The sequence below is a fragment of the Pistacia vera genome, unplaced genomic scaffold (assembly GCF_008641045.1).
Source record: "Pistacia vera cultivar Batoury unplaced genomic scaffold, PisVer_v2 Contig223, whole genome shotgun sequence".
NCBI classification, from domain to species: Eukaryota; Viridiplantae; Streptophyta; class Magnoliopsida; order Sapindales; family Anacardiaceae; genus Pistacia; species Pistacia vera.
The window spans coordinates 2,502,084-2,574,172 of NW_022196028.1; the positions used below are offsets into that span (position 1 = coordinate 2,502,084).

Here is a 72,089-nt window from a genome sequence, read left to right on the forward strand (position 1 = left end):
GTTATAGCTCACTTCTAGGTACCTGAAACAGAAGCGAACATGTGTCAGAGCTCGAAAAACTCGGCAATCATTTCACACTTGCTTTCACTTCAGGCACCTAGGATAGCTTACGCCACATGATGAACGCAGGCGACCTACCCGAGGTTCTGACGACCATTGCATTAAGCCCTCCTTAAACCCAAGACTGCTGGAGATGCATTCAAAACGAAAGTTGGAAAAATGGATAAAGAAAGGGAAAAAAAACCTTACCGAAATAAAAGAAGTATAGAAACTCTCCAGCAAGAGCACCGTGACGACGACAAAGCAATAGCGAAGTGAACAAAGGCGTTAGAAAACTTTTGTGGACTGAATGAGCATTCTGACAACTTTGCCACCTTTTATAGTGGTTTGCATGGAAAACGAAAGGGCGGGGTTTACTCGCAGCCGTCGATCTATAGTGAATCTCGACCCTTCATTCTTCAAGCAATCTCGACCCTTAGACATGGCCACGTGTCATCCATCTGCAAGGGGTGATGAACCGTCAGACTATTGCACTGATAACCGTCGCCTCGACTTTGCACGTTGACAACTATAGACGCCCATGCGCGACGAAGCGTGACTAACAAAGGCTATCAAATTTAATGCGACATGACCGTATGGAAATTACATATTTGTCCTAGCTTTTCATATTCTAAGTTCGATAGGTATCGCAGGAAGTAAACAAGTATGAAGCACGTCAACCGGACATGATGTCGACCCTAAGAGCTCGGTCGAACTTGCATCTAGAGACCTGTTGTTAATGGCGAGCTTGGTATCAAATCGAGCAATAGTCTTCGAAGCTTGAAACAAACATTGAACACTAAGGGCAGATGTTGTGTGTGATTTTTCCACCAAGCTCGGGCTACTGCGAGGATGTAGCCCGACCCAGGATCAGTCCAACTCCACCAGTTGTTCGAGCATAAGCTCATCGACCTGTAGCTCGACCCAACACAAGCCAGTCACGAACAACTTGAATGATCATTCAATTAATTCCCAGATAACTTCAGATCCCAGATATCACGAGAATGACTAGATCAACAGCAATCTCTACGCAATCACAGCACCCAATCGTAAGAATATCGGAATTATAGTTTAGATCAATTGTAATCCCTTTATTTTTGCTCTTTTATTTGTACAAACCTTGTAAATAAACCCCCTCAAATTATGGAAAAGGGATTACAAAATTTTCACATAATTCTCATTGTAAGCTCTTATAGCAAATACAAAAAGCAGTGGACGTAGGCTTAAGAGTTTACCTCGCTGAACCACTTTAAAAACTCTCATTGCCTTTTACTTTATTGCATTCAATACTTGTCAATCGCTAATTATCCGTAATCACGCGCACATCCATTCCGATCCCGCCAAGGTCAATCGAAATTCTCTGGTTGATGTAAATTTTTGTTTCAACACAAACTTCATTGCAGGACACTTACTCAACCACAAAATTACTCCGTTTTTTTTTTATATTTATGTTTTTATTCATCATATTGCTATCACCGGAAGCAACTTGAATAAGAAGCAATTCTTGTTATTTATTTGTATTTTGCCAATGTTCATTGCTTGTTCAATTAAAAATTTATTCATTAATAGTAATTTAACTAAGTCATGGGGTACAATCATCATGACTACCACTTAACATTAAAATAGAAATAAAATAAAAAATTATTTTTCTTTAAAGTGTTTATACTTTATACTGTACGTATATAATATCGAGTTAACTTCATCATTCCCGAAAGAATTAACAAATCTTAAACGCTTTAATAATTTTGAAAACTATTAAAATCAACCTTAAAATTATCATAAACTCTCCTAAAATAAGAAAAAATAAAAACCTAAAAATATCTATTTTAATGTTAAGTGGTAGTCATGATGATTGTACCCCATGACTTAGTTAAATTACTATTAATGAATAAATTTTTAATTGAACAAGCAATGAACATTAACAAAATACAAATAAATAACAAGAATTGCTTCTTATTCAAGTTGCTTCCGGTGATAGCAATATGATGAATAAAAAAATAAAAAAATAAAAAAAATGGAGTAATTTTGTGGTTGAGTAAGTGTCCTGTAATGAAGTTTGTGTTGATACAAAAATATGCATCAATCAGAGAATTTCAATCAATCTTGATGGGATCGGAATAGATGTGCATGATATAAGTAAACTAGCATAAGAATTACTGAAATTAATAAGATATAGTTGATTTACCTGTAATTTTGAATTAAATGCCAACTTAATTTTAAATCTTCAGATTAAGTAAAATCATAGAATAATGTTGCAAGAAAACTAAATAAGTAACACTCATATATAGAAACTCTGATTTCCCCCAAATGTGACAAAATTTCCAAATTTAGTAAAAATTGTTAGAGAATTAATAAAATTATTTGTCCACTGCCCAATACGTATAGACCATTGACACGTTAAAATATTAAATCACCTGATAAAGACAAATATGACGAAATTTCCACTTAATAATTTAATTCAAGTAACCACCATTGCGACGAACATTTCCCAAGACCATTTATTTATGTTAATTTTAGGTCCAAAATTCAAAAATATCTTGACCTAATTTTCTGTAAAGAGTAACATATAATAAATAAAGGAATAAATAACAAATAACATCATTTTGGAACATTTCATCTACCACCTTAACTGACATTTATTTTTTTAATTAACTTTCAATCAACGGTTTATATTGACTTGTTAATTGCACAAAGATTCCCCTCCAACGTAAAGAAATATAACAATTAACATATAATAAAGAGTAAACGAATTTTCCCACCCAAATAATGACTTAATGATATTTTTATACTTACAGATTTTTAAAATACCATTTCATTATCCAAATTTATATTCCGTTTTCGATTCTAGCATCGTTGCGACCCCACACCAGACAATTATCTTCTTTAATCATCACTCACCAAAAGTCATCTTAAACCCTACTCCTATCAACGCCTCCAATTGCTCGCAATTGAACAATTAGGGTTTGCACAGCCGTCCCTCCTAAGTCAAATTCTGATCAATCTTAAACACCAAAATCCAACCTTACACCACCAAAAGACTCATCGACCTCCCTTCTTCAAAAACCTCAACATCTGAACCGAGTTTGCTCTCTGTTTGTTGTCGGAATATAAATTTTGGTAGTAAAATGATATTTTAAAAGTTTACGAGTGAAAAAGTGTCATTAAACTATTATTTAGGTGGGAAAAAGTCGTTAACTCTATAATAAATGTCTTATATTTAAAAGAATGAAATTTTTTGGGTTGAAACATCCTCGTATTATTTTTTTTAAAGATCATGCTGAAATATTATTGGATTTACTTATTGGATTAAAATGATAGTTTATAGATAAGAATCTAAGGGTGATTAACATAGTCATTATATAATTAATATCATTTTGACTAGAGAATTATTCTTTATTAAAAATACTATGATACTAATTTTATAACCATTGATTACTTAAATTCTAATGGAAAGTTTAATATTAATTCAATAGAGTAAACAACTTTTTCCCACCCAAGGTTTGCTTGAATGACACTTTCCCACGCAAAAAGTTTCAAAATATCACTTTCCCGCCCAAAGATAATATTTCGTAACTACTCAAAACCGATTCTGATGATGAAAATTCTATTTGTCACCACCATTTGAACCTCTTGTCTCCTCTCTGCAAAAATTGTCTCACTCCGACACCTAATTTCTCGTCGATTGCCGATTACCGCAAAGCGATGGTTTTTTGTTTTTAGTTGATTTCTGACTGATTCCAATGACGAATATTCAATTAGTCACCATTATTAGATCCATCGGTCTCTACTCTATAAAACCTCTCTTACCCTAACTCCTGGTAACTTGCCGATGAGAAAGTGAAGTATATTTTGGGTATTAACGAAATATAAACTATAGGTGAGAAAGTGGTATTTTGAAACTTTTTTATTGGAAAAGCGTTATTAAGACAAACCTTGGGTGGGAAGTTGTTTACTCTAATACAATAACATGAGTAATTTTTCAAAAAGTATTAAAAACTGAAGGTTTTTGATATTTTAAAAAGGTTCATGATACTTTTAGAGGATTTTATTATTTTTTAAAAGATTTTCAATAATCTCTGAGAGAAATTTAATACCCGAAAATAACTCTCAATAATATTATCAAACTCTTAAAAATAACAAATTAATAACAGATATAACCGTTTCTGTTGTTGGCCCATTATTCTACAATATATTGCCAGTATCACAAAAAATAATTTTAATATAAAGTTTTAAAATAAAATAAAATAACCATGCAGTGCAGAGTCACAACTGACTACGTACTTCAGGACGAGTCAATTTTCTAATTTTGGCTTCATTATGTCACGGGTAACGTAAAAAGCTACTGTTAACTTTAAAGTCTGTTTTTGTTGCATTTCCCATAAATAAATATATAAAAAGTATCTCTTGTTACACTGAATCTTGAATTAATCCGTGACCCTTTAACATGCAATTATAAATTTAAGTTTTTACAGATAGAGTATTTAACCCCAAAAAATAAATCTTTTTATTTGAAAAAAAAAATGCAGTTATAATAACAGAAAAAATGCTATAATTATATTTAAAATTATAATAAAATAATTAGAAACAATTTAAATTGTAAAAAAAATATATATATATTTATCATTATACTACACCACCTATTTTAATTGTTAGTTATACATATAATAATAAATTATACCTGATAAATTTGTGATTAAGAATCATTTTCAAAATTTGAAGTACGATTCAAAAATAGTTTAAATCTATTCAATATAATATTTTAAAATTTTTTGTTTTCTAACTTCATACTAGTTTTTAGGATTAAAATTGAAACAAGTATTTTAAGTATTTGATCAAATTTATCATATAAAATATTTTAAAACGACAATTGATTTAATTGTATTCAACACATTGTCTAATAGACGATAATGAAAAAGTGTTTTATACCTTATAAAAGTTATAAAATAACATATTATGTCTAAATTATTGTTACAACTTTTCTTTTTTAAAAAAATTTAAAAAAAAAAGAAAAAAAAAAAAAAAAAAAAAAAAAAATTAAAAAAAGGGAAGAATGAATATACTGTGCAGAGAAACAAAGACAAGTGGTGGGATTCCCGCGTACGAACGTCTTCCCATATGAGCGGTGATCCGATAGCGTCGCGTTTCTCTTTTCGCTCTCTCTCTCTCTCTCACGAGAAAGCGGAGACAACAAACCTCCTCTCCTCTCCTCTCCTCTCCTCATCATCATTCATATTCATTCATTTTTCCTTTTCACATTTCCTTTATCATTAGTTCTTCCTCTTTTACCTTCTCTTTCTCTCGCATTCATTTTCGTTCTCTCTTCTTCGCCAATACAAATCCTCACATTTTGAGCTACAAAATTTTCAAGTCATGATGGAGCGGAAGAAGTATCCGATTGGAGCGGAGCATTACACGCTCTATGAAGAGGTCGGTTGTGGCGTCAGCGCCTCGGTTCATCGTGCTCTGTGTATTCCTTTCAGTGAGGTTGTTGCTATCAAGATTCTTGATTTCGAACGTAACAATAGTGATCTGGTAATATCTATTTCCGTCTTCTCATCAGTTTTTTTGAATTTTTAGTTTTGTTCAATTGATTTTTTCTCTTTGATTATTCAATTGCGTTGCGTTGTTTTACGCTAGATGAATGTAATTTCAGAAATAAACGGAGTTATGTATTTTCTTCTGTATGTAGACGTGTAATTTTTCGTGTAAAATTAAGAGTTTATATTTACTTGAAGACGAAATTTTGGCGCAAGAAGTTTACAGAATTCTGCATTTTAGCAAATTTCTTGTTTGAGAGTTTAATATGGATTTGAAACGTAAAGAGGAGAGAAGAACACTTTAGAGTTATTCAACTGACTTTTTAATTAATTTATTTAACCTCGGTGCTTGAAGTTTATGTTAATTAAGTATCTAGATTGCCTATATTTTTACCTGGATTGCGCTGTGAAGATTTGTTTTCACAATTTTGGGAAATAGGTGGATGTGTTTTTAAGTAATTATTAAAAAGGAACTGATATTTTGAGCTAAATTTGTCCCAAGAGAGGTGTTTGTCATTGGCTTTCTCATTGACAATGATTGGATGTATTGAAATTTAAATTGGGTAGAAGAATATGAATCTATCATGTTGAATGAGAAGAAAATTGAATCCTTGAACGAAATTAATGATATGTTAAACTCTTTTTATGATTTCTTGAAATCTACTATTTCATGTTTTCACTTGGCAGCAGCTTTGTCATGCCTGTCATTTATAACTATGCGATTTTAGGTGATAAATTTACATTTGAAATGCCTATTTGATGAATAGGAGTTTCATTTTCCAGGAGAGTTTTAAATTGCTTAGGGAAAAACTTATTTACTGAACTTTGTTGTATTTGGTGTATTGTTCATTTCTGGAGTATGTGGATGTAATTTAGTGTCTGGGACTGCTATCAAATAACTTTTAATGTAATTATACATAATTCATCTCACTCTCTCTCTGAAATTTTAAAAATTTTGTTCATGCTCTGTTTATGCATGGTGTGATTAATATTTTTGAAGCTTTCATTTGTGATTTTTTCAATTATTATATCCACAGAGTAATATTTCTCGTGAAGCACAGACAATGGTCTTGGTTGACCATCCTAATGTGCTTAAATCACACTGCTCCTTTGTTAGTGACCATAATCTGTGGGTTGTTATGCCGTTTATGGCGGGGGGATCTTGTCTTCACATGCTGAAGGCTGCATATCCTGATGGATTTGAGGAAGTGGCTATAGCAACCATACTCCGTGAGGTATTGAAGGGTTTAGAATATCTCCATCATCATGGACACATACACCGAGATGTCAAAGTGAGTACTTGTTTATTATAACTTGATGATTTTTATATGAGCTGCATGCTATCTTTATATTTAACTTTACTTGCTATATGAGGCAGCTCAAGGTATGCTGCAGTTAAGGAGCTGTGCAGATGCATTTTAAAAAACATTTTTTCACTTTCATTTTCAAAATGGAGAAAATGTGTTTAGTTGGTAATTTTTGGAAAACATTTTGAAAAATTGGAGAATTTCATTTTCTCTTTCTAAAAAAAGAAGGGTAAAAAGGGAAAAATAATTTACTTTTGAGTTGCTTGATATATTATAATATTTAAGAAGTAATTCAATATTATGTTTTTTTTTTTTTTAATCAATAAGAACATTAACAAGGTATTTTTTAAATATTTATAGACACTGTTTTTAATTATTAAAATGCTCTACCAAACACGTTCTCATTTTCATTTCAGGATTTTTTTTTTTTTTTTTTTTTTTTTTTTTTCTTTGAAAATGAGGCTGACATATTCTCAAATTATGAAAATAGAAAATACATATTTTTTTTTTTATTTTGAGTTATTTTTCCACAACAACTTTGCAAAACAAAACCGAAAGGCCATTAATTTTCATAATCTTATATTAGTTTCTTTATCTCAGTGACTTTGTGTTATTTATTACTTGTCAAAAACATAATTATATTTATGATAAGTCTTGTGTGTATGTGTGTATGTGTGTATGCACACTCTACAGCAAAAGAATATTCTACATCTGCAATACATAAGAAAAATGCAATTCATTCTCATATTTTCCTCTGATTTATACAGATATGGTGGAAATTTAAAAACTGATTCATTATTTTGAGAAGCTGAGTGTAATATTACATTGCACAGGGTATGAATGGATTCTCAAATTATTATGACCGTCCTATATTTTCATAAAATACGGAACTTTAGGAGAGTGCATGAGAATCAATAAGATTATGGAATTATGTTTGTTGGTTAAGTGAAGGCCCCAGTCAAACTCCATACCTGTAGGAAACAATTATATGCGAAGACAGAGGAAATGATTTCTAATAAATTGCTGTACTGCTGACAGCATTTGTTTACATAAAAGCTTGAGTCATCATTATGCTGTAAACTCGCTTTACTTGGATTAGATAAAAATAATTCTTGTATTCAATATGCATGTAAGTAATGTCTTTTTCCTTTCTGTTCATTTATTTCTTATTTTATATTTGATAAGAAGTTATTTATATTTATTGATTGATCATTGTTATCTTATTTTATGTTTCCAATAGGCTGGGAATATTCTCATGGATGCACGTGGTGGAGTGAAGCTTGGCGATTTCGGTGTTTCTGCTTGCCTTTTTGAGTCTGGTGATAGACAACGCATGAGGAATACTATTGTTGGAACACCTTGCTGGTAAGCTTTTACTGTTAAATACTCAAACACATCATCAAGTTCTAGTTCTTAAAGTTTTCATTGCAACTATTTTGTACCTCACTGAAATAGAAATTGCTTTAACTAATACATATACATCTTGAATGGTGGTATAGATTGTATATTAAAATCTGAACTTTCTTATCAGAGACTTGGACACTCAAAGCTTTTATTGTTTGTTATTATTATGTGTTTAATGGTTCTTCACTGTTTTGCAGGATGGCACCTGAGGTTATGGAGCAGTTACACGGTTATGACTTTAAGTCAGTCTATTGTTTTCTCAAAAGATTGACTCCACTTCATACTGAGTAGATGGAATAATGCTGATGTATGTCTGACACTTCCCTGCAGGGCTGATATCTGGTCATTTGGTATAACTGCATTAGAGCTTGCCCATGGCCATGCTCCTTTCTCAAAATATTCTCCAATAAAGGTGATACATTATAAATAAATGAATGTTGTTAGAATTTCTTTTGTGGAACACCAAGACTATAATAACCTCAAGCACATCTAATGTTGCTAGGTACTGCTTATGACCTTGCAAAACGCACCTCCTGGCCTTGATTATGAAAGAGATAGGAAGTTCTCTAAGGTATGCTCTCAGAAATCTTATATGATTAGCTCTTCGGTTATAATAATGTTGCATGATTTTTTTAATATATTTTTCTTGTCTCTTTAGTCTTTTAAGCAGATGATTGCTAGTTGCTTGGTGAAAGATCCTTCAAAAAGGCCTTCTGCAAAGAAGTTATTAAAGCATTCCTTTTTCAAACAAGCGAGGTCAAATGATTATATAGCACGAACGCTTTTGGAGGGGCTGCCTGCTCTTGGTGATCGTATTAAGGCATTGAAGGTTAGCATGTTAACTTTTGAGGGTTCAATCTTTGTACCACAAGTTGTTTCTTTTATAATGTTCTAATAGAAAGATTGATTTTGAGCCACAGAGAAAGGAAGAAGATATGCTTGCACAGAAGAAAATGCCAGATGGGCAAAAGGAGGAAATATCACAGGTTAGAATTTCGGTGAACAGTAAACTTGACAAGTTCAATGAAGAACATATTTACTACATCATGATCATTTTTAGTTTGCCTGTAGAACTGGGGAAAGTTAAATAATTATCTAGCTTGCAAATATGTGAAAATTCTATTAAACCAATTTTGCATAGCCCTCACAAACATTTTAGGCACCTGTTTATGCTCTATCTTATAATTGATGAGCTAAACCTTTATCATTTTTCCGTTTGCAATTGGTCATAATTTAGATCTCTTTTTACCTTTTTTGAGTGAAACACGTTGTAGGTGCTTTCACTTTATTTTGATGTTAGAACATCCATTTGTAAGATAAATAATATTTTGTCCTTTTTAGCTCTGACATTTGATAAAGAATAGAGACTTCTTTTTCGGGCCTTTCCTTGTTGTTTTATACATCTCATGAGGTGAGTGATGACTAGATTGTACTTAAAACAACTCAGCTTGAATTCATGCCTAAATCTAATTGCGAAGATGGCCTCCATAACCAATTGGACTTGGTCCTGTTTTATAAATAAATCATCCTTGAATGAAATAAAAACATGTCGGCTATATCCAGTTTGTCTCTGTGCCCTAGCACAAAAAAGGAATTTTTTTTTCTTTTTCCATGGATTCACAAGACTGAAATATTTCAGCTAAAATTAGTACCAAAGTTGCTTTGAATTTTCTTATGTAATGATAAAAAATGATGTGTGTATACCTAACAAAATTCAGGCGTGAGGTTATTTTGGATAATAAGAGTGTTTTTGGATGTTTGAATGCTATGTTATTTGGCCTTGAAATGTTAGGATGATTGAGGATGTGGTGCTTTGGTTCTTTGATCGATATAAGTGCACCTATCATATGTGATATTACCCACTATAGAAACATTAGGATGGCTAAGGAGAAGTAGATGATGATTTAACCATAGAGATGGTCTGATGGAGTGGCTATGAATCAGTCTTTGGTAAAAAGAGTTTTTCAAGTAGTTATTAAGGGGAAATGATCATAATCTTTTTCACTCTTTCCTGTTCTTCAGCAATTAAGCATTGCTTGGGTTGTTCTTGATAAAGGAAGAAACTAAATAATTTGGAATTGTTTGTTTTGTTTTAATTTTTAATTCTTTTTTGGTAATCTTAGGGTATATTATATAAGCTTTTGTGACCGGCTAGGAGCTCAATTTTGCTTGATTTGCTCTTCCTCTTTTTCTAGAATTTTCAAGTCCTTAGTTATCAGACTGATTGCCTTTGATCGGTGTTTTAATAACTGAACATATTTTCCTCTCTTATTTACTTGTTGGCCAATGTATGTTATTCTCTTTGAAGTTTCACTTTTTCTTAATTGGCTATGGATGACCATCTCACTTCATATTTTGACTGAATTTTATCCTAGTTAGACTGTTTCTTCAATGTAACTCATTACTTGCAAGTAGGATCCTCTCTCTTCACTTGTTTGCTCTTTTCATGTCATAACTAGCTATTTTTGTCATCTTTTATTTATATATAGAATGAATATAAACGAGGGATTAGTGGTTGGAACTTCAACCTTGAAGATATGAAGGCTCAAGCTTCCCTGGTACATAACAGTGTTCCATTTCATTATTTAATGAAAATGTTTTGGGCTGTGTGGTTATCCTTTTGGAATTCTGTTGATAATGCTTCTTTCTATTAGATCCAAGATGAGGACATGGTATCTGATAACAGTCAAGCAGGGAGCTCGAGTTTTTTGTCTAGCCTTGACACCACGCAAGAGAAACAATTAGAGAGCCAAGTTGCAGATTTGGTATATCAATACTCTGGTTTTAGTGCTTTGTAGTGGGAGATAGGTCTCTACTATTTTTTTTTCATAATATTGTTAACTTTTCTCTTTATGGTCTTTAATGGTTATGAATGATCTGGAATTTCACAGGCTGACAATGATCTGGTGCAGAATCCTCATCAGTCAGGTGACTCAACAATTGTCATTACCAAGTACGTCTTTTAACTTAGAAACTTGCCAGTTGTACTGATAATAAATTAACAATCCACATTTATGTCTCTACTTAATTGTTGATTCATCTACAGTCAATTAGCTGCAAAGATAAGAGCAAACTTGTGCCAGATCAAACTTAAATGCTGAAGTTTTTCAATTGTTATTTGAAGTCCATTACTAAGGCTAAGGCTTTTTAAAGTTAATTGATCAAACTAATGTTTCATTTTTCAGAGTTAGATATGATAAATCCGATGATGACTCCAGCATAGCGAGTCCATGTTTTGAACAATATGCTATGCCAAATACCTCACCCCATCTTGATGATTGCAATCAAAAAAGTTTGCGTGAAATGCCTTCTTTAGAGATCAGTGTAAAGAATCTGGAGAGTACTGCTGTTCCTGCTCTCCAAATAAATGGGAGTTCATCATTCAACATCACAGAAAGTATTGTTTCTCCGGTTAGCAAAGAGAGGTTTGCCACTTCATTTACATATTTATTAAAAGTTTTCTAGGTCAAAATGTTCTTTTTTGAGAGGTTAGTGATGGTCATGCCATACTATATTGGTTGGGAGCATGCCAGATTTCTAATTGCTAATATAACTGACTAAGCTATTGGTTTTCTATGGACCCAAATAATTGCCAATTTCCTTGCTGTTTTTCCTTCTTTCATTTTTGTGATTTAACTAGAGATCTTAAACTGACCAAATGACAATCATGCTTGTTTTCTATGCTAAACATACCAGTTTTGAAATCATAACATATATTCTGTGAAATAGAGTTAGATAAGTTCATGTTTTTGTTAAAACTCAAACAGATCCCTGATCCAACCTCTGAAAAGAAATGTGGACTTTAAAATATTCTTTAAGGCCAAGAATACAAAACTTAGTATCTAATACTTCGTATATTGTTGAGTAGGATTACAAAACTGTAATGTTAAGTTAATATGGTTAATAAAAGGTAAACAAAAGGGTAAAAGTTCAATAAGGCAGTTTTAAATTGCAAGTCGTATATCTTTTGAATAGCTTGTCATACGTTTATGTTTTATCATTCAGGAGGAGATGTCTAAACCAATTCAGGTAATTGATAAATAAATTGTCGGACATATCATTATAGGAGTAAAGTTGTTTACATGAATGGTAAAGTTGCACTAGATATTTCCTAGAATATATATCCTAATCTTGTTTAGGGACAAAATAAATTGGAAACATCTAATAGATGGAGCAACAAATAACTTTAAATTCCTTTAAACCTGACGATAGTTGGTAAAAAAAATCCAGATTAATTGATTAAATTATGTGCGTTGTTCTGAATAAATGTATTGGTATCTTCCACGTTAAAGTAGTGGAAAATGACCATCATCTTTTCTTTCCCCTTTCTATTATTATTATTATTATTATTATTTTTTTTTTTTTTGGTGAAAAAAGGGGCCTAAGCCCAGTTTCCCCTTTCTATTTCTATTCAACTAAAGAATGAGGCGAGTTGTCTTCCCTTCCTTTGTTTTTCCTTCCCATGTGACATTTCCTTCTTCCTTTTTAACTTTTCCTCTCCTCTTATCAAACATAGTAGTAGTTCCTCAATACATTTGTAACATATATATTCATTCATTCATTTAATATTGTTATTACTGTAACTTATGAAGTTTTTCTTATAGGCATATCTTTGGGATTTGGTTTCTAATACTTAGATTTTTCTTCTCTTTATTTATGAAAATCGAGAGTACGTTCTTTTTGTTGTAATTTTTCATAATTTTGATCATGCGAGAGAGTTTATCTTGTACTTTATGCTGTAATCAGAGGACTGCTGAGTCACCTCTTTTTGTCTCTCTTTTATCTCTCCCAGTGTATGCTTATACAAGTGAGAACTAATGTTCATGGAATTTTCAGTGATAAGTTACAAAATCAGCTTCAAAACAGTTCATACTGCAACGGAACAGCAACATCTCCAGCAGCAGAGGGTTTACATAATGAAATTCCTTCAAAAGGGTCTAAATCATCAGGCAAGTGCTTGTTTCTTCATTCAATTTAACTTTCTCTCATTCCATACGAATTTATAAGATTTTTTTTTTTTTTTGCTCAATTGATTTTATGATTAATATGGTCTCAATATTTGAATCCAAAGTCTGCTTTCCTATTCATTTTAATTATCACTATGGCAGCAAACAATGATGAACTTGATGAGAAAGCAAAACCACCAGTTATTCAGCAAAAGGGACGCTTTAAGGTTACATCTGAGAATGTGTACTTGGAAAAGGTACTTAAGATTTTGATCCTGATGTNAGCTTCAAAACAGTTCATACTGCAACGGAACAGCAACATCTCCAGCAGCAGAGGGTTTACATAATGAAATTCCTTCAAAAGGGTCTAAATCATCAGGCAAGTGCTTGTTTCTTCATTCAATTTAACTTTCTCTCATTCCATACGAATTTATAAGATTTTTTTTTTTTTTTTTTCTCAATTGATTTGATGATTAATATGGTCTCAATATTTGAATCCAAAGTCTGCTTTCCTATTCATTTTAATTATCACTATGGCAGCAAACAATGATGAACTTGATGAGAAAGCAAAACCACCAGTTATTCAGCAAAAGGGACGCTTTAAGGTTACATCTGAGAATGTGTACTTGGAAAAGGTACTTAAGATTTTGATCCTGATGTTCCTTCTCTTGTTTAGTTTGGACATGAATTCATCTTCTCTTTTCAGGTGGCACCATCTCCTACATTGCAAAAGAGTCACAGTTTGCAGGTAGGTACTGAGGTCTGCACATTTGTGCCGAAGAACTTATAGCTTGTCCACTTAATGGATTTTTAAAAGACTCTTCAATAGATTGTAGACTTTAGTTTTTAGCTAAATCTTTTTGACAAGGAAAGAGAAAAAAAAAAAGAAAAACAAACCATATTTATAAAATAAGAGAACTACAAAAGTGGATCGGATATCCTCTAAGGTGTTGAATCACCCCATAAGGAGGAGGTGAAGTATATACAAAAAAGAGGTCCAAAAACTTTGTATAGGTTGTGTGAAAAGACAAATAAAATATAGCATTTGTATAGGCAAAGTAATGTCCGTGTTCCGATTAAAGTTAGTAGAGAAGAAACAAGAGTCTTGAAACTCCTAAAATTGAAGCCCATTAGAGTGCGAAATAAGGCACTGTGACCTATAATACACATTGGTATCTTCAAACTTTTAACATATTCAAACATCTCATTATTTCTTTCATGCTAAATCATCTAAGTTAGCATCAGCACCACACACTTCTATAAGGTCTTGACTCTCTTCTCTTTATCAAAAGCACAATACCTTTTGCTAAAAGGGGAGAGCAAAATCTTGGTATGGCCCTTTGGAAGTTATCTTCTCTGTAAGCCTTAGCCCAAAGCAGTTGATAACCACATTTGTGCAAGAAAACTTCTTCTCTATCAAAGCTATTATTTTGTTTTCCTTTTTAATTTGGTTAAGTTTAGGTAATTAATAACTCTATAACGTCTCATAACAATTAATTTATTATTTGATATAGTGAAATATTAAATAAAATAAAGAGGAAAAACAACGGATGAAGAGAAGAAATTAAAAGAAAATGGAGAAGTTGGCTTGTTCTTGACTGATTCTCTTTACTATATATATATATATATATATATATATATTAGAAACTGTTAGGATTTCACATTGAGAGTGAAAATGGGTGGGCATGTGGTTTATAAGGAGTTTGGCAAGCTGGTTTTCCAAGGAGAGTTATACCTAAGACCACAAAAGGCCCATTGTCCTACCCAATTCTTATCAAAGGCCCACTGTCTAGCCCAATCCTTATAAATTTGGGAGTGGGTTCCTACCAAATGGTATCAGAGTAAGCCCCACCTTTCTAACCCACGCAGTAGGGCCCAATAGGCCTCCCGAGAGGTCGAGAAGGAGAGTTGCTGACAGGCTTCTAAGGATTGTAAGCGAAGTAAGACCAAAAGGAAGGGAAGTAAGGCCGACGAGGGTGGGGTAGCCGGTGAGGGCGTTCGGTCTCTAGAAAGAAGACCAACGAGGGCGTTGGGTCTCGAAGCGTGGGGAATGTTAGGATCCCACTAGCGTGGTGGAATGTTAGGATTCCACTAGCATGTTAAAATGTTAGGATCTCACATTGAGAGAGAAAAAGGGTGGGCATTTGGTTTATAAGGAGTTGGATACCCTCCTTGGCAAGTCGGTTTTCCAATGAAAGTTCTATCCAAGCCCACAAAATGACCACTTTCTAGCCCAATTCCTATCAAAGGTCCACTGTCCAGCCCAATCTCTATCATTTTGGGAATGGGTTCCTACTAGAAACCCTATCAAATACAAAAATAGTTCTGATAATAAAATATAACAGGTCCATTGAGCTCAATAATATAGTAAAAGAAGTACAAGCTAGATGTTTGGTGAAAATATCTATCAGTTGATCTTTAGTCTTCCAATAAGGTGTGGCAATTTGCTTCCTCGTCAATTAATTCACCAATAGAGTGGCAATCAACCTATATATGTGTGGTAATATATTATTATCTAGGGAATATTTTGCTATTTTAGAATTTATATTCAATTTGAGACTAGCTTTACGTGCAAGAAGCAAACTAAGTATAGGTTATTTACTGCTAAATAATATTCAGTGTTATAGAGGTAATGCTACACTTCTCACCTTATTGTCTCAAGTCTAATATCCAATGGAGTGTGGTTGTTTAATTATAATAGCATGTGAATATATGTTGATTGTTGGATTATCTCATAACCACATGCCATTGAATGTGTAGTATTCCTTTCATGATATGCCTCAAATATAATGTATCTATACCTTTATTATATTGAGTGTCTTATAGAATTTTACTGCTTATGTAGGTGCTTACTCAACATCCTGCTTTAACTACTTTATCTACACCATCAGATGTTATGCAACCAAGTCTTTCTGGCAATTCTCTTTTCCCGCTGTTGAATTCTGTACTGCAGACAAATCTTCTTCAAAGGGTATGGGTTAGCCATATATGTTTCATCTTTTTGTGCATTCTTATTGTTACTGATGTTTCTTTTATTTCCTTTTTTTGTGTCATTCTCAACAGGAGAGTATTCTTGGTCTAATGAAGCAAATCTCAGTTGGAGACTCAACAGGTACAAAAAATTCATGTAAATTAGATCTGCTCATTTTGTTCAAGTGAGGTGATATCATCTTGTTTTCTGTTACCCAGCTAATCGTGCAGTTGATGGAAGCGGAACATCAACAAATATGGCTTCAGGAGAAAGATCTTTGGTATGTAATTATACTTCTTTAGGTTTTGTTGACTCACTTCTCTTCCTTCTTGCTTGGTATATATACTTTTAGGTTTTGTTGACTCTTTTTTTTTTTATTCTTCCATCTTGTGTGGTGTATAAACTGTTATTATTGTGAGCCCTAGAAAAAGAACGGTAATTCTAGAACCGAGATTTCATATTTACAAGGAGATAGATATGGGTTTTAAGTACACATGTATGAAATAAAAAATCAAATACAGTGAAGTACTAATTGATTACAAATTTTATAGTATAGATTTTACTAAATAGTTGTGCTAATGAGTATCATGCTTAAGCATATGAAATTTGAACATGAGTAAGACATAACATGAGAAATGTGTTGTATCCCGAGTGTAACTATAGTGTTTGTATCGTGCTATACTCGTGTCACCTTGACATAATCTCTAGATCTCTAAATTAATGATAGAGTTGGAAAATCTAAGCTAGTCAAAACCTGTTGGTTATCTTGATGCTTGTTTAGTTTGCAATGAGATGAGTGCTGCTAGATAAACTAATTCCATTTTTAACATAGGAGTACGTTTAAGTTATAAGTTTATGGCGATGATTATGAGATTCTTTGGCTTAAAAATCCTCATCTTCTTGGATTTCTATCTATCCTTATCATTGATGTATATTCAATTTTTTCAAATTGAGATTTGGTGTCAATATTCTCAATGAGTTTTTATTGATCTTGAATGTGAGTAAAGATTGATTTTGTTATATTGCAGCTGGAAGCATCTCATGAGAGGGAGAAGGAGTTGCTTCATGAAATAACCGAGTTGCAATGGAGGTAAAATTTTGTTTCACCTACGTGTACGAACATACGTACACGCAAACGATTGACGGTTTCAAATGCTAACATTTACGATATTGGTTTTGGTTGTTATATTTAGGCTCATATGTGCCCAAGATGAACTTCAAAAATATAAAACAGAAAACGCTCAGGTTAATCTTTAACGAACTTTGCGTCTCCTACCTTTGGGTTATGAATTATAGATTCTAACCTATCGTTTTCAGGTATAATACCATTTCCAACCGGTGCTCAAATGGACCTAGATCAAACAATTAAACATTAAACAAAACTAAAAAGGAAAGAAAAAGGAACAGTATACGAAGATGCATTAGTAGCACAGTGTTATTTCTTTGTGTTATAGGTTTGTATGAAGTTGTAGGTTTGGTTTAAATAGAAATTTCCAACTGGATGCCGAATCACCAAATGACATCTAATATTTGTACATGATTTTTATATTTGTGTAGTTCAGCATGTAAGTTTATAAATGTAACAACCAAACGTTAAAAAGGCTTATTTTTTGCTTGCCTATGAAACAAAGTAGTGTTCTTTTCTCTCATTTATTTAAATTCTTGTAGTTTCTTTTCTTTTTTCTTTATTTTGTTGGTTACTTTTTACCTTTTGTTTTCCATGGAACTTTAAGTAATGTTAGCTAATCAGAAAGGTTAACACTAATATCTATACTGCTTTCTAATTTTTTTATTTTTCTCTTCATAAACTGTTATTTCAGAAGATATGATTGGTATATTCAATCATTTAGTCAATTTTATCTTATTTTATAAATTAATTGCAATTAAATTCTTTTTTAGTTTTTACTATTTTACTAAAAAAAATAATACTATATATTCTCAAAGGAGGCCGAGGTGGTTTGTCAATTTACCTAAAAGATTGGAAAAGAATAATATATTAGGTGATAACCCTAAGGGGTTGGCCTACAAGTCTCTGTTTTAAAACCCAAACCGGATCAGACGGTCCGACTGGGACTCGGGCTCCACTCCGATCCGGATTATTATCAAACCTATTAATATTAAAAGAGCCGCTTTGGACCGATGTTACACTACAAACCGTCCGATCTGACCGGTCCAAAACTTATTCTGGTCCATTAATTGAGCCCTAAAAAAAACCTAATCTTAATTCCCCTGCATTAGTTTCATTCGCCATAGGCCATTTCAGTCGTCGCAACCTCCATTTTCATCTTCTCTAAAGTGTAAAGTTTACACTTACTTCCTTATCTTCTTCATCTTCTTCAACTTACTTCCTCCATCGAAATCCAATCTTCTTCATCGAAATTGAAGACCTGGAATTCGTTAATGAAATCGTGACTACGGCACAACGTCGGCTTCGTTTCGCTCTTAGACAGTAGAGTAGACACTTAATCCATCATCAGGATGTTGAGCTTGCTCATCTCGGTCATCATCATGTTTAGTAATTATGGATTCACGAATCAGCTCCTTTACCATTGCTCCAACACCCATTGTTTTTGTATCAAAATCGTTCTTCTTCTACGCATCTCTTTCAACTTCCTCAACCTTCTGCTTCTGCACTTGCTCTCTTCTCTCTTTGTTCGTCTCCATCACAATCACAAATCTTTTGAGTTGTGTCGGAGATTTTCTAGAGTATTCATAGATGCCCTCACCCACACGTGGCTGGAGTTAAGCAGTGTCTGTCCTACCTCTCACATGCCAACAATTATGAGCATACATGTATCATCTAATAATTTAAAATGATAGAAAGTGTACGTATAATTGGGATTGGGCCTTCATTTTCCAACAAAACATAAAGGCTCCATGAGTTGTAATAAAAACCCATTTTGCTATACGTCCATTACTCCATTTGCATTTTTAAATTCTAGAAAACACAATTAAATAGACTCAAAAAATTCTTTCAATCTCATCTGACCCGCAACCCGGTTATCTTGCCGGGCCTTATAACAGGTCGGTTTTTAAAACAGTGCTACCGGTCAAGGAGGTTTGCTATTTTTCTTAAGTTTTTTCGTTCAAACCTTAGGGTTACCTATCATAATAATATTGTTGTTTACTTGGTTTCTTGGGCTTGTAATGCATTCAATGGACCTTGGGAATTAGTTCAGATGCACACAAACTGGCTCCGACACCCCGATTACCCCCGCCGCGCCCCCCCACCAAAAAAAATATATATATATATGTATATATATATATAAGGTGATGCTATTTTATCTAATATAAAATCTATTTCTACTTGATTGCATTGATGCTGTTTGTTATTAGATTAGGCATCTGTTAACATTATATACTACTATAAGACTAACCTATTAGATGGCTTTGCTTAACCGACTTTATAAACTTAAAATCCAACCATTTTTATTTGATGTTAAATCACACCGATATTCCAAGTTTTACATTCCGAATTATATCATTATTTTGAAGATATATGTGCAATACTAAAGAATAATGTTATACAAGCTTGGGGTATAGCATAATTGTGATTTGTCAAAAAGTTTTTCTATTATTGAAGATGCTTAAAAGGTTTGAAATTTTTTGATGCAAGGAGCCCCTTATAGTAGGGGTGCAAACAAATTAAGCCGAGTCAAATGTTGTCAGGCTAGTAAGGGTGCAAACAAATTGAGTCGAGCCGAACACTGTCGGGCTTGAGCTCGATTCGTTATAAAAATACGAGCTCGACCCTCGACTTGTTTACCAGTCTAGCCTTATTCAAGTTCGAGCTCTAGTACTAATTCTACACATTCACAAATCACAAAACTCCAACCATTTAACCTGAGTTGTTCACAACTTCAATATAATGAAAAACAAATCAAGATAAAACAATCAACATTCATATAATCAAAAATAAAGTCGGCTTGAAGGGAGAGACTAGAGAGAAAGAGAAGGAGAAGAAAGAAGAAGGAAAAAGAAGAAGAAAAGAGAAGGAGTTTGTAAGCCGGCTCGAAGAGGAGAGATAGAGAAAAAGGAGAAAAAGAGAGAAGCAGAAGAAAAAAGAAAGGGAAGAAGAATAGAGAAGGAGAAGTGGCAGGCAGATAAAGAATAAGAAGTTAAGGTTTCTTGAATTGAAATAGTTTATATGTAAAATGGTAAATGATGTATATCCCCCTCATAATTGAAAACCTTGCATCTATGCCCTTTTGAGCTCGTGGAGGCTCGCAGGCCTCTCAAGCCAATATTGGGTGGCTTGGGCTCGCCTCGAATGGGCACTTAAGCCACTCGAGCTCGAGCTCGTCTCAACACTCCTACCTTATAGTATTTAAAATTATTCAAAAAAACAGTGTTTTAAAACCTAACCCAGCTCAGTCGATCAAACCGGTTTAACTAGGACCTGGATCCTTCACCAAGTCTGATTACAAATTTTCCTATCATTGAAAACCCTAGAAATTAGGACATTAATCTGTGAATAATTGAAAGTTGGAATGTTAATAAGCATGGCAATGTTCCCCGGAATTCCGAGGACTCGTCCCGCCCCATCCCATATGGTGCAAGGGTGGGGGGCGTTTTAATCCCCGTCCTTGAGGATGGGGTGGGGGTGGGTGATGCATTCTCCTTGCCCCGACATGCCCTGCCCCGCCCCGCCCCGTATATAATATATAAAATTAAAATTATATATATATACAATGTTCTGAAAAACGAATCGGACTATGACCCATTCAAGGGTCTGGTTTCTGGTTTGACTGGTTGGATCAGTCGATTGGACCGTATTCTATAAAAAAATTTTAGTCCCTGAATGTTCGAAATTCATCAAAAACACCCATATAATACTCCCTTAAGGTTTGAAATATGTCCAAAACACCCTTGTCACGCGAAGAGACTGGTGATAGTGGCGGCAATGACGATCGACGGTCAATCGAGGTTTGGAATCATGGGGCTTTTGATGTATAGTTGCCGACGAATCTGATGGTGGTGCTAGGGAGTTCCATCGACGCCGGAACGCCGGAATCAACAAAAGAAGTCCGACGGTCGCGTAAACTTTAGGTGGACGACGAGCGACGAAGGCGATTGAAAATGGCTGGGTTTTGTCGTGGAGATGCCGTCAAGTCTAATGGTGGTGTTTTCTCCCTCGAACGATGCCAGAATCCGGCGGGATTAAGCTACGATTAGACCCCGATTCGGCACTATTCCGGCGGTCCAACTGCGATCCAATCCGGTTTGAAATTAACAGTTTTTTAAAGATACCAGACTGGATATGCCATCGATTACCGGTCAAACCGGTCCGACCGGATCGTCCGGTCCGGATTTCAGAACATTGTATATATATAAACTCATATTTTCCCAATTTCCCTCACCCTAAACAATTGAACAAGAACAAACCCTAACCCATATTTATGTAAAATTAACTATGTTTAAACGATTAATTTAAGTGTTTGTCATGTGAACGAGAATTAACTATTGTGTTTGATAATGCTCAAATTAATTTATATTTATGTAAAATTAACGGGGCAGTGACGAGCCTCCAACATTTCCCTTTAGGGCGGGGAAGGGGAATTCCTGTCATCCTTATAGCAGGGATGGAGCGGGGGTGGGGAGTGATTTTGAGGGTGGGGATGGGTACGGTGAATGAGATCCCCATTGTCATGCCTAAATGTTAGGGCTTTTGAAGAGGAATAGCCAGTGAGTGCATTGGTTGCGACAATGGTGATTCCTGATGAGTAAATCAACCGAAAATCACAAAACTATGTTGTCGAAAAAAGCCTGCTATTGCTGACGATTGGGGAGGCGAACGAGGAAGGAGTGAGATGGGTTTTGGTCAAGAGGTTGAAGGGAGTGTTTTCATAGTGATGGGGAGTGTTGTCATCGCCGGAAATAGGCCCTATTTGAAAACATCGACGGTGGTGTTTGGGGTGTTTTTGTAAGATTTCAAACCTATAGAGACTTACAAAATTTTTACAGGCATTTTTGTTAGATTTCAAACTTTTAGACGCCGGTTTGACTCGCTGGTCAAACCGGTTAAGCTAGTCAACTCGAGACTCCAACTCGGTTTGTCAGGTCTCACCATAGGTTGGGATTTAAAACACTGCAAAAAAAAAAAATCATACATTAAGATTTAAGTCAAGACTTTTTAGATAAACGATTAAATTATTGGAGTTTTAACTTTATCCCTTCGCTGATATATGTTAAATAATTAAACTACCGTAGCATAAATTTACTCTAATATGAAAAGCATTTCATATTTCGAAACCTAATAATAAATGTATAAATTTAAAAAATTCCCCTTCAAGTATTTTTCAAATAATAATTTATCTTTTATTCTTATTGTTTTGTTAAAATTTCCGAAATCTGATTAACACATTTTGCCCTTGATCAGTTGAATTAAACAACAAAACCCAAATGGAATAGTTGACAAGAAGGCATAAATTAATAATTTAATGGAACAATGAAAATAGGGGTAAATCCTCCCCTAACTTTAGGCTTGATATTATGCCTTTTCTTTCTTTCTTTTTTTTCTTTTTTTTTTTTTTTCCTAAAAATGACATCTAAATGATTATATATATATAATTACAAGTTTGAGAAAAAAATTATTAAATATTTAAGTTTTAATAACCTTTATTCATAAAACTATTTTATTTATAATATTATTTGTTGATTTGAGATTAGAGATTAGACCTGATAATCTACTTAAATCAATAGAGGATTCTAATTCCATTAATAGGACATATAAGCTTAAGCTTCGGTTAACAGGTCCCTGTAAGAAGTGAATTGTTCCCAACAAGTTTACATCACTCTAGAATTCTCATGATATCCCACCAATTATTTAGTTCAATCAATACACTTACCAACTGTTAGCCTCTTATGAAAGTGCAAATTTTTTTTTTTTTATTTACACATTTAGATTATATAAAGAAATTGAGGACAAAAGTAGTCATTATATAAACCCCAAGGAGTTGGCCTAACAATGAAGAATGTGTGCTTCCTTCCTTAAGTTCTTAAGTTCAAATCTTTGAGTTATCTACTACAATAATATTATGGTTTATTTAGTCTTTTAGGTTTGTAAGGTATACAATGGACCCAGAAATTAATTGAGGTGCGAGGAAGTTAGCCCGAGCCCTTGACACCACGTTACCAAAAAAAAAAAAAAATTTAGTCATTATATTAAATTTATATAATATTTTTCTATTGAGGTAAGTAGGGGTGTTCAAAAAAATGCAAAAACCGAACCGAACCGCTAACCGAACCGAAAAACCGGTTAACCAAAAAAACGGTTCGGTTACGGTTCGAAAAATTCAAAAAACCGAATTTTCGGTTTGGTTACCGGTTCGGGCAAAATTAGAAACGTTTAACCGAAAACCGGTTTTCTAAACCGGTTTTTCAAATATATATATTATATTATATTAAATAAATAAATAATAACATAAACTAAAATAAATCCCTAATTCACTCAATCTAAAATCCCAACCCAAATTTTTTTCTTATTTCCAATGTATTGTCTATATTTACAATTTAATTTAGGACAAAATTAAAAAAAAAAGTTTTAAAAAAAAAAAGGGAAAACCGATTCAAAACCAGTTTTCCCTAAAACCGGTTTGGTTTCGTTCGGGAATTTTTCCGAACCGAAATCCGGTTGGTTTAGAAAAGCGGTTAACCGGTTTGGTTAACCGCTTTTGAACACCCTAGAGGTAAGAGGTTTGACTACTATGAAAAAAAAAAAAAGAACAGTTTTCGCTTTTCATATTTGAGGAAATTAAAAGCTATGTACCACAAGCTTTCTTAGTCTGTCATTGACTTTGAGAATAGAATGTGAAAAGTGTATATATGAGAGCAAGAATAAATTAAGTTGAATTTAAGACAAGAAATAATTACTTTGTTTTTATTGGATTAGTAGATAAGATCATTTGTTCAATTTCTTTCCACTTTTACCCTCTTTATTCTAGCAGCTACGGAAAACCACTCTAGTGCTTGAGTCGCCAGAGTCCAGTTGACTCTAGCACTGGATTAATTTTATTTTTTTTTCATTTCTTATTTTTAGAAAATTAAAATAACTCTTTTATACATTTACTATTCCTTTTTTAAAATTAATATATTTTATATCTTAGTTTTAATCAAATATAATTATTTAATTTATTTGTTAGCTTAAAGAAATTTTGATATTTAATTTCTAACATAATTTAGAGAATAATTTAATTTAAAAAAAGAAAAATCTAGCAACGTAATTTATCCAAATATTGTATTTTATTTTTTAAAAAAAGTTAAAGTGAGCGTGTTATATCATATATGGGAAAAAATTATAGACAAATATTGATGAATATCCAAAATATGAAAAAATAACAGTGATTTTATTAGTAAAAACTAAAAAATGTTTTTATAAAATTTTTTGAAACAAATTTTGATAAGTCATGGGAGGTTATCATCAAGTGTAAGTATACTATACTTGAAACGATCAGTTAAATCAAACTAAGTATCATAATTTTATTAAATAAATAAATTATCTAATTAAGGATGATATCGTCTTTAAACCCTAAAACATTAACTTTAAGAAAACGACATTAGGATTTAGGGGAAGTTTTGTGATTTCTTAAAATATTAAGGGTGAAATGTGATTAAAAAAGAAAATTCTATATTTGAATAATAATTTTGTAAAGATTAGGGTAACTAATATTTAAAAAATGAAAACATCTATAAATAAAAAAAATTAATGGGGGGCAAGCCACGGTCCCTTTTGCCCAAACGGGTCAAACAAAATCTATATCCATAATTTCATAACTTCATCTTTCTAAAAGTATATACCTAACTATAGAATATTAAAAAAGGGCTAAGCCTTCCCTATAAATTCAGATTCAATCACTTAATCTCATTTCATAACATACCAATGATACCATACAATGGCTAAAAACAAAAGTGGTAGTGACACTGGTTCGAGTTATCGCTCGAGTTTGGGCTCGGGCTATGGGTTTGGAGTTGTCCCTAGTACCATGGAATCAATTGCAATAACTGCAGTGAATTCTATAGGTGCTGCTGTTGGGTTGGTTGAAAAGCCGGAGAAAGGTGAGATATGTTCGGGTTATGGTCGAGGTTCGTGTATATATATAAGTTTGGAAGTTTTTAATGACTTAACAAGTTAATACAATTAAGTTTTCGTATAATTGTATTACAAATTACAATTCCATTGTGGATGAAAGAAGACTAGTGAAAATTAACACAAGCTATAAGATTCAATTTATAAAAATCGTTTATTATAATTGGTGGGAGAGAATTAGGGTTTTATAGAAGTCCTATAATGCATGTATAATATATAGTTTCTTTATTATTTGTTCCCAAATTGCTTGTAAATCTTTTTCTAATAAGGAGTAACCGATCTCGATTCTTTATATTTAAGTTCATAAATTTATTTTGAAGTGTTTTACTAATTTTTTATTTGTTTATTAATCACAAGCACTGGTATCTATGTATCATAATAATTTATTAAGAGAATTATGTACCCATTTTTTTTATTGATCAATACCCTCAATTTCTTTAGTTTATAAATCATAATTAATATGAGAATTACATAAATTTGAGTTTAAAAATTGAAAAATGAGAGTTGAGAAGAAATTTTGATAGCTTCAAGTGGAGGTTCAATCCAAGTTTCAGCATGATAAAGTGTATAATATAACTATCTGTCGGTGACTGAGTGGTTTGATAGAGACTCTTGGCTGTATTACTTAAGAGGTCCTGAGTTTGAGTTTCTCCTCGACTACTAATAGAGCTAGCCACTAAAGCTCTTACCCGACAGGTAATTCTAAGGTCTTAAGGGATTAGTTGAAGTGTACATAAACTGATTTGAACACCCTCGATTATCTAAAAAAAAATGTATATAATATTATATGCACTCTAAATAGAAGGAAAAGCCTCTCATGAATCACGTACACGTTGTATACAGGACAAATAAGAGAGCATGCATTTTAATGGTGATAAAATTATAAAATTAAATGAGATAGGTTTGAATTTATCATAAAATATAAATAAATACTACGCTTTCAAAATTGAGATTCTTGGTAATATTATTATTATTAAATTATAGGACGATGGGATGAATATATTACTTTTATATAATTAATTTAATATGCGTAATATCAACATATAAAAGTCACATTGTCATTTGGAATCCTAACATTATATACATAAAATTATTGTCACAAAAATATTATTTTCTAGATATTCACATTTGAGGAAATTAATTAAAAAAAAAAAAAAAAAAAAAAAGAATCTAGAATACTACTTGGTATCACATCATCCACATCTCAAATTTAGGTTTAGATTATTATGATTGGAGTGATTAAATGCAATAATTACTTCATATGCAATCATCAACTTGTGATATTGTGTCAATAATACCACTTAGTGTCAATGTTCTAAAAACCAGACCGAACCAACCAATTCGACCGGTTCGATCAAGAACTGGCATTCTCTCCGGTCTAGTTTAAATTGTAGGGGGTTTTTTTACTATATTTCAAACCTGTAGGGAATAATTGTTAATTTTAGGGGTGTTTTTGCAGGATTTCAAAATTTAGGGACTGATTGAATTTTATGGGTTTTTGCAATATTTGAAAATTTAGAGACTAATTTGTAATTTTATAGGGGTGTGTTTGTTTCTGACATCACCTGTCCAATCGATCGGTCTGATTGGTCAGACTCGTCAACCCGAGTATCAAGCCCTTGATCAAGTCAAGGCTCGCTCTGGTTTTCATAACATTGCTTTAGTGTCGATAGACTTTCTCACTTTATTATATTATATGATATTTAAAATACATAAGAAGAAAATTAAATGACATAATCTATTATATGAAGTCAACTTATATAATTTGCGAACCTTACCATTATAACCAAATGAAACCCTAAAAAATTTGCCTAGCATTAGGCGAGTAAACACCACCATCCTCTCTCTAAATTTTAACCAAACAAAACACAAAGCTAAAATGCACTCCAACTTTGGCGGATCACACCTCCATTTGAATCCACCCATTTCCAAATAAAATTATTCATTCCCTCCCTCCCTCACTCCACCATTATTCTTCAAACTCAAACATGGCTTCCTCTTCCTCAACATCAACCATTGTTCTTCTCTTTTTTCTCTTCATTTCAGCCTCCCATGCTTTCAACATCACAAAAATTCTCGAAGACCACTCTGAATTCTCCTCCTTCAATGACCTCTTATCCAAAACCAAACTCGCAGACCAAATCAACAAGCGCGAGACTATCACCGTCCTCGCCGTCGACAATGGCGCCGTCTCCTACCTCTCCGGCTTGTCAGAGGACGATGCCAAGAACACCTTGAGCCTCCACGTGGTTCTCGATTATTACGACACGAAAAAGCTCGAAAGGTTAAACAATAAATCCACCATACTCACCACACTTTTCCAGGCCAGCGGCGAAGCCAGTGGGCAGAAACAAGGATTCATAAACGCCACAGTTTTGAGCTCTGGTGATGTCGCATTCGGTCCGGCTGCTCCGGACTCCACTCTCAACTCCAATTTAATTAAGTCAGTAGCTTCTCAACCTTATAATGTGTCAGTACTGCAAGTAAGCAGTGTAATAGGCTCTTCAAATTCAACGGCGCCTTCGTATGCGCCTATGAGATCTCCGAAAAAGGCTCCGGCACCAAAGCATGGGGCCGAAGCACCTGTCCATGACGAATCGCCTTCGGATGCGCCTTCCGAAGAAATGTCACCTTCTGATGCTCCTACTCCTTCACCAATGGACTCATCGCCACCGGAACCGGGTGCTCCAACTGACAACAGTCCACCGTCTCGGGACGACGCTAAAGAGGGGTCTGCATCGGGAGCAGCACCTGGTGCAGCCATTTTTGGATCATCATCAGTTGTTATTCTGATGGTTTTGTGGCCTCTGCTTTTGCTGATGGTGTGATAGATATCATGGTTTAATGTTACTACCATTGAATTCATAAAGAGGTCATTTTTAATTTTTTGTTCTAGCAGGCTATAAGGGATTTAAAGATTTTAATTAAGATGATTGCAGTGCTTTTCAGAATTGTAACCTTAAAGAAGTTAAAGAAAATTTAATCTCAAATCTTTTTAATTTGTTTCGAAATTTATCTTTGGTATTGTTATGCCTAAAAAACCAGGGCTCACATAACTCAATGTCAACGAGTACTAATCAGAATTCATGAAGGTTTTGTACCATCTAGAGTTTGCCACGTCACCCAAGACAGAAAGAATATAGCTGGTAACAACCCAATCGACTCAATTTTTGTTTGCGAATGAATTTGATTCGCACACCTGTCCAAGCCCCATTTAACTTAAGGAAATTTCCTACGTTATCAGCCAATGGGATGCCATGAGGGATTTGCACAGCACCAACCCACTTGCAGATATGTAATCATTACCTTGAGTTCAGTGGGTATGAATAGACAGCTCCCTCTCATTAAATCGGGATGAGACACTCTGAATTCAACAAAGCAATTAGCAAAAACACACTATAGAAAAGAGACTAGCTTAATATTCTCTAAGAATACCAATCACTTGTAACCCAGTTCATAATTCGCGACCTCTTGTAATCTTGGTTAATCACCAAAAACACTCATACAGAAGAAAACAGTGGATGCAGGATTCGTTTTAGGCCTCCGAACCACTATAAAACTCTCATCGTCTCATTTACTTTTAAGTTCTTGCATGCAACTGTGAAAACAGTAATCCCTAATCAACCTCTCATCATAGTTTACCTGTAATTTCTAAGACTCTCTTAACACTCTACACGTGCGAGGTCGTTAGTGTTAAAATCACACATCAACAAGTATCATCTGTTTATGATCAGTTTGTCATCGACATATGATAGCTTTAATGAATAATATTTTGGGTATGAGGAAATATATACTTTCATGCAAAATTTATGGAACAGGCGACTTTTTTCCCACCTAAGGTTTGCCCTAATGACACTTTCCCACCAAAAAAGTTTCAAAATACCAATTAACTAGCCAAAGTTTATATTTTGTTTACAACCCATGATACACTATCCGATTTGGAGGCAAACAGAAAGCAAACTCGGTCCAGACTATTAGGGATTTTGAAGAGGGGATGTCAGTGAGTCTCTTGGTGGTGGCAGGTTGGATTTTGATAGTCGGGATTGGTCGAAATCTAACTTGGGTGGGGCAGCTACGCGTTTCACAAATCGCTTGATTGTTGGCAATTGATGGGGTCAACAGAAGCAAGATTTTAAGGGTTTTGATGAGTGATGGTTGAGAAATACAATAGTGGTGGTGTGAACTCGTACCGATGCCAATTACACCAATTATTCACACCACACTCTCTATCAACTTATTTAATGTGATTTTGCTTATAACATTCTTGAAAATTGTTATCATAAACAATTATTCACAAATTGGTATGAAACATTAATGAAAAAAGATATTAAAAAAACTATATTTTGAAAAGAAAAAAAAATAATAACTTATTTATTATTTTATTTTTAATTTTTTTTATATACTTTATTATTTCTCTCAACTCGTAAAGTAAAATGTGTAGATTTTTTTATTATTTTCTTTTTCATATCTCTATTTTCATATTAATCTATAAAATATTTACATTTACATTTATTATTTTATATTGTAATTTTGTGAAAGATTTGATTTATTCTACAAGCTAGCAAATTTAAGTTGTATACGAGCATTTCATATTGTGCTCATTGCAGCTATAACTTTTGGCTTTGCGGTAAGCGTTTGGTCTCTTAACAAAACATATTTAGTGTATCATTGTAAAGAAAAAAGAAAGACATGGAAAATAGAAATCGTATTTGGATTTAACTAAAAAGTTTAAGTCTAATGAAGAAGTCAAAAGTGAATTTTTTTTTTTTTAAGCAATTTAAAAGGATAAATTATGAGTTTTAGAAATTCGAAGAAATACTAAATAAAAGGAAAAATATAAAATAGAATTGGGGTCAGAACCTATAATGTCCTTAGTAATTTGATTTAAGGTTAAACTAGTTAAAATAAGGAGTATTATCCCACACCGACCCTGAGGTTTTAGGTTTATTCCCACCCCAAAAATATGAAAAACTACCTTGACCTCCCCTCACATTTGAAGAATTATCTCATACCTCCCATTTTAGCCGTTGACATATTTTGTCATCTAGTGTATTTTATTTACCCCCCTTGAGATCAAATAATATCCAACTCATTAACTTCGATCCAAATATGTTAAACTATCCCTGTTACTAGTGATATGTTAAAGTTTCATCCAATTTTCAAATTAAAAGTTAACTTTACACCTTCAATGACTTACCAACTAAAAAAATATATTTTTTTTTTGTTTCCCATTATTTTAATAAATCATTTGAAAAATAATTTTATTTAAATTATCAATTAACAATAAAACTTAGTTTTGCTAAAACACCGTTATTTTGATCTAGCTTTTGTTAATCTCATAATACAAATTTCAAAACATTCTATTACAATAAAATTTGTCTTAAATAATTACAGCAAACTATCTAATTATTTTTTCTTTCTAAATGACTAGTTTTAATAACAAGTAAAACTTGTAATGTTTTGACTAAAATGTAATTATTTCTAAAGTTGATAAACCAATATTTCAACGTCTCTTATTTATTTAATCAAGTTTTTTTTTTTTTTTTTTATGACTAGGATGTCCGAGCCAACTTGCGCACGCCTCAACTAATTCCTGAGACTAATTAAACACCATACAAGTTCAATATTCTAAGGTAAGCCACAAATATGTAGTAAGTGGTCTCAAAGTGGTTTGAACCCAAGAAGTCAATGAAAGAAGAAAATCTCCTTGACCACCAGACTAACCCCTTAGTGTTAGTTTATATTATTTCATTCATATTAATCTTGTTTTTCACTAACTATTTAGTTACTTTATCACTTTAAAAACACAATTATCATATGTTTTCTTTTATCTAAAAATCAACTAAATGTATACCTTGTTTATGATAATATAATTGTAAGTTAAAGGTTGACTTTGTGGATTTGGATATTTATTAAGTGAAAGATTTAAGAATTTTGTTAAGTTGGTAAGTGACGTGAGGTGAGGGGGTGGAATAGACTTTTAATTTTAAATTGAATGGTATCACTAACACCGAGGTGTTTTTCATATTCAAAATAAAGTGGGTGAATTGGATATTAACCGATCTCATATGGGACAAAAAATACACCAGATAAAGAATTCTATCAACTAATCCAATAAGGGGAGGTATTTGACAACTCCACAAATGTGAAGGGTGGTTATGTAATTTTTTATACTTGTGGGGTGCGCTTGGTTAGGGGTAACTCCTTATTTATCAGGTAATGTCATCTTATATTATTTGATTACCACATTTGGTTATCAAGTAATATAAAATTACGATAATCTTTCAAAATTATTTCATTCATATTAATCTTGTTTTTCACTAATTATTTATTAGGTAATCTGATTACTTCCATTTTCTTAGGTATTTTAAGATTATTTAATAATCTTAATTTTGTTACAATTTTACTCCTTATTAATAAAATTTTAGGACGATAACCCTTGTTATTTAAACAATTTACAATAAATTTATGGACAATTTTAACCTCATATTTAGGATTTTTAAGACATAACTACCCTTGTACTTCAACCAAATTACCCAAGACCACAGCCAGCCCAACTACCAGTCGAGCCACCCAAGATTATTGCCAGCCACCATTGTCGACCGTCGTCCGCAGTTATCAGAAGGCTTTTCCGGTGCACGATTGGCCAGACCTGACCGGTCGTGCCCCATTACGGTGACTGTCGATGGCAGCTAGTGGTAGTAGCTTGGGATGGGTGAGGGTGATTTGGTAACAAATTAAAGTTTTATATGGTGGGGTATTTTAGCAAAATTTCAAATGTAGGGGATTAAATGATGATAATAAATATTATATTATATTAATATTTAAATAGGAGGGCAATTTAATAATCTATATAACAAACCCACTAGTTTATCCTCCCAATCAAATCTATCAATATAACAAACCCACTAGTTTATCCTCCCAATCAAATCTATCAATATAACATACTCACCAATTTATTTCAACCTAACCAAACACATTTCTCTAAATATTTCCAATAATCTTCAAGGTAAATTATCTTTCCATTAATATAACATTTCATGAACCAAATGCGCCTGAGGGTGTGAGTAACTTAAATTGAAACATTAGGAGAGGTGTGGGATAATACTCTTTAAAATAAAAACAAATTAAAAATATGTGAATTACCGATAAAAAAATCAAACCGCTTATCTTGATTCGTATACAAATGATGTAAAAAGAAAATCACAAATTGGTAAAATATAATTATTTATGTTAGTAAATTAAAGAGTGAGAAACATTTATACAAAAGTAAATATAGAGGTTGTGTTTGTTAACCTATTTTCAATCTTATCATATCCAATCATATTCAAAATACATATTTGTTTTAATATTCTCAAAATTCAATCATATTCTATTCAATTCAAAATATTTATATTTTTTCAACCCCATAGGTTTGTTAATTTAACTAAACACCCCAAACAATAAAAGTTTATAAATTGACAAAATCACCCCCACCCACCCACCCACATATTCCTAACAGCCGACCACCACTGCCGGAAGGTGGTCAAAATCTTCCAGAAAGGCGCAGGACCGATTGGATGTGGCCGATGTGCATCGATGTGGCCTTTTCTAGCCAAATCCACCATGGATCTGGCCAGAAAAGACCAGATCTATGGCTAAAGATCTGGTCGTTGACGGCCAGATTTGGTTGTCAACGACGGCCAAGATATGACCTTTTTTAATGGCCATATTTGGCTAGATCTAGCCGTCAATGGTCAAATCTTTGGCCATAGATTTGGTTGGAAAATGCCAAATTGGCACACTATCGGTCAGATCCAGTCGGTCGTGCGCCATTTCGGCGACTTCCAACCACCGTCTTGCGATGGTGGTCAACTGTCAGCATTTAAGGGGTGGTTGGAGGTGTATTTTTGTTAATTTTAAAACTTTTATTGTAAGAGGTGTTTAACTAAATTAATAAATGTAGGAGATTAAAAAATAATCTAAATATTTTCATAATGTATTTTCCAAAAATTTACCAAACAAATTTTCATTTTTAAATCCTATTCTCGTAATACCAACCTAACACAACTTTTTCAAAAATACTATTCTAAATATTTTACCAAACACACTCTTTGGGTGTGTTTGGTAGAGTATTTAGAAATTAGAATAGTGTTTTTAACATATTTTTATTTTGAAAGATCTTACCTCAGAGATGGTGCCAAAAGATTGGTTATGGAGTTTATGCATGTGAAAAACTATAATAGTCGACCTATATGAAACCAATCAACATAATGATTGGTCAAAATTATGGTCAAGGCTCTCCTCTTATCCCACACACAATTACACCCATACATCTTCTAACATCATCTAAAAGAGCTAGTAAAAAATAAAATACATTAAGAACATAAATGAAGATAATATATGAGATCTTTTGCTAGTATTAACAATAATAGAGTTCTTTGCATAAATAAAGAGTTTTTAAAAGATGTATGCATATTTTTCAGATAAAATTGCATAAAATAAAGTAATAACAAAAGGTCTCAACCTTTTCACCACTTCAAACATATCCTTTGTAGTGTTTGGAATAATTTTGCTTTTCAAATCCTTCAATCATTTAAAAAGTTTATTTTCCAACATAACATGTTATATAAAAATTTACAATATCAAATCATAATAATAATAATAATAATAAAGGATAGTAATCTCCCCACATCAACGTTTTCACATGTTCCAAAGTATAAGGCATTGGTTCCAAAGTATGATAGACCGTTTGAGGTTGTAAGCGAAGTAGGTGTTGTTGCTTATAGGTTGAAACTGCCTGAACAGATTAAGGTACATCCCACATTTCATGTGAGCTTCTTGAAACCATTCCATGCGGACAAAAAGGACTCTTTAAGGACCCAAGCTAAGAGAGCTCCTCCCATGATCAGAAAACAGTTTGATGATGAGATTGAGAAGATATTAGATCATCGGAGGATGGGACAGCATAAGAAGAATCGCCGAATTGAGTATTTAGTGAAGTGGAAAATGGGGAAAGAAAGTGAGGTTTCGTGGGAAAGAGATATAGATTTGTGGCACAGTTTGAGAACATTGTATAGGAGTACATTTCCACCATTCCAATGAGGACTTCGGGCTCTTCTAGTGGGGGTGGTTTGTAAGACCCTTAAGGATGCCAAGGGCAAGGGTAGGCGTGTGGCTTTCATCCTTGGCCACAGCCTTGCCAAGACAACACACAGGTGTATGCTAAACAAGGATGGGCGATATCAGGTATGGGTGTTTGAACGTTGGGACGCCAAGTACTCATTGATGAGATGGCTAGCGGGTGTGGGCACTTGCAAGCTAGAACATGAGCGCACATGCATGTATTAACATGGGTGTGGGGCGCCCATGGGCAGGCTAAGCGATAGAGAGCAATGTGCTTGGGGTGCATGTGGTTGTGCACTAGATGATGGAATGATCAGACAAGGCTGAATGGTTGCTGGACAAAGGCTATGAGACGGTTATATTTGTCTAGATAGACTTGTATGTAAGTCAACTGCTATGTAACTGCTAGATAGAGTTGTAACTACTGTTGTAACCTTTGTAACTGCTATGCCAACATGTATAAAAGGCAAGCAAGTTGTAAATTCGAGAGAGAGTGAGAGAGGGCAAGGGATATATGTGTGTATATACATTGTTGTAACTTGGGTGCTGAATCTATGATTGGGATCAAATTATAAATAGTGGGAAACAATGTGTGGGTGCATGAGTTTTCTTGTATTTGGAATTATATAATATAAGGTTGGGTTTTCCCGTATATGTTGTGCAATATACTCTCATTAGCTTCTCTTGTATTGTGTTTGCAATTTGTAACAGGGATATGCACAACTTGAGGAAGGTTGACAAGTGCTTGGTGTGCTTGTGCCGTGTAGTGCCTAGAAGCGAGTTTAGGCCCTATGACAGTGGTATTAGAGCCTGGTTGTAACCAGGTTCGTTCTTATATTTTCCTTATTGTTATTTCATGCCAAGAAAAGTTAAGATAGATGCTTCAAGGGAAAGAGTGACTCAGTTAGAGGAGATGCTAGGTGAAATTCAGGATGGCTAGGCTGCGACCATCAATGAGAGACTAGATCAGACTGATCAAAGTTTCGAAATTCTCCATAAGCAATTTATGGAAATGGTGGACATGACTAACAAAAGACTGAAGGCCCTAGAGAATGGCAATGCCTTGCTGAAGCATGCTCTCCCTCGTAGTCTTGATAGGGGAAGTACTGCCAAGATAAGAGTACCCAAACCAAAGGCTTTTCAGGGTGCTAGAAATGCCAAGGAGTTAGAAAATTTCTTGTAGGATATGGAGCAGTATTTTGAGGCCGCAAAAGTCCCTACTGGAGAGAAGGTCTCAATAACAAGTATGTATTTGGCTGGTGATGCTAAATTATGGTGGCACACAAGATTGGCAGATGATGTGAGTGTGGGTAGACCCAGGAATTGAAGGGTCAATTCTTACGGGAAATACATCATGGAATGTTAGGGACTGGATGAAAAGGCTCCAGCAAAAGGGTACTGTGAGGGAGTATGTAAAGGAGTTTAGTTCCTTGTTGTTAGACATTCAAAATATGTCCGAGGAGGACAAGTTGTTTAACTTTATGTCAGGTTTGCAAGGCTGGGAGCAAGTTGAATTACGAAGGCAAAAAGTGTAGGATTTGCCTAGTGCTATTGCTGCAACGGATGGGTTGGTAGACTTCAAAAGTAGCGAGGAGAGAGAACCTGTTGTTGCAACAAAAGCAAAGAAGAAGGAACACTAGGAAATCAAGGGAAGCAAGAAGAAAGACTTCCACTTTCAAAAGAGAAATTCTACTAGTGAAAAGGGGAAAGTAGTTGCTGGTAGTAATTTCTCCAAGGAAAACAAAAAGAGTAAAATGATGTCCGGTTGTTTCATTTGTGGAGGACCACATAGGGCAAAAGATTGCCCAAAGAGAGAAAAGCTTAATGCTTTGATGGGTAAAGAGGGAGAGTCTAGTGGTGAGTAGATCACTATGAATCTGATGCAATTAATGAATGCTATGAGGGTAGAAACAGATTCAAAGAAGAAGAAGGGTGATACTTACCTTAGAGTGGTGAGTAAAGGTGCCGCTCAAAATGCTCTACTGTTTGTTGATTTGAAAGTGAGAGACAGTCAAGTTAAAGCCTTGCTAGATACGGGAGCAACTTATAATTTTGTGGCAGATAGAGTTGTCTCAAAGTTAGGGCTAGCACTTTCCAAGAGTCTTACGACGATGAAGGTTGTGAACTCTAGTACACGCGGGGTGACTGGAATAGCTTACAATGTGCAGGTATGTGTGGGCTGTTGGACGGGTAAGATCAACTTGACTGTTGTTCCTTTAGATGATTTTGATATTATTTTAGGGATAGAGTTTTTTAAGGCAGCAAAGGTGTCGGTGATACCTTACTTGGGTGGCATGATGATAAATCATGAATCAAGTCCTTGTTTTGTATCTTGTTGTTCATCAGGGGTGAGTAGCAAACTAGGACAAGCTAAGCTTACTACTATCTCAGCCACGGCAGTGAAGCGTGGGATGAAGAAAGAGCAGGAAACGTATTTGGCAGAAATGATAGAGATAAAGCCTGATAAGAAGGTTGAAGTGCCGGATGCTGTGGCAGAGTTATTACAAGATTTTGCTGATGTTATGCCACGGGAGTTGCCCAAAGAACTTCCTCCAAGGCAAGCAATTGATCACAAGATTGAGTTGGAACCAGGGGCGTTTCCACCTGCTCGTCCACCATATAGAATGTCTCCCATGGAGTTGAAAGAACTCTGAAAATAGCTTGATGAATTACTTGATGCAGGTGCAGTGAGACCTTCCAAGGCTTCTTATGGTGCTCTTGTATTGTTTCAGAAAAAGCAAGATGGTTCCCTTCGAATGTGTGTAGACTATAGGGCGTTGAACAAAGTTATAATTCAGAACAAGTATCATGTTCCCCTTGTTCAAGATCTCCTGGATAGGTTGAGTGGGGCTTTGATTTTCACTAAGTTGGACTTGCGGTCGAGATATTGGCAAGTCAGAATTACTGCAGGAGATGAGCCTAAGACCACTTGTGTGACTAGGTATGGTTCTTATGAATTCTTAGTCATGCCGTTTGGCTTGACAAATGCACCAGCTACATTTTGCAATTTGATAAATGATGTACTATATGAGTTCTTGGATGAATTTGTGGTTGTATACTTGGATGATATTGTGATCTATAGTCAGAATTTGGATGAGCATTTAATTCATTTGAGAAGGGAACTAATGCGATTGAGAGAACATCAACTATATGTAAAGATGGAAAAATGTGAGTTTGTTAAACAGGAAATCATGTTCTTGGGGCACTTGGTGAGTAAGGGCCAAGTGAGGATGGATCCAAAGAAGGTGCATGCGATTATGGAATGGTCAGCTCCTACAAAAGTTCCTGAGTTGAGATCTTTCTTGGGTTTGACAAACTATTACCGCAAGTTTATTACGGGGTACTCAAAGAAGGCTGCACCGTTGACAGACTTGTTGAAAAAGGGGCAACAGTGGGGGTGGACAGAATCATGTTCCAAGGCTTTCGAAAAGTTGAAGGAAGCCATTGCATTAGAACCGATGTTGAGATTGCCAAATTTTGAGTTACCTTTCGAAGTGCATGCGGATGCTTCGGAGAAAGCCATTGGTGGGGTGTTGGTACAAGAGGGACATCCCATAGCTTTTTAGAGTCGAAAGTTAAACGGGGCAGAGCAATGATATTCTGCACATGAGAAAGAGATGGTGGCTGTTGTGCATTGTTTGCAAGTGTGGAGAGTGTACTTGCTGGGCACGAAATTTGTAGTGTTGACAGACAATGTGGCCAATATTTTCTTCAAGACACAAAAGAAGTTATCCCCAAAACAGGCTCGGTGGCAAGAACTTTTGGTTAAGTATGATTTTGCATGGCAACACAAGCTAGGAAGGCACAATCAAGTTGTTGATGCTTTGAGCAGGAAACATGTGGTTGTTGTTCTATATGCAATAACTCGGGTGGAATCTGACATGTTAGATAGGTTGCGAATGGCTGCCGATCAAGATGCCGAATATAAGGACTTGGTGACACAAGTTCGTGGTGATACTATACGACGTTATTGGTTAGATGATGGGTCTAGTAAAAATAAAATACATTAAGAACATAAATGAAGATAATATATAAGATCTTTTGCTAGTATTAACAATAATAGAGTTCTTTGCATAAACAAAGAGTCTTTAAAAGATGTGTGCATATTTTTCAGTTAAAATTGCATAAAATAAAGTAATAACAAAAGCGCTCAACCTTTTCACTACTACAAACATATCCTTTGTAGCGTTTGGAATAACATGTTATATAAAAATTTACAATATCAAATAATAATAATAAAGGATAGTAATCTCCCCACATCAACGTTTTTTAAGTAATTATTCTTCTCTAAATACAAATTGTTTCAATACGTATAACAATAAAATAATAAACATGAATTGTTTCGACATGTAGAGTAACGAATTTGAATTTGTTTCCTTGATTGTAAAAAATGACAAATTGTTTTAGGGTTTTAGATATGCTGTAAAATAAGTAAGGTTCATAAAGGGAAAAAGCGTTAAAATAAGGTTTATGAAGGTAAAGAATTTAGAGTTTTTGAATTTGTTTCTTCGATTTGGGAAATGATGAAAAGGGAGATGAGTTTCATTTTGTTCAATTTAATGATACTTAATTCTGATTTGTCGTTAACATTAATAGAAAACAACAAAAGGACTTAAATACCCTTAATTATTTAGTTGGTTTTAGTCTTTGAATTTTAAATTCAAAAACTTAAAAAAGAACAATCATTTTTTTATTTTTAAATTTAAAAGACTAAAAAGCAAATTAAAAACATAAAGTCGTAATAAAGAAAAAGGAAAAGCCTATGCCGGCTGCGCTGGTTTTTCTCCCTTTTTTTTATTTTAGTTTTCTAAATAGTATTTTTACTATTTTCTTAATTTGAATTTTTTTTAAATTCTGAACACATCTTAACGTTAGAACCTATTTTAATAAAATCGACTGAAATAAATAAATAAAAACATTTTAAATTTAGAAAAAAACTATTAAATGTAACTACAAAATCCCTCGAGACCCTAGAACTATTGGTCGGATAAAGACCCAGAGGCTACCCTTACTAGCAACTGAAGAGAGATTCGAATCTGGAATCCCTTGAATAATACACCTAAGAGTTTATTTCCAACCACTCGACCATTTTTTTTTTCTTATTTCATCCACTCCCTTAGAGTAAACTATTTTTTTCATCCAAATAATGGTTTAATGACACTTTTCCACCCACATATTTTTAAAATACCACTTTACTACCCAAATTCATATTTCATTTTCAATTCCAACATTGTTGTAACCCCACACCACCATTATTCTCTTTCTTGATCATCACTCACTAAAACCTCTCAAACCCTACTTTCGCCGACTCCATCAATAGCTGGCAATCAAGTGATTAGGGTTTGCGTAACCACCCTTCTCAAGTCAAATTTCGATCAATCCGAATAATTAAAATCCAACATTTTACCACCAAAAGACTCATTGATATCCTATTTTTAAAAATTCTAACAATCTTGACTGTGTTTATTCTCTGTTCATTACCAGATTATAAATTTGATACTAAAATAATATTTTAAAAATATATAAATGATAAAAAAATATCATTAAATCATTATTTTGGTGCGAAAAAGTCGTTAACGCATTCCCTTAGGGCCTGCTTAAGAGTTTTATGGTAGCGGTTATGAGGGTAAACCATCGTAGCGGTTTTGAGGGTAAATCATCGTAGCGGTTTTGAGGGGTTTTTAGTAACGGTTTTTAAAATACCTAACCTGTGCTTGGGAGTTTATTTTCCAACGGTTCTGACAGTTTTTTTAAATGATAAATTTACATATGTGCCCATAAAATTAAAACACTCTCTTTTGCTAACTCTATAGGTTTGGGTTACGCACACCTCCATATTACTTTTAAAACCTTTTTGATTTATGCAGCTGCAATAGTTCGGATGAAAGATTTTGAAGCTAATGTTTCATGCAGGGTTAGAGGCATCTACTGCTGTAATGGCTTGGAGAAGCAGGAATTCAAATCTGGTTTAAAATTTTAGGTGTATTTTGATGGTATGACAGGTGTTAGAGATGATGAATGCACAACAGGGATGATTTAACANAGCAGCCCTCTCTTTTCACTCCCACGGCAGAAACACTCTTAGCCTAAAATCAATTTCAATTGATTTGTTTTTCTTCTTAATCTTGAAGCCAAAGAGGATCTAGCAAATCCCTCTTTGGTTCTTTTGAGATTGTCTTCGTGTGGACTATGCAGGTTCGATCCTACACTTGGATCGGTAGCAAAACGTTCAAAGACAATCATGGTGGAGCCTCCAAACGTGCGTTTGTTTCTCTTAACTCATGTTGAATATTTCTGCAGATTTTATTTAATATAAATTGTAAAATCATACCCTTGATCTTGGCTCACGTAAACGATCCTGTTATATTATAATTTTTGTTTCCGCTGCGTATACGGGACCGTTTACTAACAAAAAGGAAATTTTCTAGATTTGCGAAATGCATTTTGCACAAAATGGAATTCGAAAACTTCCAGATTTTGCTGCGCCAAAGTTCGTTTTTCACCGAGGCGACGTGCTACCTGTAATTTTTTGCTGCAGCGAAACAATTTTCTTCACCGTGGCAGAAAGAGTTTATTGAAATTTGACTAAGGGAATTTCACCGACGCGAAGCACTTTCTTCGCCGCAGCGTTGTAGGCTTTGGAATTTTTTGCCGCATCGATTGGGTTCATTTTTGTTCATAATTGAAGAACTCGCCACAACGAAAACTGCTTTTTATAAATAATGAGTCGCGGCTCTTCATTTTTGTGAAAACTTCAAAACATATCCGAGAGCAAAACTTTTCCATAGCTTCTCCAGTGAATTCCCATCACTTTTCCTCGCTCCTTAACCCTCACAAACACCAAAACAACTCATTTTAACAAGGATCTCTCCGAAAAATTGAAGAAAATTGTTGGAAACCCTTGGGTTCATGAATTTGGGGATTTTGCGATCTAGGCCGAATTTGGTTAAATTGGTGGTGAATACATCTTGGGATTGGTAAGATTTTGAGTTCTCCAAACTTTAAATTGATCAATTTTGATTATTAGAGTTTTGAATCTGAGATTTTGATTATTTGCGTGAATTGTGGATTTTTATTGTTGTTTGTGCCTTGATTTTGAGTAGAGACGTGTGGATCTTGATTTGTGTGGTGTTGAGGAGGTTGGGTTTTCGATTTGGGAGTGGTTTGTTGAGTTTGGAGAAGAGTGATTTTGGGGGTCTAGGTGCAATTTTTTGAAATTTTGGTGTTTTTGTAAGATTGATTGTGGTAGGTAGCGAGGGCAGTTAGAGTTGAATTGTCTATTTAGTATCTTAGTTTAGGGGTAAATTGGAGTTATCGAACCAAAAATGCCGCTCAAAGTACCGTCCAAGGGTAAAGGAAAAGGAAAAAAAAAGTGGAAAATAGATTTGTGAGTGATAAGGCTCGGCAACGATATGAAGAAGCAATCAAAAGGAAGGATAAAGGGTTTATTGCCGAGCGTGGATTGACCATGGACGAACAGTGGAGTCGAGGGAGACATTAGGAGTTATTTATGAGTGAACCTACACATGCAGCTATAGAGCCGATAGTGAGAGAGTTTTATGCCAACCTCCTTGAGTGTGATCTTGGGCATGTATTTGTGAGGGGTATTGATGTGCCATTTGATGTGAAGGTCATCAATGATTTTTACAACTTGCCTTCAATTGACCATGATGAGTATCTAGAGTTTAAGAAGAAACAATTTGAAGAGGATGAGATACCTAGGGTCATAGCAAAATCGGATACCCCTTGGGAGGTTTTGAAGAAGGGAAAGAAGAGCATTAAGGGAACTAATCTAATTCCTATGGCTAGGTTGTGGCAGTACTTTGTGTGTGCAAGGATGATGTTGGAGACACATTATAGTTCAATAACTTTTGAGAAGGCATTGCTGCTTTACTCCATTGCCACCAGAAAGAAAATAGATGTGGGGAAGATTATCATGACGAGTATACAAAATGCAGCCCAACCAGGGCGAGGCAGTTTCCTTTTCCCACATCTTATCCCCAAGCTGTGCACCCGAGCGGGAGTGGAGAAGTCGGATGATGAACCACTTATTTATCATGCACCAGTCCTCGACACCAACTACTACAACAAGCATCTTAAGCGTCCACCCAGTGAAGGACCCAGATCCGGGACAAAACAACAGAGAACCACACAAGGCACTACCACATCATCCAGTTCCATAGCCATAATAAAGGAGCTGATGTAGCAGATGTTGGGTAATATGAAACGGATGGAACGACATCAAGGTTGGCTGGCAGAGCATACCCAGATGATGTATGATATGCAGCACAACTGTTTCTCCAAGCTCAACATTGATACTTCGAGCTTCCAATGGGCAGACTGGGATTCAGAGGAATGGATGGGCTCCGACACAGAAGATGACGACATCGAAGGAGAGGAGAAGGCCGAAGAATGAAATAGGAGCACCTGTTTTGTAGTTTATTTTTATTTTCAGTTGTATTGTCTTTTATTTTGGACATTGAACTAATTTTCTTTTGGTTTGGATTGTTTAATTTTGTTTGAACTTTTTAGTAGTCGTAAGGGCGAGATTAGGATTGTAATATATTCATATTAGTAAGTGAAATTTTCTAACACAGTGAACACCAAAGCATTTCAATTGTTTTACAGATTATGGTGATGAGAAAGCCAATGAACGGGTGTGCATGCTGTTGAGCAGAACTTCGACTTCTCGGATTAATCAGGGAACTATCTCGTACCTTTGTAAATTCTATTTTTCTATTCCTAAATTGTGCATAATGTGACATTAGGGACAATGTCATCTTTAGTTTGGGGGTAGGAAAAATTTGAACAAATTTTTTGTTTATGTTTTGTTGTTTTCATGTTTTGTTGTGTTATGCCGATGATGAATTGCATAAGTTTATGATGAGAATAAGATTGTTCGGATTTTATTGTTGAAAAATGTTAAGCATTGCTTCAAGTTTATGTTGTTTGACTGAATTTTGCTTGAGGTTTGTTGAGTGGTTCAACCACCATTTTCATTATTTCGGCATGCTTAGATTCATTTTATGCAGTTAGGTGAAGTCTTGATAATGTTGGTGGACTCTAGAACCTAGTTGAGAAGTACTTGAGGTGAAATTCTAGGAATAGACATTATTGAGGAAGTGATTTAGGCAATTTTTCAGAACGTTTGAGCCTTTCTAGCCGACCATAGATTTTATCCCTAGTTACCCATTTGAGCCTTATGAAATCATCGTTGTCATATCTTTCTTGTGCAATCAATAATGCCCAAACCTTTTACCCTAAACACGTCCGCAACCTTTAAGAGAATTCTAAGCCTAATGCAAACACAAAAAGTTTGGAGAGTTATGTGAATGAACTAAAAGAATTGTTTGGGGGTTGTGAGAAGGGCAAGAGGAATAAGAGGGGTAATTAACTTCAAATTGGTTATTGTTGTTAAAAAAAAAAAAAAATTTAAGAATTGCATTGCAGTAGCAAAAATGAGAAGTGCACATGCTTGAGGGTTATTAAATGGTTGATTTCTTAAGTGGTGGTTGAGGAAGAAAGTGGAAGTTGATTTAAGTCTTGTTGTTTGCTTAAAGGAAACCAATTTCTCTTGGTTAGTTTATCCTTTCCTTTTCTTTGAAGCCCACTAACCGAGCCTAATGTTACAAGCTTGTAAAGACATTTTGATCTTTAGTGATGTCTAATCCTCATTAGTGGAGAGTAGTTCGATACTTAGGCTTATGGAGTCTAACACTATTTGATAAACTTTGCATTTCTGCATAAAATAATCCAGGCAGTCGGAATGTGGACTGAAGTGGGGATCACCTACTCGGGGGACCACTAGAGAAAGTTAGTTGATGCAAGTAATAACCTCTTGGAGTGTTATGCATTTTTCAGTAATAATTTTTCAACAATTATTGAGATTTGTATAAATTCTAGGCAGTTCTTATGTTGAGTTGAGTCTAATTTTTGTCTTATCATTTTCAGTTTTGTTGTTTTGTGTTTTTCTTTCTTTGTGTTTTGTACCTGATGCTTGAGGACGAGCATGTCTTTAGTTTGAGGGTATTTGATAATCCAAGGATTATACTATTTTATTTAGGCTTTTTGGCCAGATTTTAGATACTTCTTTGTTTGTTTATGCCTGAACTGCTACTTAATTCTATATATTTTATGTTTCAGGCTGAAACGTGCATTTTTAGCAAATAATGAGCAAATTGGAGTTTTTGGACACAGAAGCAAGCGAATCTCAGAATTTGGGAAAGTTCTGATGCACTATGAAGTTTGTTCTCATGAGAAAGCATCGAAGATCGAAGATTTAAGCAAGGAAGCAAGCAGAGGGCAATTCTGTAAATTCAAAATTTTCCAAGAAGGTTCGCCCGGTGAAATAAGCTAGGCACGAGACTCACTTTAGTTCGTCGCCACGGCGAAGTTTATGAAATTTTGTTTTCTCCAAAACACACAGTTTTATTTTAGGAAAGGTTTTAGGTTTTTGGGGGAACTATATAAGGAAAACCTTGCCATTTTCGTAGGGGTTCATCTGGTTTTCGTCTGGGTTAGAGTAGCTTTTACATTTGGAGAGAAGATTTGAGCTTGAATCTTGTGGATTCTTCAACTAGGGGAGATCTCTACTCTTTTCTTTGTGTTTCACTATGTTGACTATTGGGTTTATTGTTTTTCTTGCTGTTTGTGTTAATTTAGTTATGAACTAACCCATTTTGGTTTAGGGTTTTGATGTAATTCAGATTTCTATGGATTAATCCATTGATGATTATTGCCTTTATATTCTATTGCATAGATTGTGTGATTATTCCGAATTTTATTGATTTTAATTGTTGAATATGATGAGATTGAGAAATGAGTCATGTTGAGCTTCTTGGATAATCACCATTGTTAATTTCAATGCTAGAGATAGATTTGAGAAATAGTGAAATCAACATAGGATTCCTTTAGCTTTATGAACTTGGATTTGTTAATCTTCAATTTGTTGGGTGCGGAAGATTAATAGGGAAAAGTACGAATTCATAGCCTGAGAAGGTTTGTTTTACAACTTAGGGAATTCGGTTTACAATCCGTGCATGTAAGTGTAAAAGTAGCATAATCCATAGAATTAATCCATAGAGTCCGAATGAAGTCAAACCCTAACCATTTGTTTTAATTCATATTACTCTTGTGTTAAATCTTGCTTTCATAATTTAGTTGTTTTTACATTTAGTAAATTTTTCTTTCAGTTTAGTTTTATATTCTCCCATAAATCCAAATAATATTTGGTTTCTCCAGCTTGAAAACTAATAGGAAATTCAGTGCTTAGCAACCAATCCTCGTGGGAACGATACTCACTAATCACTTTATTACTTTGTGCGACTAGTGCACTTGCGATATTTGCATGTTGTAGTAACAACGCATCAATAGGTCATTCAATGCGATGATAGTCTCTCTATATAATCAGTGTCCTTTGTCAAATTTATACTATGACTATGGACTGTGAGAGCCCCGTCATCTTGGACCATGGGTTATCCCAGTCTTGACCTACTGCGGCCTCATGGGCTTTCCACATGCGCCCGATCATCTTGGGCCTCACTCATCCAGATATCCCCACCCCTACAAGTGGGTTTCTTTCGCCTTCCCCACCTTTCGAACACAAGACCTGCAGGCTAAGTACTTGTGAGAAGAGAGGTGAGTACCATTAGGCTAGCTAGCCTAATGGTACTCACCTCTCTTCTCACAAGTACTTAGCCTGCAGGTCTTGTGTTCGAAAGGTGGGGAAGGCGAAAGAAACCCACTTGTAGAGGTGGGGATATCTGGATGAGTGAGGCCCAAGATGATCGGGCGCATGTGGAAAGCCCATGAGGCCACAGTAGGCCAAGACTGGGATAGCCCATGGTCCAAGATGAGGGGGCTCTCACACGAACGGTTTAAGAACTGCCACCATTTGTGCTCACAGTTAAGATTTATAACACTTAATTCCCTCATCACTGGTTTCAACCTTTCTAAGGAAATATGCTATTTTCATTACATGCAGTAAATAGATGCTACAATATATATATGCTCATAAATAAGCGATGCCTTTTTATTCATTCATTTGAAATGAGTTTACAAGAGCTAAAACGTTGGCTCTAGTGCATCTACTCTAATAATCACCCATGCACTATAGACAATCATTCATACATTTGATCCCAAATGATGTTATGTGCCTATCATGCTTCTCCTGGGACAAAGCTTTTGTAAGTGGGTCTGTGATTTTTTCATCAGTAGGTACTCTGTCGATTTGTACATCACCTCTCTTCACAATTTCTTTGATGGGATGGTATCGCCAGAGTATATGCTTGGATCTTTGGTGAGATCATGGTTCTTTAGCCTGAGTTATGGCACCATTGTTGTCACAATAAAGCATAACTAGATCAACAATGCTCGGAAACACCTCTAGTTTAGTCACGAACTTCTTGATCCAAACAGCCTCTTTGGCTGCATTGCACAATGCGATGTACTTGGCCTCCATTGTATAATCCACTACAGTGCTTTGTTTTGAACTTTTCCAGCTCACTACAACCCTATTAAGACAAAACACATAACCTGACTATGATTGATAGTCATCCTTGTCAGTTTGAAAACTAGCATCACTGTATCCTCTTATAGTGAGATCATCTTCTCCTCTATAGACCAAAAGCATATCCTTAGTCCTCTTAAGTATTTAAGGATGTTTTTGATGTTGTCCAATGTGTTTCAATTGGATCCGATTGATATCTATACAAATGCTCAAGGCATATGAGAAATCAATCCTAGTACATAACATGGCATACATTATGGATCCTACTACCGAATCATAAGGAATACCTCCAATCCTATCTCTCTCCTCTTGTGATTTTGGATACATATCCTTAGAGAGATACATGCCATGTGACATTGGAAGATGACTTTTCTTTGAATCTTCCATACTGAATCTTTTTAGAACTTTGTCAATGTATATACTTTGACTTAGGCCTAACAACCTACGAGATCTATCACAATAGATCTTTATACCGAGGATGTAGGTTGCTTCCCCTAAGTCCTTCATGGTGAAGCACTTGGATAACCAAGTCTTTACTGTTTGCAAGTTTGGTATATCATTCCCAATGATCAATATGTCATCGACATACAACACCAGGAATACCACTGCGCTCCCACTGATCTTCTTGTACACATAAGGCTCGTCTTCGCTTTGTGTAAACCTGAATTCCTTTACGGATTCATCAAAATGAATGTTTTAACTCCTTGATGCTTGCTTGAGTCCATAAATGGATCTCTTCACATTGCTTACCTTCCCTACTTGTCCATCAATAACAAAACGATCGGGTTGCATCATATAGACGTCCTCTTCAAGGTTTCTGTTTAGGAAAATAGTTTTAACATCCATCTGCCAAATTTCATAGTCATGGTATGCAACAATAGATAGCATAATCCTGATGGACTTTAGCATTTCTACTGGAGAAATGGTTTCATCATAGTCAATCCCATGCCTTTGTTTGAAACCATTTGCACCCAGCCATGCCTTATAGGTTTAAACATTCCCATCCACGCCAATCTTCTTCTTGAAGATCCATTTACATCCTATGGATTTGACCACTTTGGGCGAATCCACCAGATCCCATACTTGGTTCTGGTATATGGAGTCTATATCAGATTTCATGGCTTCAAGCCATTTTGCGGAATCTGGATTCGACAAAGCATCATTGTAGGTTCTAGGCTCATCGTCTTAATAGACCAATACGTCGCCACTTTGAATCATGAGAAAACCATACCTCTCAAGCTCATGAAGTATTCTTGCAGACCTACGTGGCTCATGTGCTGGAGGTTCACTTTGTTCCACTCCTTGTGGAGCTATCTCCTCATGATGCTCAACCATCCTTGATGGCACATCATCTTGTCTGTCTTTTGATGCATCTTCTGATTCTAGAACTTCATCGAGTTCTACCTTACTTACATCATCTTCTCTTTAAAGGAAATCCTTCTCTAAGAAAACTCCAGTTTGAGCAACAAAAACTTTTTGCTTAGCTGGATTGTAGAAATAGTATCCTCTTGTCTATTTAGGCAAAGATACATTTCTCTAACTCTGAGGCAAGCTTATTCGAAGTCAACTTTTTGACATAAGCGTCACAACCCTAGACTCTTAGATGAGATAATACAGGTTTTCACCATTCCATGTTTCATATGGTGTCTTATCCACTAATTTTAACAATACATGATTCAGTGTATATATTGCAACCTCTAGGGCATAGCCCCAAAAGGATGTCGGTAAATCTGTGAAACTCATCATTGATCAAACCGTATCCAACAAGGTTCGATTCCTCCGCTTAGACACTCTATTGTGCTGATGTGTGTAAGGAGGTGTGAGTTGAGATATAATCCCACATTCCCTAGGTATGCATCAAACTCTAAGCTTAATTATTCTCCTCCCCTGTCGGATAAGAGAACCATGATATTCTTGCCCAGTTGATTCTGTACTTCGTTCTTGAATTCTTTGAACTTGTCAAAGGATTCAGACTTATGTCTCATTAAGTAGACATATCCAAATCTATTGAGGTCATCAGTAAACGTGATGAAGTAAGAATATCCACTTATTGCTTGCATTGTTAGAGGTCTACATACATCACTATGGATAGTGCCTAACAATTCCTTTGCCTTTCCACTATGCCCAATAAAAGGTGACTTGGTCATTTTGCCTAATAGGCATGACTTGCATACCTCATAAGACATGAAGTCAAATGGGTCCAAAACTTCGTCCTTATGGAGTTTTGCTATGCAAGTCTGGTTCACATGACCAAGCCTATAATGCCATGGGTAAGTTTGATTAAAGCCATCAACTTTGGATTTCTTATTCTCTAGATTGAAAATCTCATTATTATTTAGTTTTAGAACATATAAACCATTATGTAATCTTGCAATTCCATATTGAATACCCTTCAAACTAATTGACAGCAATCATTAGTTATCATAAATTGATATCCAATGTTGTCCAAAGTGGACACATAAATAATATTCATTGAAATCGAAGGTACATAAAAACAATTAAAAGTTTTAGTACAAGGCCCGAAGGCAAATTTAAATAATCATCCCCTATGGCTAATGCAGCAACGCGTGCTCCATTCCTAACTCGTAGGTCTACCTCTCCTCAACCAAGCAGTCTACTCCATTGTAGTCCGTGCACAAAAGTGCAAACATGATAATAACATCCTATGTCAATAACCCAAGATGTAACTGGAGGTACATTGATTTCAATCATGTACATACTTTTAGAAGAAGATGCAGGCTTTTTCTTCTTCTTGCTTGCTAGGAAGGCCTTGCAATGTTTCTTCCAATGGCCAGGCTTGCCACAATGGAAGCAAACAACCTTTCTATCTTTGCTCATGCCTCTAGTAGGTTTAACGGCATCTTGGGGTTGAGTTTTGGACTTGCCCTTGGCATTTCCTTTGCCTCGCTTCACCTTTCCTTTCCACGGTGCAGCATCAACTAGCATCAATGGCTTGGACTTCTTCATGTCCTTCTCTGCTTTCTTTAGCATATGAAAGAGCTTTGAGAGAAAATTCTCCATAGAATTCATATTGAAGTTCACTATGAATTGGGAGAAGGAATCAAGCAATGATTGTAGAACAAGATTTATTGATAGTTCTGCCTCCATACCAATGTTTGAGTAGGTGCATTAGAGCAAATGATTTAGCTTTTGTAAACTCATTTCAAATTAATGACTAAAAGGCATCGCTTATTTATGAGCATATATTATAGCATCTATTTACTACATGTAAAGAAAATTGTATATGTGCTTAGAAAGGTTGGAACCAATGACAAATTAAGTGTTATAAATCTTAATTGTGAGAACCCTATGAGCACAAGGTGGCCCTTCTTAAACCGTCTGTAGTCATAGTATAAATCTGACCAAGGACACAGATTATACAAAGAGCTATCATCGCGTTGAACGACCCTATAGAAAGGTGGTGACAAGTCTTACATGTCAAGGTTGTGAGCATCAACCTGATGCAATGCATGAGAGCTTGCTTATGCAAGTGCACTGGACTGAACCATCATAAGATTCCACACGAGATGGTAAACCCAATGTCTATGGAATATATCCTCTTACCGATGGTGGTGCATGTGGTCATTTGACTTGAGATCACTAGAGCACCATTTGTAAATATCAATGTGATTTGATACTAGCCTAACGTTGTCTCTTTTAGGGATTACTAGAACGATGGTGATTGGTTACATAGAGAAGTACATTATGGCTATGGTGGATCAACAAAGGATTCATCACTCCTAGTTATAGGAGATCTTATCTTGGTGAGATATTTGGTTAAAGAACTAGAACCTCAACTCCGTGGCCACGATGAAATTGAGTTGGTGCTTGAATCCAACAGTCGTCAGATTATAGAACCAAATATAGAACATGTCAGGGTGGCTTTTGAGGTAGACACTATTTCTGTACCCCAAACCTCGATGAGATAAAGATAATTAAATGGATCAAATTGCATGATAACCATACCGAAGACAAGGTAAGCTTAAACTACTAATTCTTTACTTACTAGGGAATCATGATGCCTTGTTAGAGGCCGATGATGATTGGTATATGAAAACAGTAATTGCTTGATGCTTAATTAGTTAAAGGGACACTACCAGCAAAGTGAAGAGCCTTCGGGTCACACACATAGAAGGTAGTTAAGTGAGAAACATAAATGGAAGGACAATCTTGTCCTTGGGCCGAAAAGGGTATTTTGGTAATTTGGGAGTCCAGGGGCATTTTTGTCATTATGGGCAAAAAGGCACTTTGGTAGTTTTGCTAAAGGGTTGATGCCATTATCCAATTTATTGGGAGAATTTTTAGCAAATTTGGAATCATATTAATTTTAATTTATATGAAGAATATATATTAAATTAAATATATATTAAAACCCATATATTAAACATGATAAATATATATAAATATATATGGATTAAATAAATAGTAATATTTATTTAATTAGAATATTTATTTATATAGGAATTAAATAAGTGGGAATATTTATTTAATTAGGATTCATATGTTAGGAGAACATCTTTAAGAGATATTCTATTCCCTTATATCAAGGATTGCAATCCAATTCAAATAAGGATTGTAACCCAATCCAAATAGGAATTAAGGATTTACAATCCTTATTGGACTCTTATTTGGGATTGTCTATATAAAGGATCATTGGGTTTTATTTTATAAGAGCTAATAATCAAAAGTTAATTTTGCAAATTAAAGAGCAAAATTAACTCTCCCAAAAACCCTAGCCGCCAACCCGAGAAAGAGAAATTCTATCTCTCTAATCCGTCACCTCCCTTAAGCACTCCAATTGATCTAGCAGTTAATCCTACGGTGATCCTGAGCCTACCTTCATGTGGATACTGACGGACTCAATCCTACATTGGATTGATAGCAACTAGTTTGAAAGACCTAGAGGAGGATCCACCAACGGAGGTAAATCACATAACCTTGTATGGTTAATCTTTATGTTGATTAATTTCATCGAAATCATGATCTTGGGTAACAAGACCATGCCATGGCAAGAAAATTTTTGTTGTAATTCCACACTCGCGACGACATGGTTCCTACAACCAAATCCTAGTATTTCAGGGTTATGTATGTAGCCAATCATCTTGACTATATGCGGGCCTACTATGGTTCCTTTAGTTATTTGGCATCTATATGATGCCTTTGACACCTCATAATGTTAGTGTCTAGCACGCTTTTGAAAGAGCTCCTTGAGATGTGTGATGATGGAGCCAGTATCCAAATTCTCATGTTGCTCTCGTAGATCAAGTGTCAATGATGCAAACACAATACACTGTACAATATCAACATCATCTAGATACTTTCTATAAGCATCTATAGCTTCTTGAGTAGCTTCAGGTTCAGGTGCTTCCACAACAGGTTCATCTAGGATGCACAACTTCTTTTCTGACTTTAGTACAATCTAAAGATTTCTATACCAGCCAGTGAAGTTTGTACCATCGAACCTGCTTTCCTTTTCGATGATCAATTGTAGTCATAATGTAAATCTACAAGTATAAATTAAACAGAGTTAATAGTCTTTTATTAGTTAATAAGGCCTTTTATCAATTAATGTGGTCCAAATATTTTTATTCAAGTTAATAGCCCTCACTATTAAACTCAGGAAGACCCGTTGGTCTTCCTAGTGGGTCGAAATTTAAGTAAATGGACTCATGTAGCGAAAAACAAACAATTAAAACGAATCGATCAACTACTCAAACCCAAAATCTGGGCAAAGATTATAACGTTTATATATATGATCAATTTAACAGTTAAACAATAAATCATACAAAGAGTCCAATTTACTTACGAACATAGGAGGCTCCTTCAATATCTCTGATTTTTGAACTCGCTTCCTGATTCAAAGTAGAATTACACTCATATCGTCCACACGAAGACAATCCATAAAACCCACTACTAGGAGGCTTCAAGAATCAAATAAGAGAAAATAATTTTTTTCTCACCACTAATGTGAAAAATGAGAAAGGGAGAAAGGTGGGTGGCTAGGGTTTTACTTTCATAATAAGTGTTATTGTGTTTTAATTTAAGTTGCGCTTATATAGTGCAAATAATTAAAACTCTATTCCACTTAGGAATAGTCATGGGATCCAACCCTAATCCACCCTTGCAACCAAACAACCCATAATGGTATTTTAATTTTAATTAATTGTTATTATTAAAATCCACAAATATTAATATCTATTAATATTAAATAATAATAATTCATTTAAATATATATGTATAAATATATTTAAATTTAATCTCACCAATTTTAATTTCAATACTAAAATTGAATACAGGTAACAACCTCAGCAAATTTAATTGTACTGTGAGATTACAAAAATACCCTTTCATCCTAAAAGATGAATTTACCCCTTTCACAAACTGATTCTTAAATTGTCTTCTAAGTGTGTGACCCATAGGCCCCTTATCATATCGAAAGTGAGCAGTCTCGTGATTGACACCAATCAATCATCTTACTACTCACAAACAAATATTGGCCCCTAGCAAGGCATCATGGCCACCCGATAGATTCAGATTCAACAAATTAGCTACCTATCAACATATGGTTACCATGCAATCAAATCATTTCATCATTCATTATCACATCAAGGCTGAGGTACATAAATAGTGTCAACATCAGATATACTTGATATCTTTGTATTTAGTTACTAGACCAATGACTGGGATAATAAATTGGATTGAGCAATAACTCAATTCCACTGTGGCCACAGATTTAATGTCATTGCCATTCATTGAATTGCGCACTGAGATAACTTCTCCCGTACTTGAGAATGATGAATCCTTTGTCAATCTACCCTAGTCTTAATACACTTCTCAATGTAGTCAATCACCACCATTCTGATAGTCCTTAATAGAACTATTATAGTATGTGCTTTAGAGCTAATCAATTATTGTATTGACTCTGTAATAAATGTTTATTTATCAATAAAAGACATATTCTTCTGTATCATGTATGTAATGATATATGTCTTTAGGATGGTAGAACTGTGACGAAGGTATCAAGTGTTTCAAATCTTGATAGTGAGAACCCTATGATCACATATGGTGGCCATTTTAGAAACGTCCATAGCCCTAGTATTATTCTGACTAAGGACACAGATAATACGGTAAGGCTATCATAGTGTTGAACGACCCTGTCGAAAGGCAATGACTGATCTCACTTGTCAAGGTTGTTTGCCGACAACCTGATGCAACGCATGGGTGCTTGCTAGAGGCAAGTTCATTGGACAGACCCACTAGAGGATTCCATATGGATGGTAACCCTAGTGTCTATGGAATAAATCCTCTAACGGATGATGGTGCATGTGATCCTTAGACTTGAGATTACCGGAGTGCCCTATGCACCAATTGGTGTAGTTTGACACTAGCCCGACGTAGTTCTATTTAGAGCTATCAATATGGTAGTGATTGGCTACATTGAGAAGTGTATCGAGACTATGGTGGATTGACAAAGGATTCATCACTCCTGGGTATAAGAGAAGTTATCTCACTGGGTAATTCAGTAAATGGCAATGACACTAAATCTATGGCCATAGTGGGATTGAGTTGATGCTCAATCCAATTTAATATTCCTGTCATTGGTTTAGTAACTGAATACAAACATGTCGAGGATGTCTGAGGTTGACAATATTTATGTACCTCAGTCTCGATGATATAACGGTTGATGAAAGGATTTGATTGCACAGTAACCATATTGTTGATAGGCTGTGGTTTCGCTGAATCAGAATCTATCGGGTGACCATGATGCCTTGCTAGGGGCCAATCTTGGTCTGTGTGTAGTGAGACAATTAATGGGTGTTAATCACAATACTACACACTACCGATATGATGAGGAGCCTACGGGTCACACACATAGAAGAATTTAAGAATCAATTTTGTGAGAAGGGCATTATCATCTTTTAGGATGAAAGGGTGTTTTGGTAATTTCATAGTGCACTTAAATTTGTTGAGGTTGTTGCCTGTATTTAATTTTAATATTAAAATTGAACAAGTGAGATTATATTTAAATATATCTATGTATATATTTAAATGAATTATTATTATTAATTGAATGTTAATATATTAATTGATTTTAATTATCATAATAATTAATTAATTAAAATATTATAAAAGGTGTGTTTGGTTGCAAGGGTGAACTAGGGTTGGAGCCCATGGCTATTTCTAAATGGAATAGGGTTTTAATTGTTGCACTATATAAGTGCAACTTAAAATTAAAACAAAAAAAAAAAAAAAAAGAATTATTGTAATACTTTCTTTCTATCTAGTATACTCGTAAAATAACAGTAAAACTCACTAAATATATATATAAGAAAATATACATATAAACAAGTATAAAATTATAGGCCCATATTTAATTTTTCTTTATATACAAATCTTTATATAATATAATAAAATCTCAAAATAATAACTCCACAGTTTTGCCCAACCCTTCCGCTGCGTGATGTTCCAAATGACCGCATTCACTATTACCTACAAAAACATTGAAAACAACAGGGTGAGCACTAATTGCTTAGTAAGTAAACCCGCTATGCTACTTTTCTCTCTCCGTTGCTTAAATTCTAAATTTATTTCCTCACTTCACACTTCCCCATTCTTCTCTATTCTTTTTCTACTCTTACTCCATTTTTCTCTGTGTTCTTTCTCTATTCTTTCTCTGTTTCACTCTGTTCTTTCTCTATTCTAATTCCCACTACTCAAGATAATGGGCATGGTATTATGCATATATATGATGCAAATGCAAAAATGCATAAAATGTGCATTTTCTTTTCTATTTTTCTTATTCTGTTTTTTGTTTCTTTTCTGTATTTCTTTCTTTCTTTCTTTCTTTCTTTTCTAGTCTTTCTTTCTTTTCTTTTCTATTCTTTCTTTCTTTCTATTCTTTCTTTCTTGCCGATCAGACTTAGTTGAGCTATGGATTTGGAACCCTGGCCGTGTGAGTGAATTCTCTAATTTTGGGTATAGTCCTCATCTACACGCACTTCTAATAGACTATGCAATTTTTCTTTTTTAATTCTGAGGCTGCTCACCAAAGGCGGTGTGCATGTGGGGCTATGTCACTCACGGGCTCCCCATTGCAACAACTGTTAGTAAACGACCTAGTTACGCAGCGGAAAACAAAAACATAAACTCTATGGATCGTTCCTTAGAACCAAGATCCGGGTACAAAAATCATAGTTTATATAAATAATCAAATCTGCAGAAAAATTAGTTTAAGGTTTAAGAAACCATACCCACGTTTGGAGGCTCCACCAATATTGTCTCTGAACGTGTTTGCTACCGATCCAAGTGTAGGATCGAACCGTAGAGGTCCACACGAAGACAATCAACAAGAACCAAGGAGGGATTTGCTAGATCCTCCTTGGCCTTAAGAAATCAAGAAGAAAACAAAAGGTATTTGATTTTGGCAAAAACCAAAAACTGGCGTGGGAGAGTATTTGGGGCTGGAGGTTTCTCTCTTTTCAATGAAGAATGAAATAATAAAATAACAATTATCATTTTCAACTAAAACCTTTTCTTTTATAGTGTTATTTTAGTTGCCCTATTCCCATATGGAATGGGCTTGGGCTCCAACCCAAACACCCCCAAATTTGCCAAACACTCCCAATTAGATATTTTAATTTAATTCATCATTATCTCAGTTAAAATCAATTAATATATATTTAATATATATATATTAACATTTAACAATAATGATAATTTATTTAAATATATGCAAACACATATTTAAACGGAATTTCACTTATTTAATTTTTCTAACAAATTAAATAAAGGCTACGACCTCAGCAAATTTAATTGCACTGTGAAATTACCAAAATACCCTTTCGCCTAAAAAGACGAAAACACCCTTCTTTCTTCTTGAGTCTTAAATTATCCTCTATGTGTGTGACCCATAGGCTCCTCATCATATCGGTAGTGTATAGCATCGCGATTAACACCAATTAATCGTCTCACTTATACACAGACCAAGATTGGCCCCTAGCAAGGCATCATAGCCGCCCGATAGATTTGGATTCAGCAAAGTAGCTACCTGTCAACGATATGGTTACCGTACAATTCGATCCTTTCATCATACGTTATCTCGACGAGACGAAGGCATAGAAATAGTGTCAACCTTCGATTACTCTCGATATTATGTATTCAGTTTCTGGACCAATAACCCGTATTATAAACTAGATAGAGCAACAACTCAATCCCACTGTGGCGACAGTTTTAGTGTCATTGCCATATACTGAATTACGTTGTGAGATAACTTCTCCCGTACCCAGGAGTGATGACTCCTCTGTCAATCCACCATAGTCTTGATACGCTCATCAATGCAGCCAATCACCACCATATTGACAGCTCTGAATAGAACTGCGTTAGGCTAGTGTCAAACTGTACCAATCGGTGCACAAGGCACTCCGGTGATCTCAAGTCTAAGGATCACATGCACCACCATTTGTTAGACGATTTGTTCCATAGACACTGGGGTTACCATCCATATGGAATCCTCTGGTAGGTCAGTCCAGTGAACTTGCTGCGGTATATCCGCCTACAACAAGCACCCATGTGTTGCACCAAGTTGTCACCAAACAACCTTGACAAGTGAGATCAGCCACTGCCTTTCGACAGGGTCGTTTAACACTATGATAGCCTTACCGTATTATCTGTGCCCTTACTTCAAAATAATACTGAGGCTACGGATGTTTCTAGAATGGCCACCATATGTGCTCATCTCACTATCAAGATTTGAAACACTTGATACCCTCGTCACTGTTCTACCATTCTAAGGACATATATCAATACATATTGTAATAATAATGATTTACGCGATATAGAATAAAATGCCTTTTATTATTGATTAATGAACATTATTATAAAGAGTCAATTCTACAATAATTGATTGGCTCTAGGACATCTACTCTAACAACAACCTTTTCTTCTTTTTATTTTTTTTACACTTCTTTAAATAAAAATTCAGATTTGAACTTCTTTAATATTCTCATTTCTTTTTATTTACTTTTTAACATTCTTTAGTACTTTTTCATGCTCTTATGAGTATGTATGCATGTAGATGGTTTCATGCTTATAATTCTTTCTAAATTCACATGTTTAGATGCAATAATGCAATATGGAATGCAAACATGTCATTCTCTACCATCTACAAACTCATCCCAAGGTAACACATAATCAAACTCATACATGCACTTCTCTTTGACATTTCATCAAACAATTCATATGCATAAATCAACTCTAATTTGGCTACACTTCTACCTCTTTTCTAAGCCACAAAAAATTTGGTATAAAATCTTCTATCTTTAACGCCAAACCTTCCCAAATTATAAACTCCAAAATTTCTACTCCAATTCTTCCAAATTTCATCCAAACTCACATCAAATATCAAATACACAAACACTACTACTCATGGATAAGTTCTAATCTTCATTTAACACCAAATCCATCAACAATTCTTCATATAAGAACACATATATGCATAAAAGAAATTCTCTACACAATATTACTTAAATCATACTTAGGGTAGGATTTACTTACCGTAGATGTGAGCAATCCAACAATCTAATAATCTTCTTTGATCTAACTCTCTTTCTCTTAAATCCTATGAACACAAATCATCAAAATTCAACACTTTAAAAATTAAAACTCACTTCTTAGTGCAAGGATCTTACCTAAGGATGCTTGGGATTGAAAATCCACTAAAAATTACCCAAAATCTATGAATTTCCCTTGAAAAAAATTGAAGAATTGAGAGAATTTGGGTGGTAAGTGGTGTGAAAGAGGAGAAGAAGTGGCTAGGGTTTCACTCTTCAATTCTTGATATAACATAATATTATTTATTAGTTTCCCATTTTGCCCTTGCACTTTCTATAAAATTCCATCTATGTCCCTTAGTCAATTACTATAATGCCCTCATTTTATTGCATTCTCCATGAAATTCTATCTCTTTTTACTCCCCACATTTTCAACTAATTTTGATTAAAAAGACTATTTTACCCCTAATGAAATTTAAGGGATTTTCTTCACATTTTTTTTTTCAAAATAACTTTGACAAAATTCAACTAAGGATATAAGGGCATAAGCAAAGCTACATACCTCGATGTGGGCGTTGCAGTTATTCATTCAATTAAAACCCTAGCCACCCTACTCTCTTTCTCTCAAGAAGAAAACTTTTCTTATTCTTCTTTCTTGATTCTTGAAGTCCTTGATTGTTCTAGCAAAATAATCAAGAGTTTTGTGGATTATCATCGTGTGGACTTCCGTGAGTACGATCCTACTTTGGATTGATTGACAAAAAAGCACGTGAATAGTAGACAATGAACAGTAACCGTGAACAGTGCGGTGAACAGTGTTCGTGTTCGAAATTAGAGATATTCGAAGGAGCCTCCAAACATATGTAAGTATTCTAATCCTTGAATGGATTTACTTTATACAGATTTTTGTTTATAAACATGTAAATGGTATAATCTATACTCGGATCTAGGCAAAGAAAGGTAATTGATTTACCAATTGAATTTTTGTTTTCCGTTGCATATGGTAGATCAATTACTTACAAGAACTACGTTGGGCTAGTGTCAAACTACACCAATTGGTGCACAAGCCGCTTTAGTGATCACATGCACCACCATTCGTTAGAGGATTTATTCCATAGACACTAGGGTTACCATCTATATAGAATCCTCTAATGGCTTTGTTCAGTGAACTTGCCTATAGCAAGCACCCATGCATTGCACCAGGTTGTCGGCTAACAACCTTGACAAGTGAGATCAGTTTCTGCCGTATGACAGGGCCATTCAACACTATGATATCCTTACCGTATTATCTATGACCTTGGTCATAACAATACTGGGACTATGAACAATTCTAGAATGGCCACCATATGTGATCATAGGGTTCTCACTATCAAGATTTGAAACACTTGATACCATTGTCATGGTTCTACCATCCCAAGGACATATATCAATACATACAATTATGATTTATGCGATATAGTAGAAAATGCCTTTTATTGATGAATAAAAATTATTAAAAGAGTCGATACTACAAAACTTATTGGCTCTAGGTCATCTATTCTAACAATCTCCCACTTGCACTATAGCCAATCATTCATGTATTTAATGTTGAATGACCTTAAGTGCTTTTCATGCTTTTACTGCAACAGAGGCTTTGTTAGTGGATCAGCAAGATTGTCATCAGTATGTACTTTGTTGATCTACACATTTTTCCTCTCAACCATTTCTTTGATGAGATGAAAACGCCTAAGTATGTGTTTGGATCATTGGTGAGACCGTGGCTCATTCGCTTGAGCTATTGCTCCATTGTTGTCACAATAGACATCTATTGGCTCAACAATAGTGGAGACCACACCAAGTTCAATGACAAACTTCTTGATCCAAATCGCCTGTTTGGTCGCATTGGATAATGCAATATACTCGGCTTCCATTGTAGAATCCATTATAGTGCTTTGCTTGGAGCTCTTCCAGCTTACTGCACCTCATTGAGACAAAATACAAACCCAAATAGCGATAATCATCCTTATCTGTTTGGAAACTAGCATCACTATACCCTTTTCCAGTGAGCTCATCTTTCCCTCCGTAAACCAAGAACATATCCTTAGTCCTTTTCAGGTACTTAAGAATGCTCTTGATAATTATCCGGTGATCCTCACTTGGATCCGATTGATATCTACTACAAGTGCTTAATGCACATGAGACATCAGTTCAAGTACACAACATGGCATACATGATGGATATGGGATCCTCTTCATTTTATCTCTCTCATCGTATGTTTTAGGATACATATCCTTAGAGAGAAAGACACCATGTGACATCAGAAGAAATCTCTTCTTGGATTCTTACATACTAAATCTCTTTAGTACCTTATCAATGTATGTACTCTGACTTAGGCCAAGCAACCTACGTGATTTATCACGGTAGATCCTTCTTCCTAGGATGTAGGCTGCTTCTCCTAAGTCCTTCATGGAGAAGCACCTAGATAACCAAGTCTTTACCAACTGCAAGTTCAGTATATCATTCCCGATAAGAAGTATGTCATCGACATACAACACCAAGAATGCCATTGCACTCCCACTTACCTTTTTGTAAACACAAAGCTCATCTTTGTTCTTAATGAAACCAAATTCTTTTACGGCTTCAAAAAATGAATGTTCTAACTCCTTGAAGCTTGATTGAGTCTATAAATGGACCTCTGCAACATGCATTTCTTATTAGCTTGTCCATTAAGAACGAAATCACTAGGTTGTGTCATATACATATCATTTTCAAGGTTTATATTTAGGAAAGTTGTTTTGACATCCATCTACCAAATTTCCTAGTCATGATATGCAGCAATCGCAAGCATAATCTAGATGGTCTTAATCATGGCAAACGGTGAAAAGGTTTCTTCATAGTCAATACCATGAATTTGTTTGAAACCTTTGGCAACCAATCGTGCCTTATAGGTATGCATATTGCCATCTATGTCCATCTTCTTCTAGAAGACCCATTTAAACCCTATGGGTTTTACCCCTTCAAGTGGATCCACCAATGACCATACCTGGTTTTAGTACATGGAGTCATCTCAGATTTCATGGCTTTAAGCCGTTTAATGGAATCTGGATCCAATATAGTGTCTGACTGTGTCGAGGCAAGAGCGGAAAAATAAAAAAATTTCTTGCCATGGCACGATTCCCTTACGCTAGATCATGATTTTGACATATTAATCTACACAAAATTTAACCCATACAAGGATAGGATTATACCTCTCGTTGGCAGCTCCTTCTCTGGATTAGAGCTTTCAGTATTGTTCACGGGTACTGTTCATAGGCATTGTTCACCAGCACTATTCATAGGTACTGTTGACAGGTACTTCGCTATCAATCCAACGTAGGATCAAGTCCGATAGTATCCACACGAAAGCAGGCTTGGGATTACCCAAGGATTGACAACTAGATCAATTGGAGGGCTTAGAATTTAGAAAGAATTTAAGAGGTGGCAGAATTTAGAGAGAAAATTTCTCTCTCTAGGGTTGGCCGCGGCTAGGGTTTTGGGGAGAGTTAATTTTGCTATTCAATTTGCAAAACTAACTTTATGATAATTGCTCTCTTAAATCAAAACCCAATGACCCTTTACATAGGCAATCCCTAATAAGAATTCAACAAGGATTGTAAGTCCTTAATTCCTATTTGGATTGGATTACAATCCTTTTAATTTCTATTTGAATTGGATTACAATCCTTGATATAAGGGATTAGAATATCTCATAAAGATATTCTCCTAAAATATGAATCCTAATTAAATAAATATTCTTATTTATTTAATTCCTATATAAATACATATTCTAATTAAATAAATATTACTATTTATTTAATCCATATATATTTATCATATTTGATATATGGGTTTTAATTTATATTTAGTTAAATTAAATATATATTCTCTGTAACGCCCAACATGGAGGTACATGATTTAAATTATGTTTTATAGCCCTTAGTTAATTTTTATTAAAGTTATTTTAAGAGAATATGAAGAAAATGCCTTAAACTTGTATTAAGGGTAAAATGGTCTTTTCACTCAAAATTAGTTGAAAAAGTGGGGAGTGAAAAGAGGTAGAATTTCATAAAGAATGCAATAAAAATGAGGGCATCATGGTAATTGATGGGACAAGGATGGAATTTTTAAAAAAGTGTAAGGGCAAAATGGGAAAGTGAGTTTATAAAATAAGATGATAAGGGTTTGTAACCCTTATTTCCTTCATTCCACCGCCACACTACTCCCCCATTTTCTCTCAAATTTTCATTCAATCCTCCAAGGATTTTGAGGGCTTTTGAGTGATTTTTAATAGGGTTTTGATTCAAGACTTCAAAAGGTAAGAATTTATGCTCTTTATCTATGATTTATTTGTGTAAAAGTTGAGTTCTTATGAAGTTTATGCTTAGGGTTAAAAGAAGTTTTGAATCCAACAAGAGTAGAGAGCTTAGTACAGAAGACTCAAGCATAAGGTAAGTAAATTCCACTCAAAATCCAACTCAAGTTAAAGTTTAAGAATTCAAGTGAGTAGATATTTCTTTTAAGTATGCATATGTTATGGTTATTGAGAAATTGAGATGAGATTGACGATGAATTATGCTTGTTGTTAGATATATTTGAATATGAGAAGTGTATGTGATGGTTTGATGATGAGTTGATGGATTTATGAATGAGTTCAATGTTAATTTTATGGAGAGATTTCTACCATGAGAAGGATTGTGTTGATAAAATTTGATAGAAGTATGGATAGCTTTAAAAGAATTTAAGTAGAATATTTGAAGTTTTTTTCTTGGCCATGTTTAGATTTATTGTGGAGGAGTTTTTCTCCATGAATGGATGGTTAAAGAAAGAAGTATAGATGTATCAAAAATAGAATTAAAGTATGCATGCATTATGTTTGATGAAATGCCTAAGTGAAAACTGCCCTATCACAACTATGACCTTCTGAGTGATTTTTGGGCATTCTACCGATTGCACTAGGTTGAGACCAAAACATAAAAGTTGTAGCCCTATTTCTAATCTTTAAAACGAGACTGAAACTGTAGCAATCCGATATGTATAACTCAAGTTATGTCTTCTTGAGTGTGACCTATGCAGAATAACTTGATGTCCCGTAACCAGAAGTGCAGAGTGTGCCAGTAGTCCGAGAATTTCCAGATGTATTTTCGGAAGACTTATCGGGTTTGCACTGGAAAGAGAAGTTGAGTTTAGTATTGAATTGGCACTAGGGACAGCGTCAATTTCTGAAGCCCCTTATCGAATGGCCCCAGCCCAGCTCCAGGAATTGAAAAATCAACTCCAAGAGCTCCTAGATAAAGGTTTTATCCGACCAAGTCATTCTCCATGGGGAGCCCCAATTTTGTTTATGAAGAAGAAAGATGGGTCCCTACGGATATTGATTATAGAGAATTGAATAAAGTGACAGTGAAGAATAAGTACCTGCTACCTCGTATTGATGATTTGTTCGATCAGTTGAAAGGCGCCGTAGTGTTCTCCAAAATTGATTTAAGGTCAAGGTACCATCAGGTAAGAGGGGTCGAGCAAGATGTGGCTAAGACTGCCTTCCGTACAAGGTATGGGCATTATGAGTTTGTAGTGATGTCGTTTGGGTTAACTAATGCCCCAGCAATATTTATGGACTCAATGAACAGGGTATTCCATGATTGTCTGGATCGGTTTATAGTGGTATTTATTGATGACATCCTAGTTTATTCGAAGTCAAGAGAAGAGCATGAGGAACACTTGAGATTTGTGCTGTAGCGATTGAGAGAAAAAGAAGTTGTATGCCAAGTTTTCTAAATGTGAGTTTTGGCTTGATCAGGTGATATTTCTAGGCCATACTATTTCTAGTGAGGGAATTTCAGTGGATCCTAGTAAAGTAAAGGCAATCCTAGAATGGCAAAGGCCGAAGACAGTAAAAGAGGTCAGAAGTTTCTTAGGCCTAGCAGGTTACTATCGGCGCTTTGTAGCAGGGTTCGCCCAGTTGCCTAAAACCATTGACAGCTTTTACCAGGTAGAGAAATCCTTTTGCATGGTCAGAAGCATGTGAGGAGAGCTTTCAGGAGTTGAAGAAGAGGTTAACGACAGCTCCTATATTAGTGTTACCGCATGAGGGTGTAGATTATGACATTTATACAGATGCCTCACTACAAGGACTTGGTGCTATGTTAATGCAATTAGGTACGGTGATAACATATGCCTCTCGATAATTGAAAGAGTATGAGACAAGATACCATACGCATGATTTAGAGTTGGCAGCCATGGTCTTTGCATTAAAGATTTGGAGGCATTAACTTTATGGTGCCAAGAGTAATATCTACACCGATCATAAGAGTTTAAAGTATTTCTTTACTCAAAAGGAGTTGAATATGAGACAGAGAAGATGGTTAGAGCTGGTTAAAGATTATGAGTGTGAGATTAAGTATCAACTGGGGAAAGCTAATGTAGTAGCCGATGCTCTGAGAAGGAAAGCTTATTTGTCTCGACTCACAAGACAGAAAGAGTTAATAAAAGAGTTGTGTAAAGAGCAAATTGAGGTCATACCAAGAAAAATTGCCAGATTAGAGGTTCATTCTACCTTATTGGAAGAAATTAAAGAAATGCAGCTAATTGATGAGTGGTGTCAGAAAACAGTTCAGCAAGTGCATGAGGGCAAGACATCAGAGTTTAGATTGTTAGATGATGTTCTATGTTTTCGGAGTCGGTTGTGTGTTCCTCAGGATGATGAGTTGAGAAAAAGAATCCTGACAAAGGCTCATGATACACCGTACACTGCTCATCTTGCAGCAACCAAGATGTATCAAGATTTAAAGAAAGGCTATTGGTGGCCAGGGATGAAGAAAGATATTGCAGCGTTTGTAGCTAAATGCCTGACTTGTCAGCAAGTGAAAGCAGAACACCAAAGGCCATCATAGTTGCTTTAGCCACTTGGTATTCCTGAATGGAAATAGGAGAGTATTTCGATGGATTTTATTATAGGTCTCCCTAGAGTGCAAAAAGGATACAATGCTATATGGGTGATAGTAGACAGATTGACGAAATCAACCCATTTTCTTACGGTAAAGGATAGTACCACTTCAAATCAATTGGCCCAGATGTATATTAAAGAAATAGTGAGACTTCATGGTGTACCCAAGACAATAATATCAAACAGAGATTCCAGATTTGTGTCAGCTTTCTGGATGAGTTTATAGAGGAATTTGGGTACCAGATTGGCTTTTAGTACTGCCTATCATCCTCAGACAGATGGCCAGATATAGAGAACAAATCAAGTACTTGAGGACATGTTGAGAGTATGTTGTATGGATTATAAAGTATCCTGGCATGAGATGTTACCCTTGGTGGAGTTTGCTTATAATAACAGCTACCAGTCTATAATTAAGATGGCTCCTTATGAGGCTTTGTATGGTAGATGGTGTAGATCTCCACTGCATTGGGATGAGATGGGCGAGAGAGATGAGTTGAATATAGCTCTTGGGCCAGAAATGACTCAGAAAATAATAGAAGATGTAAAGCTGATCAAAAGCAGAATGAAACAAGCCCAGGATAGGCAGAAAAGCTATGCTGATCTGAAAAGAAAGGAAGTTGAGTTTGAAGTGGGTGACAAAGTTTTTCTGAAAGCTTCCCCCTACAAACGAGTGATGTGTTTTGGTAATAAAGGAAAATTAGCACCAAGATTCATTCGTCCATTTGAGGTGTTATAGCGAGTAGGAAATGTGGCCTACATATTAACACTACTCCCCAAAATCGACAGAGTTCACAATGTATTTCATGTCTCGATGCTTCGCAAGTATATAAGTGATCCCTCCCATATTCTGAGCATAGAGGACGTGGACTTAGAAGAGAATCTTGTGTATGAGGAGCAACCAGTACAGATTTTGGATAGAAAAATTAAAGAGCTCCAGAACAAGAGTATTTCTTTAGTTAAAGTCCTCTAGAGAAATCATAAAGTTGAAGAAACTACATGGGAGACAGAGCAAGACATGCAGAACCGTTACCCAGAGCTGTTCGTTTGAATTTCGGGGATGAAATTCTTTTAAGGGGGGAGAATTGTAATGCCCAACATGGAGGTACATGATTTAAATTATGTTTTATAGCCCTTAGTTAATTTTTATTAAAGTTATTTTAAGAGAATATGAAGAAAATGCCTTAAACTTGTATTAAGGGTAAAATAGTCTTTTCACTCAAAATTAGTTGAAAAGTGGGGAGTGAAAAGAGGTAGAATTTCATAAAGAATACAATAAAAATGAGGGCATTATGGTAATTGACTACGGGACAAGGATGGAATTTCCAAAAAAGTGTAAGGGCAAAATGGGAAAGTGAGTTTATAAAATAAGATGATAAGGGTTTGTAACCCTTATTTCCTTCATTCCACCGCCACACTACTCCCCCATTTTCTCTCAAATTTTCATTCAATCCTCCAAGGATTTTGAGGGCTTTTGAGTGATTTTTAATAGGGTTTTGATTCAAGACTTCAAAAGGTAAGAATTCATGCTCTTTATCTATGATTTATTTGTGTAAAAGTTGAGTTCTTATGAAGTTTATGCTTAGGGTTAGAAGAAGTTTTGAATCCAACAAGAGTAGAGAGCTTAGTAGAGAAGACTCAAGCATAAGGTAAGTAAATTCCACTCAAAATCCAACTCAAGTTAAAGTTTAAGAATTCAAGTGAGTAGAGATTTCTTTTAAGTATGCATATGTTATGGTTATTGAGAAATTGAGATGAGATTGATGATGAATTATGCTTGTTGTTAGATATATTTGAATATGAGAAGTGTATGTGATGGTTTGATGATGAGTTGATGGATTTATGAATGAGTTCAATGTTAATTTTATGGAGAGATTTCCACCATGAGAAGGATGGATTGTGTTGATAATTGATAGAAGTATGGATAGTTTTAAAAGAATTTAAGTAGAATATTTGAAGTGTTTTTCTTGGCCATGTTTAGATTTATTGTGGAGGAGTTTTGCTCCATGAATGGATGGTTAAAGAAAGAAGTAGAGATGTATCAAAAATAGAATTAAAGTATGCATGCATTATGTTTGATGAAATGCCTAAGTGAAAACTGCCCTGTCACAGCCGTAACCATCTGAGTGATTTTTGGGCATCTTACAGATTGAACTGGGTTAAGACCAAAACATTAAAGTTGTAGCCCTGACTCTAAGCTTTAAAAGAGACCAAAACCATAGCAATCCGATGTGTATAACTCAAGTTATGCCCTCTTGAGTGTGACCTGTGCAGAATGACTATCTTGATGCAACATTGCATTTGGGCATTTCATAAGTGCCTTAAGTAAGAAATTTTAAGCATGAACCATCCTTATACATTAATTGTGCATTGAGAAGTAGCTTGAGAAAGAGTAGAAAACTTTGTGAATGAACTACTCTAAGAGTAGAGAGAATGAGAAAAACACAGAGAGCGGGTTGGTGCTTTGTGAACTCCACCCGGCAGTCACGAAGAGTGGGTTGTGCTTTGTGAACTCCACCCAGCAGTCACGAAGAGTGGGTTGGTGCTTTGTGAACTCCACCCGGTAGTCACGAAGAGTGGGTTGGTGCTTTGTGAACTCCACCCAGCCATGCCTCCGGTAAGATGAGGCTGTGACATTCAAGTGAGAAAGAATAAAGAGAGAATTAGTAGAGTCACGAAGAGCGGATTGGTGCTTTGTGAACTCCACCCGGCCGTGCCTCCGGTAAGATGAGGCCGTGCCTTACAATAGAAAATTAATAAAAGAGAGCTGTGTGAAAGAGAAACAAAAAGAGAAAATAAATGAGACGAGAAATGTGTAAGGAAAGAATTAAGAAAAAGAGTTACGGGGACAGACGAGTAGAGGATTTACTTACTGAGCATTATTTTTGTGCTCACCCCGTTGTTTTTCTTTGTGTTTACAGGATCTAGGTGAGGACACGGTCGGATTGGCGTTGGCAAGTGAGGAGCAATAGCTACACTATCCACTATTTTTGATAACTTTTTGTAAAACGTTTATATGTACTAAAAGAAAATTTTGGGCCCATCTACTTTTGTGGATATAAATATATTTTACTTTATGTATTTCTATGAGTATCATAGTATAAAGGAGTTATTACATTCTCCATATTAATTAAAATTAATATGATTCCAATTTTGCTAAAAATTCTCCCAATAAATTGGATAATGGCATCAACTCCCTTAACAAGATTACCAAAGTGCCTTTTTCCCCGTAATGATGAAAATGCCCTTGGACTCCTAAATTACTGAAATACCCTTTTTGGCCCAAGGACAAGATTGTCCTTCCATTTTCTTTTCTCACTTAACTACCTTCTATGTGTGTGACCCAAAAGCTCTTCACTTTGCCGGCAGTGTCCTAATAACTAATTAAGCATCAAACAATTAGTGTTTTCGTACACCAATCAAGATTGGCCTCTAACAAGGCATCATGATTCCTTGATAAGTAAAGAATCAGCGATTTAGGCTTACCTTGTCTTCGATATGGTTACTGTGCAATTCGATCAGTTTCATCATCTTTTATCTCGTCAAGGTTTGAGGTACAGAAAGTGTCTACCTCAAAAGCTACCTTGACATGTTCTAAATTTGGTTCTTAAATCTGACAACTATTGGATTCTGTTAGGAAACGATCAAGTCATGGTAGCGGAAAACAAAAATAATTTACTACATGGATCATTCCTTAGAACCAAGATCAGGACAAAATTTTACAGTTTATACATTAAATAAGAATTTGTAGAAAATTCAGTCTAGAGTTAAGAAATCATACGCTCCAACTTGTCTCTAAATGGATTTTGCTACCGACCTAAGCGTAGAATCGAACCAATGAAGTCCACACGAAAATAACCCTAAGGAACTAAAGAGGGATTTGCTAGATCCTCTTTAGCCTTAAGAGCCAAGAAGAATTCAAAAGATATTTGATTTAAGCAAAAAGGCAATCTGGCGTGGGAAGAAGAGAAAGGGGGCTGGAATATTTTATATTAATGATTGAATGAATTGATTAATTAATTCACAAAGTGTTGCACTTATATAGCGAACACTTTGCCTCTTTGCCCTATTCCATCATGGAATAGGATTGGGCTCTAACCCAAACACACCTTGTATCCAAACAGCCCCATTTAGATATTTTAATTTTAATTATCATTATCTCAATTCAATTCAATTAATATATATATAATATATTAACATTTAACAATAATGATTATTTATTTAAATATATGCAAACACCTATTTAAACGTAATCTCACTTATTTAACTTTAATATCAAATTAAATAAAGGCTACAACCTTAGCAAATTTAATTACACTGTGAGATTATCAAAATACCTTTTTGCCTAAAAAGATGAAAACACCCTTCTTATAAACTGGACTAATGACCTGAATTATAAACTGGATAGAGCAACAACTCAATCCCATTGTGGCCACAGTTTTAGTGTCATTTCCATTTATTAAATTACATTATGAGATAACTCCCCCCCGTACCTAGGAGTGATGAATCCTCTGTCGATGCACCATAGTCTTGATACACTCCTTGATGCAGCCTATCACTACCATATTGATATCTCTGAATAGAACTGCGTTGGGTTAATGTCAAACTATACCAATCGGTGCACAAGGTTCTCCGGTGATCTCAAGTCTAAGGATCACATGCACCACCATTCGTTAGAGGATTTGTTCTATAGACACTGAGGTTACCATCCATATGGAATCCTCTGGTGGGTTAGTCTAGTGAACTTGCCTACAGCAAGCACCCATGTGTTGCACCAAGTTGTCACCAAACAACCTTGATAAGTGAGACCAGTCACTGCCTTTCAACAGGGTCGTTTAACACTATGATAACCTTACCGTATTATTTGTGCCCTTACTTCAGAATAATACTGAGGTTACAGACGTTTCTAGAATGGCCACCATATGTGCTCATTGGGTTCTCACTATCAATATTTGAAACACTTGACACCTTCGTCATGGTTCTACCATTCTAAGGACATATATCAATACATACAATGATGATTTACGCGATATAGAATAAAATGCCTTTTATTGATCAATGAACACTATTACAAAGAGTCAATTCTACAATAATTGATTGGCTCTAGGGCACCAACCGACTCTAATAATCTCCCACTTGCACTATAGCCAATCATTCATGTATTTAATACCAAATGATCTCAAGTGTCTTTCATGCTTCTGCTTTGACAAAGGCTTTGTTAGTGGATCTGCGAGATTGTCATCAGTATGCACTTTACTGATATGCACATATTTCCTCTCAACTATTTCTCTGATGAAATGGAATCGTCTGAGTATGTGTCTGGACTTCTGATGAGACCGTGGTTCACTGGCTTGAGCGATTGCCCCATTGTTGTCACAATAGATGTCTTTTGGATCAACAATCGTGGAAACCACACCAAGTTCGGTGATGAACTTCTTAATCCAGACTGCCTCATTGGCTGCATCTGATAATGCAATATACTTAGCCTTCATTGTAGAGTCCACTACGGTGCTTTGCTTGGAGCTCTTCCAACTCACTTCACCCCTGTTGAGACAAAATACAAACCCTGATTGCGATCGATAATCATCTTTGTCTGTTTGGAAACTAGCATCAATGTATCCTCTTACAGTGAGCTCATCTTCCCCTCCATAAACCAAGAACATATCCTAAGTCCTCTTCAGGTACTTAAGAATGTTCTTGAAAGTCATCTAGTGATGCTCACCTGGATCCGATTGATATCTACTGTAAGTGCTCAAAGCACATGAGACATCAATCCGAGTACATAGCATGTCATACATGATGGATCCAATTGCTGATGCATATGAGATCCTCTTCATCCTATCTCTCTCATCTTGTGTTCTAGGACACATTTCCTTATAGAGATAAACACCATGTGACATCGGAAGAAATCCCTTTTTGGATTCTTCCATACTGAATCTTTTCAGTACTTTGTCAATATATGCACTCAGACTTAGGCCAAGCAACCTACACGATCTATCACGATAAATCTTTATTCCAAGGATGTAGGCTGCTTCTCCTAAGTCCTTCATGGAGAAGCACTTGGATAACCAAGTCTTTACCGACTACAAGTTTAGTATATCATTCTCGATCAAAAGTATGTCATTGACATACAACACTAGGAATGTCACTGCACTCCCACTCAGTTTCTTGTAAACACAGGGCTCATCTTCTTTCTTGATAAAACTGAATTCTTTTACAACTTCATCGAAAAGAATGTTCCAGCTCCTTGAAGCTTGCTTGAGTCCATAAATGGATCTCTGCAACTTGCATACCCTATCAGCTTGCCCATCAAGAATGAAACCATCAGGTTATGTCATATACACATCCTCTTCAAGGTTTCCATTCAGGAAAGTTGTTTTGGCATCCATTTGCCAAATCTCATAGTCATGATATACAGCAATCGCAAGCATAATATGGATGGATTTAATCATGGCAACCGGTGAAAAAGTTGCTTCATAGTCAATACCGTGAATTTGTTTGAAACCTTTGGCAATCAGTCATGCCTTATAAGTATGTACATTGCCATCCATGTCAGTCTTCTTCTTGAAGACCCATTTGCACCCTATGGGTTTTACCCCTTCAGATGGATCCACCAGAGACCATACTTGGTTCTGGTACATGGAATCCACCTCAGATTTCATGACTTTAAGCCATTTAATG

At 35.1% G+C, this 72,089-nt stretch overlaps 3 protein-coding genes across 4 annotated transcripts; all 3 read left to right on the forward strand.

Annotated features, from left to right (window-relative positions):
- Positions 1-5,328: 5,328 nt before the first annotated feature.
- LOC116130603 (serine/threonine-protein kinase BLUS1) lies at positions 5,329-17,795 on the forward strand. 2 transcript variants are annotated; one of them, XM_031416326.1, is made up of 21 exons: positions 5,329-5,571; positions 6,614-6,868; positions 8,124-8,248; positions 8,485-8,529; positions 8,618-8,699; positions 8,790-8,858; positions 8,946-9,116; positions 9,208-9,273; positions 10,777-10,845; positions 10,942-11,052; positions 11,179-11,240; positions 11,473-11,712; positions 13,124-13,236; positions 13,396-13,490; positions 13,940-13,981; positions 16,079-16,204; positions 16,297-16,345; positions 16,423-16,484; positions 17,233-17,294; positions 17,398-17,449; positions 17,522-17,795. In XM_031416326.1, the coding sequence occupies exons 1-21, from the start codon at positions 5,410-5,412 to the stop codon at positions 17,525-17,527; spliced, it is 2,064 nt and encodes a 687-aa protein (XP_031272186.1). In that variant the 5' UTR covers positions 5,329-5,409; the 3' UTR covers positions 17,528-17,795. The 2 variants fall into 2 exon arrangements, with proteins under 2 accessions (XP_031272186.1, XP_031272185.1); XM_031416325.1 differs by lacking the exon at positions 17,522-17,795 and having other exon boundaries at positions 17,398-17,514.
- Positions 17,796-25,095: 7,300 nt separating this feature from the next.
- Positions 25,096-28,117, forward strand: LOC116130691 (fasciclin-like arabinogalactan protein 14). The gene is made up of 2 exons (XM_031416414.1): positions 25,096-25,285; positions 27,336-28,117. Exons 1-2 carry the CDS (start codon positions 25,096-25,098, stop codon positions 28,115-28,117), a joined length of 972 nt encoding a protein of 323 aa, XP_031272274.1.
- Positions 28,118-38,011: 9,894 nt separating this feature from the next.
- LOC116130692 lies at positions 38,012-40,374 on the forward strand. The gene is made up of 2 exons (XM_031416416.1): positions 38,012-38,384; positions 40,262-40,374. The coding sequence occupies exons 1-2, from the start codon at positions 38,012-38,014 to the stop codon at positions 40,372-40,374; spliced, it is 486 nt and encodes a 161-aa protein (XP_031272276.1).
- The last annotated feature ends 31,715 nt before the right edge of the window (positions 40,375-72,089 follow it).

Bases quoted from the DNA above. Each gene is read 5' to 3' on its own strand.
- LOC116130603 (XM_031416325.1), top strand. From the start codon at position 5,410: ATGATGGAGCGGAAGAAGTATCCGATTGGAGCGGAGCATTACACGCTC. The intron at 8,859-8,945 runs GTATGCTCTCAG...TTGTCTCTTTAG, and splicing joins GAGATAGGAAGTTCTCTAAG to TCTTTTAAGCAGATGATTGC. The intron at 17,295-17,397 runs GTAAAATTTTGT...TGTTATATTTAG, and splicing joins ATAACCGAGTTGCAATGGAG to GCTCATATGTGCCCAAGATG.
- LOC116130691 (XM_031416414.1), top strand. From the start codon at position 25,096: ATGGCTAAAAACAAAAGTGGTAGTGACACTGGTTCGAGTTATCGCTCG. The intron at 25,286-27,335 runs GTTCGTGTATAT...TCTTCATTTCAG, and splicing joins ATGTTCGGGTTATGGTCGAG to CCTCCCATGCTTTCAACATC.
- LOC116130692 (XM_031416416.1), top strand. From the start codon at position 38,012: ATGGTGGCTGTTGTGCATTGTTTGCAAGTGTGGAGAGTGTACTTGCTG. The intron at 38,385-40,261 runs GTAAAAATAAAA...TGATTTATGCAG, and splicing joins TTGGTTAGATGATGGGTCTA to CTGCAATAGTTCGGATGAAA.